The following is a 72089-nucleotide window of genomic DNA, read 5'->3' on the forward strand; positions in this document are numbered from 1 at the left end:
GGAATGCGGCTCCATTTCAACACAAACTGAAGTGGGAGAGGGCGGACAGAGGAGGTGAAATCCTCTCATTATGAGAACAGAATGAAATGGATCCCAGCTTCACGTGTGGTATTGCTAACATGACAAGACAACATCTGTTTTCGCAGAGTCTCCAGGCTCAGCCTCAGGACGGAATTATGTTTTATTTAGGAACTAATATTTCCTCCTCAGTGATGTTGGAGCTGGAGAGAAGGTTTCCTGTTGCAGAAATCGAAACCGTTACTTGTTGAAATGGAGAGTTACCTTGGCAATGGCCTTGTCTTCGTCATTATAGAATTTACTGAAAGATGAAACCGTATCCTATTGAGGGAAGTCAGTATTTGCTTGTTGGAGAAATACCTCTGTTACCCTTGCTCCTTTGCAATTATCCCATCCTGCAGTGAAAGGACAGGCAATATGTGGTGAAGCAGCGGTGGGAAAGAGAGACAGCGTAAACTCCAGTAAATGTCAGGTTTGTAAGTAACTCCATGAGCTTGATTTTGGGTCGATGGCGTCTCACTGCCACCTCACATTCTCATTTCCAGACACACAAAACCAGAAGTAGTCTCGAGGGCTGAGTGAACACCACATGAAGGCCGTCTTTGTCCTCTGTGGCCGTGCTACTGTAGCTCACTGACACTGGAGCAGTGGCCTGCAAACAGCAGCGTGTCACCCAGGAGGTGTCGGTACCAACGTGCCTGTGGCTGACATCAGTCTTTATTTGTTTTTTACCACCAGTTTGTATTTTCTTGTGTGTGTGTGTGTATACATGGCTCGGACTGTGTGTTGAGTTGTTTGGATGTAGATGATTGTTCTTGATGCGAACGTGGAGGCACGGGAACCGCTTGTTGTTTGGATCATTTCAGAGAGGAGAGGAAGGATTGTGTTTCTGACACTCACCCTACATGGTTTAAAAACAGACCGCAGAGAAGGCACTTCCTTTGTCAACACAAATATATAGACGTGGAGTTTTCTATGTATTAGTTTGCCACATCATGGCTCTTACTCACGTGTGCTTACGGTTACACACACACATACAAACTTGCCCTACTTGCCGGTGGAATCATTATTTCCTAAGTTGCATGTTGTCTTAGCGCTTTTACTATTTCGGTCCTGCCAGTGTCATGCCTCTATAAAGCTGTCAGTGTCACTGCTGGCCCCTGGAAGTCTGCGGGTTTAAATCCCTCTAAAGGTAACAAGCCAGTGTTTCTTTGGACCTGCTTTATCAGCTCAGGTGAACTGTCACCTTGCTGGGTCACCTGAACGCTCTAGGCATGTTACCGGGTGTAACATAGCAGTCTTATAATCTGCTAATCACCTCTTGTAATAGCTTATTAAAGATGATTGTCTATAGCTAACACAAAGCCACAAAGCAGTGGGGAAACCTGAATTTGAAGGCAGAAAAACTGTGTCAGACATTCAAGTATGAATTAACATAACCACCCTCTGCTAAAATTTCCTACCTTGTTTCGGAGCTTGTAATAGACTCAGTCTGTACCACGTTCTATCGCCCATGTCTCAGTCTGCCATGTGGACATAAGGTTGGTGGGAACCACTTTTTCCAGAAGTCACGTGACATGTTTCCAGACTGCTGGCAATGCCAAACCAAACGGTCAACCTACATACAGTCTACCCAGTACATGCAGCTGGTTCAGGTCCAAAGCATTCTGGGAATGGATCCACCACAAGTGTTGTGTGAAAGTCTGTGTGTGTTAATCTGTGTGTGTGGTGCAGCCCGTGTGCTTGTCATAATGAGCTTGTCTGAACCACGCCAACTTCCAGTGTCCACATCCACCTATCCAGCTAACTGTAGTGCAGTACACAGGTCCCAGCCGGGCCAAGCCAAACAGCTGCTCACCCTCCTATTCTCCCTCTGCCTCGGAGCCGAAGCAGCAGACAGGCACGCTCCATCCCTCAGAGAAACCAGAGGCCAAATACCACAGCGCACCTTGCTCACAGCCGTTTACCACAATGTACCACAGTGTGCTGGAAGCCTCATTTGGGTACTTTGGCCATTTGTTGGACGGTTTTATGAAGTAGAAGTAACACAAGTGCATTTTGTGTTTCAGCTTTGCCATTGGTGGTACAAGCGGGAATCAAACCCCTTGTTTTTGTTGCTTTTGCAACTTGTTAATTACGGACCACAGTTCCAACTTAAACCACAGTTCACTATCATGATTTGTTAAAAACACACTGCGGAGCAAACAAGCATCATTTGATGTACATGGTACACAGAGAATCCCCCCAAAAATAGCGTTTCTGCTCATTCAGTCATGATTTTGGTTGAATGATCCCAAACAACTTTAACTCCTAATTGGGATCGATTGCTAAATATTTTATGAAACCAGTAGTATGCATTTGAAGAGGTCAAAAGTTTGGGTTCTTTCCTCAGTTAAGGGGGGAGCACGGGACAACTCTGACCTCCCCAGAGAGCGCGCCAAACACCTGACCTTCCCACAACATCCAGTGGGAGTTCAGGTCGTAAGGATTTATGGGAGAAGGTGAGAGGCTCTGGCACCGGCTCTGCCCCATGACCGGCCCCTCAGGGGTCCCGCTCTCCCCTGTGTGTTGACAGTGTTACTGCGCATGTGGACCCCTGAATGATTGGCAGTGCTTTTCTCCCAATTGTTAGGATCGCTATAACCCGTGGCCTGGCTACCAATGGGCTTTTCCGCTCGCAATATCTCACCCTTAAATGGATCTCTCAGGTATTGGGGCCTCTCAGCGTGTGCCGCCACTGGGCTACAGGAGCCCCAGGACTTGGTTCATTAACTCTGCATTGATTGCTCGAGTTTGAAAACGTCCGGCAACAAGCAGGTATAATGTGACTCTATGAAAATGCACCGGGAGTCCCCGAAGAGTAATTATGGCACAGAGAAGTAGGTTTGTAAAGGTTTAATGTGCCTTGTATAAAATCTGCATTTCTCCAGTCTGCAGAATTGTGAGAAGTCCTGTTTGAGTAACGATTGCCATTACTGCTCCACATGATCATAAAGGAAGGTGTTTACTTAGCTTTTATTTGGCATTGCCACAAACTTTTCTTCATTCGTCAAAAAGGACAAAATTTCCCTCGTTCTGGGAAATGATGCAGAACTTTTTTGTTCACAGTGACGCTGCCTTTGCATTGCAGCTGCATGCTTTCTTATCTACCACAACAATGACAGAACTTGAGGTCATATTTCGGGATCATTCCCCTATTTAATGCTGGGTCAGGCCTGTCCAATATCCCAAGCCTGTGGAAAAGGGGCTTAGGTGTGATTGATTAAGGCCCTAATGTTGTGAGCCGTCCCAGGTGAGCAGGCCCTCAGAAGTGTAGTGCTTCAGGGTGCTGTGCGATAACATTGGAGCTGTCCTCCCTGCCACCATCCTGCTAGGAGCCTCATTCATCATGGGTATGGGATACTGTTCGCTTCACAGCAAGGCTCCAATATGATTCGACCCGTCTCTGAATGGGTTATGAAGGAAACGCAGGATTTGCCTTGCTGACGTGACTCAGCTTTCAAAAAAGCATTCATTTTCACACGATCTGAATTCAGTGACTTTAAAGCCTTCTGAATTCACGAGTGAAAAACTTTAAAAGAAGATGGCCTTAACCTTTCAGCTCTCCTAAAACTAATTTCTCTTGATCTTCAGTAACAGTCTCCTGAGACTGATGCAACTTCCCCAAACCCCTAATTCCTCTTACGTTAAGGCTGTGATCAGAACAGCAGCGGCTCCTGTCCGCAGGAGAGCGTCAAGATATCCCCGGCTAATTACATTTGGAGGAGTTGAGGTGTGCTTGCTCCTGCCACCTCCGTCTCTATTGCTCCTGATTCCTGAGAAAGCAGTCTGGTTTCCAGCTCCTGATGGGCTTTCTGGCAGATGAGACTGAAACTCTCACTGAGAAACCTCTGTTCCCAAATGCTTACGGAGAGGCAGGAATTTACTGTGACCTCCCGATTGTTTTTGATTGGTGTTGAGCAGTTTACCCAAGGTATTCCCATGTAGTAATTATTGTGTGAATAGACTTATTATGGGTTTAAAGCTGCTGCAAAGTCAAAGAAACACCACAGAGTCCCCTGTTGCTTCAGAAAGGCACCTTTTGGCTGCGATGTATCATGAAGAAAATGTTCTTTCGCAAATTGCTGACGTAGTATTGCTTTAACTGGTTTAATGTTTTCAACTGCTGGTTTATCTGCAGTTTATTTTAATATGTTGATTTCAATGAATTCATGTTTTCTGAAATGTTAATATATACAACACATATTGGGAAATGGTTTAAGTGATGATTCTTATATTGACTCTACAAGTCCTCATGTTTATTTCCCTGTTGAAGGATTATTTAATGCACTGTAACTATCTTTTACATATAATATTCATAATAATGTAATTAAAGGTTCAGTGTTCAAGCTTTAGTTGAAAGGGATTCTTTGGCAGAAATTGAATATAAAATAATCCTAGAGATGTTTTCACTAGTGTGTTTCATCCAAATTTTACATATTAATGTTTTCTTTATGCTAGAACTGCCCTTTTATATTTTATTATAGTTTTAAAAAATATTTGTATTGGGAGCAGGTCCTCTTGAGGCCGCCATGTTTTTTACATTCCTTCAAACTGGACAAACTAAACACCCTTTTGAATTTTTATGACAACTGAAGGCTACCACAGGTTCTCTTTCATATTTGGAAGGAAAGGGGAGGGGGGATATTAAGTTGCAAGTTGCAACTTTACCACTAGATGGCACTAAATTCTACACACTGAACCTTTAATCTTGTATTAGAATGACGGACAGATTTTTCACCTAACAAGCCAAGTCAGAGTCAAGCAAATTTACAGACGATGCAATGAAGGTTTTATAGTTTTTCTAAAACATGACTTGATTTGAATGTTGTCTCTAAAAGTCACATTTTGGCTTTGTGTATGTAAAAGACACAAAGGTCTCTGATTAAAGTCAGGCCCAATGTTTTTCATAATGCATTTATTTCATTGTCAGGACGTTTGATTTTATTCATAATAAGTCCAACATAATGATCACAGCTTTTAAAGTTTGTTATTTATTGGTGCAAAATGACGCTGACACCAAAAACAAAAGAAGGAAATAATAATATAAAATAATATTTTAAAATCTAAATATCAACAGGACCTTTAATACACAGTTTTAAATTCAATGTCCTGCACTAATAGTCAGCCCTCTCTCGATTAAACACATGGTCCTCGGTAAACAATGAGATGGCTGTTGGGTGTTGAAACATGTGTTGATCTGGTGATGTATTTGGTTGCTGCAGGCCTTTGTAAGAACAGGACACATGTTCCATATTCCTCCCCTTTAATTAGGCCAGACTGGAAAAACTGACCACACTCCTTGTTGTTTCGGTGCACGCCTGTGGAAAGGTGTGCGGTGGGCCTGAAAAATTAATACATGCACGGCATCTCCCTACCTGCAAGATTTATAACCGAGCATGCTGGACACACCGCAGTGGTCAGACGTTAAAAAACCATGAGAAACAAGGCTTAATTTGAACGTCTGACAGTCGGGGCTACCGAGCCAGTTACCACCAATAAACAAACACACTCCTTTTCTTTCACCGTTTGAAAGGTCTTGAAAACGAACCAAAAATATTCCTCAGTGGTGAATGCCCAGGTTGAATGAGGCAGCTTATGTTTAACCAGCATCTACAATTCACAAGAAAATATGACTAAATTTGTTCTGCATTTATTAACGGAGCAGATATTTAGAGAAAATGTCCAAATAAGTGGGTGGTTGTGTCATGTGGTCCTCACCAATTTAATGCCATGCTTGACAGGATAAGTGCTGGTGGTACAATTGGTTTACATCTTTTTAAAGGATAGATTTAATCAGGATAAAGATACGCGACTACCAATGGTGTTTGCTTCCACTTTATACAGATAATAGAACGACAAGTTACTGTTATGAGAGTATAACGGCTTGAAACATGCAGAGAAGGAGTCGTGTTATTGTCAAGTGAGTCAACATAACAACAAAACACCTGAACGGACTTCCAGTAAAAACAGAGATGGGCAGGGTTTCCCGTCTCGGAACCACTTCTTTTTTTTTTCTATTAAAAGAATGGTAAGAATGAGTCCATTTATGAGGCCCTTTCTCCCTGTTTGTTTTCCCTTGAAATTCAATGAAAGTCAAGTTGTTAGAGCAAACAAGAAAGGCTGTAAACGTGGAAAGTAACCGGCTGTGGTAAACGAAAACAAACGGGGCAGCAGGGAAGATGCCGTGTTGAGTCATTCATGTCTTCACAGAGATGACCCCTGTTCTTCTCTGTTTCTCACTTTCTCCAGTTTAGGTAGGAGTCATCAGCTGATGCGAATCCCTGAGCAAAGCCGTGACGTGTAATGCTTCTTACTTTCTTCAAACTCTAGTGTGGCTATGCTAACAGTTTATCAGCCACTGCAAATCCACTTACTCTGCCCCATACATGGCCAATAATAATAATAATAATAATAATAACACAAACAAAAAGAAAAATCATATAAGACTGTGACTTTTAAAGATAATTTATGTAGTCTGCTCTGATTTCAGCTGAAGATTGTGGCATAAATAAAAATCACATAATAAGCAAAAATGTACAATGATCTTAGATGGGGGGGGGGGGGGGGTGACGGAGGAATGTCTGGATGAACTGATATCTGCAGATGCTCTTGTTGGACACTTTTCTGGACACTTTTCTGTACATCATTTAAAAACAGACAACAAACTTTGTGATTGTTGATTAGCAATGTGTTAAAAACATATATATATAACACATCAGCTACTGTTAACTTTTAGCCATTACCTTATTGCTGTATTTTTTACAACTCTGTTATCCATCGTATTTTAACGTTTCTCATCTGTTCCCTGATAATAACTGTTTTGGAATGACCTTTCTTATACTCTACTGATAGTTTCACAAATGTTTCTGCAACCTGCTGTTTTGCCCCCTTGATTTAAAACAGTGGAGTTGATCATTTTTTGATTCTAAATAGAAAAACAGGGAGTTTATGGGTCTTTTGCTCCGATGATTTGATGTTTCATGGCCTCATTATAACAACATAGAACATAGAAAGGGACACATGTATTGGATTTCCTCAAATAGAGACGGCGCAGGGGAGCGTTTGCCAACTACATCCACCAAGTACAAATGTTTATTTTAAAAGTGATGTTTGAATATTGTTTTATTTCCGCACACTGGTAGACTTTGCCTCCGCGGGTCAATCTGTCTCTGAGACATGTTTGAATGCAGGACCTCTGGATTAAATTCGTATTGTAAGTAAGGGGGGGCATGATAAGAGAATCTGCTGTATCCAAGTAAAATAAGCAAAAGACTGGCATAATTTATTTTTGAACATGACCATGGGATATCGGGCCGGCCCATGTGGAAAAATACCACAGGTAAAATCAAATCCAGGGTGTCACCTTTTGGGAAAGTTTTGGGAAATTCAAGTTTACTTTTCATTATGTTTATACAGGATTGTGTTTCACGTGCAATAAAACACCATTTGGGGGTACTCTAATAAAATATGAATTTCTTGAATGCACATTGCAGTCTGCTGGCTCCACTAAAAGCCTGACTTGATGTACGGTTGTACAGCTGGAGTGAGGCTTTTAAATCAAGCTGCTACTGCTGATCAGCTATTTGACATCAGACCCAAAACAATTATTATTTTCATTAAATCTGAATTATGGATATTTTTAAACTAAAAGAATTTAGGAAAGAAATCCAGACTTCGTAGAAAGGAAACACGGTTATAAGACGTCAGCACAATTGCATGCCAAAAGAAAATCCATTTCTCAACAATCTGATATTGAAATAATTATTCAAACTATCAATACATCTATAATCTTTAGGGACAATCTAAGTCCAAGGTGTAACATAGCTACTGAAATCAATCAGTGCATCAGGCTGGTAAAAGGCTGAGTGTGAGTTATAGAAGTGGTCTTGTGTCTGAACGCCATGGGAGGGACAATTTTCTATTCCTCCTTAAGTAAATACTACATATGCAGTGGGTATTAGGCTCCATCACAATCCCTGGTTATTTGGCAGGCTGCTGCTAATGGAAGCATGGTCCTGAATGGACGTCACAAGCACAGGGCTGAACAAAGAGGCCCTTTCTGTGGGCCCGAAGGTGCTGAAAGGCAGGGTGAGGGTGGCAGGCCAGTATGGAGCACCACTATCATGCTGGGCGTCGTATACTAAAGCTCACAGACAAAAGGGGAGACATGTTATCCCCCCCACACCGATGCCTGGGACCTCTTAGACTCAGGTCAGTTAAAGAGTACTGTTGCATGAAAGGTTGGAGATGACGAGGTGAAGGACAACGGACACCCTCAATCATAGATTTCAGTGATTATATGCGTCTGACATCTCATTAAACATTTGCACCAAAAAAAAAATCCCTGCACACTGCAGAGTTTCCTGGATTGAATGATTGGATTCCGAAGCAGACGCGGCAAAGCTTCATACCTCATTGATTCTCTCTGCCACAGTGTTTTTGCATCATATAACGTAATTCAGACCACATGTGCCCACACGTCCCCTCTTGAAAAGGAAGCCGTGAATGTCACAGTCTTTCCAAACACTGGGTTTCTCAAGTTTAAGACTTAAGAAATAGATGGGGAGGTGATTCATGAATGGTCTGTAATACGTTTTTTAAAATGTTTGTTCCGTGATGAAATAAATAGTAAGAGAGCGTGGCAGCAGTTCATTATTTAAGAATGCATTAGCGCAACTGTACATAATTTAGGTATAATTTGATGTCTTCTCTTTTTCTATTAAACAGCCTTATCGTTCTTTTTTGGGGGGGCATCAATAGTTTCACTAACTGATATTGTTTTTTCGATAGATTACGCACATCATTAGCCTATATTACTACTTCAGCTCAACACAATATATTAACTTCTAAGTGATGCACAAATTGAATGTTTCTCCATGCTAAAGAATTTCTTAAATAAATCAATAACCTAAAACACATGGTCACCTGTAACATTCAATAATTCCTCAGTAATTCAGCAATTTCAATCTGCTGCATTTGAACTGACCTGCAAAGAAGAGTTTTACTGCAAAAGTAAGAACATAAAGAAAACAGTTTTGTTTCAAGGAGAGAAACGCAAAGATGGTTTCTCTGTTCCTGTGCCAGCGAGATGCAGGTATGAGACATAAATCGTCAGGGAGCACGACCTTTCCCTGACCTTTCCCATAACCTGATTAACCCCAGTAACTGGAGTACAGTGTAAAGGTGCCGACTTTCATAATCACTGTTATTACTTCACAGCAGGTGGTATGCCTCTTTCTAATTACTCTCCGTGTAGCAGTTGCGTGTGTGTGTGTCGGCGAGCGGCGGAGCAATGGGTGGCCGTACAGTATGGCACGGGTCCGAGGCCATGGACGGGGAAGGGCTGAGCGCGCTAACCAAAAGGAAACCCTCAGGGCCACGCGACAGGAGCCGTGGAGCCACTGAAGTGACCCTCCCCCCCCCCCCCCCCCGCTAGCCGCTGCATACAGTCCGCCTTTTACCTCCTTGTGTGTGCACAAAGAGGAACTTATCCGAGTCCCTGGCCCTCTCCCTTTCACCACCTCCACCTCCACTCCACCTCCCCCCCCCCCCTCCCTTTGGTAATGAGACGGAGTCGGGTCTTGCCACCGCGTAATAAAAAACCTGCGTCCATCGCCAAACAATCACAGCAGGCCAGGAAGGAGAGAGCATCTTGAACCAAGCCAGAGGAGGGTGGATGACCTGAGAGAGCAAAGTGGAGCACGGAATAAGTGTGTGTGTGTGTGTGTGTGGGGGGGGGGGTTCTTCTACTTCACATATAGCTAAGTTAACTTTTGCTCAAACTTTTATGAGTTTAATATAGTTGTGTATGCTATATATCTGAGGTTATATCACAATCTAAAATTACCAGCAGGGCCCAACAGTCCCATTAAATTCACCAAAGTTGCACCAAATTGCTCGTAGATATCAGTCTCCTGAAAACGCCTGAGATTTTCATCAAGATCTATTAATTAGTTAAATCCCCGATTTGACCCCAGATCCAGTCCAAAGTTTCATGGGTGGCTTTCCTCACATCCTTCCACAAAGTTTCATGGAAATCTGTTCAGTAGTTTTTTTGTAATCTCACTGACAAACAAACAAACAAACAAACGAAGTTACAATCATCAAATAGCAGGTGGGAAAGACAATTAATAGTACCTGTTTGATACCTTGATATCTTGTCATCATCAAACTCACATCCCAGAGAGAAGCCACCCTCACCTTCCTCATCTCAGCCACACCTAAACCCCCGACCCCCCCGATCCCTCTCTCATTGTGTCTGAGCCCCGGCAGCCACGTGTGCTGGATCTGTCACCAGCAGAGAGTACTGTAAAATGTTACGTTTCCTCTGGCAGGGTCTTTTACAACACAGGGGCATGCAGGCCACACACAGCTCCCACAGATCCAGCAATGAGAATAAATAAACCAGGGGAGCCATCCCTGACACCATGTGTGGCTCCATACAGGGCAGACTGGTGGGAAAACAAAGTTGCGTCAAGCCTGATTACCTCCTCGCCCTTTTTTTCTCAGGATGCGCTGTCACGGTCGTGTGTGGCGGACACAGAGGTTTCATCTTATCACCTCCCTGTTAGGTCATAATTGAGCTTCACCAAAACAGGAGAAATCATGTTGTTTTTCATATTCATGACCAATTAAAATACAATGATTGACCGTATTTTTATGTTTTGGAATCTATTACATATCACAACATGTATAACTTTTATTGTTATTGTATGATCAGTGTCAAACGGTGTCTATGCCAGAGGACGTTTTGCATTTCCATCGCCCGCCTGCTGCCTCTACAGGCCAGGTAACAGTTCACATTTCACTTGTGCTATACGCATGTTAACATTTAAAGTCTATTTTTGTTTTGTTTCATGCAAATAAAAACAGCGATGTGTGTGTGCCGGGCTCCGAGCGCTGCCCGAACACGTGTATGACCTACGCTCACACTCTGAACCTGAATGCATCCTATGTAGGCACAGTCTAATTGAGAAAAATCATAAATATGCACAATATTTTCTCAAGCGAGACCAGAATTCGGGGAGAAGACATCTGTCAGACCTCCCCTCCTTCCTCAGCACCCTGATAATTACTTCAATAAATTAGGGAGGAATTCCGAGCTGGGCCTCCAGGCTCCATTAAGGCTCCGAGCTGTTTGTCTGACGTGTTTATGACCAGACTAACCTTCGTAATACAAGGGTGTCCTCAGTCTTGAATGCGCAACAGGGAGTGTGATATTTATCTTGCAAATTGTGCAATGGAAAAAAATCAAGTATCTACTTGGGCAGCTCAGGACGCTCAGCCCGACAGCGACTTCTGACCATAACTTCATTATCTTCACGAGGTGCTGGCGTACGTGCCAATCAAGACGGATTGTTTATCCAAGAAAATCCCGTAAACACGCACCTGAGCTCAGCTCCTCTGCAGGTTCTCAGTGAACGTCGAGGTGCCGAGGAGCATTGGCCTTACAGTAATCCAGAGCAAAACAAGCCGTCGTCACCAGGATCGAGAGTGACACATTTCTGCGGGTATACACTGAAACACACACGCATAAATCCATATTCCCAAAGCAGGATTGGCCTCCAAATTGCCCCCATTGCCTGTGGTCTTTCTGTTTGTTGTCGTCCACTGCGGCTCATAGACTTTAAATAAACACAGCTTTGATAAGCCAGGGGCCAGACAGTAACCTCTGACCCAGAGCAGTTCCGATCGGGGTGCTGGGGCATGAGGTTCACCAGGCGACACAAGCGGAGCTCTAAATTAGCGGCCCTTACTCGACAGAGGGAGGTTTATAAACACTGCGCGTGGATGAGGGAGTGCTGGTAGGAAATTGACTTTGTCCAGAGTGTGTTGACTGGGAAGAGAGCAGAGGTTAAGAGGAGCAGGGCCCAGAGGAGGGCTGGGATGTTGGGATGATTTTCACACCCAGCGGAAGTTCTTATAATTAAAAATCCTTTAATAAACACACTGAAAAACGTGATAGAATCAATTTCCATTAACCACAGAACATATCGGTTGAAATTCTATATTTGAAATAGTGTCATAATTTTAGTTTTCCTGTGTATTCAAGTTTTCTCACATAATTTCAATAAACACAGTCATGTCACTGTGCTGCCGATGAATTCGGATTCTGCTTCTTTTATTTGTTCCTACTCACACTGAAGTTATTCTACCGCTCTTTCAAACTGTGTTTATATATACGCACTATATAAAATTAAATCTGTTTCCCAACATGTCCCAAGATAAATTCAGGAAAATAACTTCATATTGTATAAATATTTCCCTCCGCAGAATAAGGGCCCTGGGCTTATTTGTAGTGGACGTGGCCGCGGATGCTGCCAGCCAGAGGCGGTGGCCGTCTGAGGCCTCTTTGTAGGACGTCGAACATGCACCAAACCACAAATTATCATTGGAGCAGGACAGGCCTCCTGCACCATCGCCCGGCCCACCCGTGCCTCCCCCGAAAGCTCTGGATTTATGGCATGTGTCCAAATAAAAACGTCTGAACGTAGGGGCAGAGAGAATCCGTGGGTGAATCAGATCTCACACCTGTATGAGGGATGGATGCTGCTGTCAGGACCACATCCTCTGTCAAATAAATCTTAAAAGAATAATACATATCACATATCATTAAGCTGACGTTTACAATGAGTGTGTTCAACCATGACGGTACAAACCCAGAGCAGCAAGAATCATGTGAGTACATAAGCTCAAAAGACATCCTTTTTTTTACCAGAGTTGACAGTGATTATTAGACATCGTCTTCTTAACCGAGGTGTAGTCGGAAGAGACGTGTCTTTAGTCTGTGGCAGAAGATGTGTGGACCTTATGCTGTCTTGATAGCAATAGGGAGCTCGTCCCACCATTTAGGAGCCAGGACAGCAAACAGTTGTGATTTTGTTGCGTGGCTAGATGTCCTTCACAGTGAGTGAGCAGCAAACTGATTGGCCGATGCTGATCGAAGTGGACGGGCCAGGGTGGAAGGTTTAGACTGGTCCCTAATCTGTTCGCATCATGGAACACGAGTATGACTGTTTTGAAATGGATACGGCGCTGTAGTGTGAGAGAACTCTTGGTTGGTTGAAGTCGAGCTGCTGCATTCTGGGATGGCTGCAGCGGTCGGATGGCACCAGCAGCCAGACCAGCTAAGAGGGAGCTGCACTAGTCTATGCTGCAGATGACAAGAGTCTGGACTAGAACCTGTGCTGCCTTCAGTGTGAGAAGCACAGATCATTCATGGACGCATGCCTGATGTTCAGTATCTCTCTATGTCTCTTGTTCAGTATCCTCTCTGCACTTTCCTCAGCTTTCCACTGCTACTTCCAGTCCTCACCATGTCCTCGCTTAATTCCCTCATTTTTCTTCATGGTAAATGAGGTGTGCTGTTGAGTAAACATTGCTCAGGAATGTTTACTTTTGTCTCTTGTATAATTTCTGCTCCGTACAGTAGTCACACTTATGCAGTGCCGAGTGGAAATCTTTCCAGCTCCTCGTCATTTGTAACCATCCACCCGGGTGGGATTGCTCATTTTAATATTCCCCTGTCTGTTGAAGTAATGAGTTGCATTTGTCCATCTACTGTGGAGATGAAGTGTTTTTGCAAGATTTGCCAAATGTTAATGACAGGATGTCTGAGTGTACTCTGTGTATTAATCACTGTTTATGTATTTGTGTATTAATTTATGGCGTACTAATAGTAAAAAACTAACATAAAGAAGAAACAAAATTGATATAAATGAGTAAATATAGAAAATAAATTTGTTTGTATAAATAAAACCTTAAACTTACAATATGTAACTTCGGCAGCTAGGGGTCCCTCAATCAAAACAATAACACAAGACCTAGTTTAATGGGATCATGGGAGTTGTTGTCTTCACCACCAAGGCAGATGAAAATCTACCTGAGGTGACTAAGGTGCAAATCCTGTTCACGAATGAGGTAATGTATTAAAGTTGTATTCATGTTAGACAGCAAATGACAATGAATAATCATAAAAGCTTTTGCCGCACAAGTTTCAACAGAAAAGGGCAAAGCCACAGGTAGAAAGAAGAAGACATAAAAGACGACTTAAATGATTTCACTGGGTTTGGACATTGTTGGAAACATTTTGGATAAAGGACACAAGCCCAACAAATATTTATATAGGACTAGTTGTTTTTAAACAATTTAGAGAAGAATTGTTACATATTATATCTTTTTAATATTTGCATCCTAGTAGTAAAAACACGGGGCCAAGCACTGAGGATATACAGTCATGAATACCCCTGACCAAAGCTCCACAAGGGGAAAAACCTCCCATTAGAAGGAATAAGGATGCATGGATATTTACGAGCCTACAACAACAGACAGTATTGTGTTTATCTATCAGGGTCAATAAATTGAAATACAAAATGTTCTGCCCCTGGTCTAAGGTTTGCTCTTTTTACAACAAACGGTCTAGAGGTGGTTTTGTTCCATGCACCGGCCTATATGCTTAAGATTTGCATGTGGTGTTGATGACGTCAGTAATTTTGTCATTCTGCTGACAAGTTATGATTTATGGCTTTCTCCCATGCAGCAAAATGTTCCCTCACTGTTTCTTTATTACATTTAAAGCCTATTACTGTATAATAGGGAGATTACAGCATAATAAATGCTTGGAAAGAGCTGTGGGTTGAGCTAATACAGCGTGTTTGATACTAATAAAGTAGCATTGGCTTATGGGTAAATGTTTATGTTATTTTACAGCTCGCTTTGACGAGGAAAAAAAAGATTTCCATTAATGACCACAGTGATGGATGTGAGTTATTAACTTGTATTGTGAGCAATGAACTTCACCCCCCTCGAGCTTCACACTTTTAAAATGTGTATTTCCCACTCGTACATTCATGCTTAAAAGAAAGTTTGTATTTTAAGTGGAAGCCTCTTGTTTGTCAGTTTGAGTTTTTGAATAGTTCCCGGCTGAGAAGTATTAGTGATGCCTCAGAGTGTCGAGAAAGACGCATGAAACTGATTTAGGTAAAAAAGGATGTAAGTTCGATATCAAATGGACCTTTTAGGCTCAGTAATTACCCGAACTGGACGACCTGCAATGCAGCAGCTTTTGTATATTTGCCCAGCGAGTGATTTGCAGAAAGACATCCTTGTAAAGGCCACCGGCACTGCTCTCGGAGGGCGCTCCCGGTGCTGACACGTCGCGTCCATCAACTCCCGCGCAGCTGTCAGCACAGAGCACACCATCCGCTGCCAGCCAGGTTCTCCTCAGCCGCATGTGGTACAGTACGGAGTGGGGAGGACCGAGGAGACAGGTAACTATAGAGTGAGCGAAGATGCCCGCTAGCTGTTGACACACAGTGTTTGATTGCGTTTAAGTGAAGTGCTGAGGGATCATCTCCACCTGGGGAGGTAAATAAAATAAACTCTGTACGCAGATACATGTGGATCCTGCTCGAGGATGTTTGTGGGGATACTGAGTATTTACGTGAAAGCATGTTTCTGTGTTGAGGGAGGGATGTTCGGTGGCCGAGTCGTCTCAGGCAAGTGCTTTAACAGAAAACAAGAACGCAAAAGCAACAGAGCAGAAACAGGATCACAACAAAAGGGGGCATGGTAACTTATTGCAGTCAAGTCATGGATGTAAGTAAATATACTCTGCTCATTTCATGGTGAACGTCTGCTGCCATTCACTTTGATAGTTGTTGTGTTTCCATTGTTTAGCTTCAGCATTTGTGTTTTCTGTGAATCTGCTTGTGTGTGATGTCTAGTCAGGAAACAACACAGTAAAGCTGCAAATTGAAGCAATCAGATTATTTTAAAAGGATTTCAAAACAGAACCTTCTTTTTTAGTATAAAAAAAAAAAACAGTAACACAGCCTTAGAGCTGATGGGAACGCTGGAAGTGGAGCCTTATAAACCCTGATGGAGAGAATGAGTTGTACAGTTGTCAGCACCAGATTGATGAGGGTCGGGGGAGCGTCCGTGTTGACGCTGAAGGGGTTAATGTCGGCTCTGAGGCCAGAGGGAAGTCTTTACTGGGAATCCCATCACGGTTGCCAGTGGAGGAGTTGTTAGAAGTGTTCATTAATCATAGTCCTAATTTGTTTATACTCCACAGCGCTGACATCGAATGAATATTATTATAGTGACAATGGTGGAGGTGGGAATCTCAGTGACTACAGTTGTCATTATAGTGTGTTATTAAATGTCCAAGCGGGTTCCCCACTGTTACATGCGATGGCAAGTACAGACACGTGTCTGTGTGAACTCTTAATAAATGGACGATTTAAACAGGCCGATTGCCAATTTCAAAATTATAAAGTATAAATTCTACAAAGAATCAGTAACTCGTGCATATTATTGAGTAATTTTAAGATTAAGTAATTCAATGCATTTTAAAAACACGTTGTTTTCTACACAGACAAGCGTGTTATCAGTCATTAATATCACATTTTGGCTGGGAATGTGTTCCTTTTTGTCAGTTTAGACACAGAAGAGATTTGCATCAATAAGTAGAAATATTGGTTATAAGTATGAAAACTATATCTGCATCCTAAAACTATAGTTTTGGCCAAATTCAGACTAAAGTTTAAATGTTTTTTAGAGAGGCCGAGCAGATTAAAGATTAAAAGATTAAAGTTAAGTCCAAATGGCTCATTTTAAGGCAGATCTTCTCACAGTATTTATATTGCACCTACTGCTAAAATAAGAAAAGTGAATTGCACTGCTACAAAATGCAACCTTTAACTGGTTAATGTATAGTATCAGCAGTGGTGTTTTAGGAATTGCACTTTGGCTGTTTTGTTTCCGGTTAATGATGACGCTTTGCAAAGGAAAAGGAATCTAAGGACGTAGGAATTGAACCAAGAAAAACACTCAGCATCTCCTCCTCTATTTGTTTTATTGATTTACTTGGTTTAATGTTGTAAGGCCACAGCTCCATCCATCAAGGAAAATATACATTACATGCAGGGTCTGAGGAAACATCCTCTCCTTGGCCAAGTCTAATTAAGAGGGTCAACGGGCAATATGTTTCACCAAAGTCGGCTTTTATTTTTTATCTAAATCTATTAAACATATTCAAACTAAACAAATCCAATAAACAGGGGTAGATGCATATTCAAAGAAAATAAATAGGTATTAATGTAACTTTCACCAAAAACAATTTAAGGTCTTGAAAACTGGAAAGCCACATACAACTAATGTATGTATAATGTATGTTAACAGATGCAGATATTTATTTTCTTCTAAAGCTCAAAATAAGAAATATAGCGTTTTTATTCATACAATAATTTTAAATTTGTCTGATAAACACCATGTAAAACAAATGCATGTGTTTATGGACTGTATAAGATAATCAATCCACATTAATTGGAACGGTTGACTTATTATTTGTTAGGTCCTCTTGGTACAAATAGCTGAAATTTAAGTTTAAAGAATTTATGCCAAATGTAATATTGTTTGCTTATTTCCCAAATGTAGCTCACATTCACATAAATAGCCTTTTCACTTAAAGTTGTAATTTCTGTGGGGGGAGGGGGGGGGGGGGGGGGGGGGGGGGAGTGAGGAAAGTGAAAGGCCGTATTGTCCGGCTTCACCAGTAACAGATAAGGCTAAAGGTTGCTATGGAAACTCGGCCACCTGGAGCCAGAGTCCAATTTGGGGAAAACCACAAAGTCAACATGAACGCGTGCTGCGCTCGGGAGAGAGAGGGAGAGAGAGAGAATAAGAAAAGGGTAGTGATTGTGCAGGCCATAATCAGAAGTCAAAATATATAAACTAAAACCCCTTTGGATTCGGTGACACATCGTCATTAATTTCCATCATTTCAAGTGAACTCTCAGTGTGGGGCGCGGGCGGAGAGGCACGATGACACATTTACAGTATGTATAATGTGGGACTGTCACTAATGCAGAAACCGTATCCTTTTATTTATCCAAGGCAAGGCCCGAAAGCTGCCGGGGTTACACGCTTCCCTTAAATGTTTTAAATCAACCACATCATTTGGAGGGGAGACATTAAGCTAATATCTCCGTAGTCTGCCACGAGCACTGAGGGGCTCTGTGTGACTGGCAGGGTGGAACACTGTGGAAACTGCAGAATAAGAATACGTTGTTTTACCTCTATTACCTTATACAAGATTCAAAATGAGCTTTCAGTCATATTTGGGGGGATATATATATATATATATATATATATATATGACACATTTGATATATATATATATATATATATGTATATATATATATATCAGTTTTACAACATCCATATGTATATTTCTAAAATATCATTCTTTTAACATATGCTTTTTTATTCCCATTATTCATTTTAGCCACAGATCCCTATATGTTTCTGTGTTTGTTTTTTCAATCTGTGTTTAGTATGTTTTGCTGCTCTATAAGTGTGCATGCATTCTTGCTTGTACTTCATTGCCTCCCATCAAAGAAGATACTGTATTTCAATGGGAGTGTCCTGATTAAAAACAATTTATTCAAAAGACCAAAACTGTTGTACAGACAACCACAAACTTGTGTCACGATCCTGGTTGACTGCTGCAGGCGTGGCCTGTTGAGCTCTCATCACTTTACCAACGTAACGTCCTCATTTTCTCACTTCACAATTAACACTATAACACATGTAATTCCCAACATTAGTATTCTCTTTAAAGAGAGCCAGGAACCTGAAGAGCAACTAGACTCCCACTTAGTCGGGCCAAAGTGATTTCCTTGGTTGCAATTCATGTCGCATGCTATAATTATTATAATAAACATAAATATTCTGCACTTATCTTTAATGAACCTGGCTTTTTTTCTATAAGCTCTTTCTGCTCAATGATAATTGTAATCATAATCATAATCATAATAAACAGGATTCATAATAGAATCTTACAATAAGGAGGTCTGAATGCTTCTCGCTCATACACGATGTCATGCATTAAAATTGGTGGAAGAGAAATAACAACAACGTCAAGAGGCCGATGCAAAGGTTTGGCTTTAAAACTATGTAAAAGTACAAATCCTCCCTTATATACTGTCTAATCCTCTGGGATATCATATTCAACATAAATGTATGTACAGTGTGTATACACTTTTATAAACAGTGTATATTCATCAGATTAATAGTGTAAAATCCAATAAAGTTTTCTTTTACATTTATAGAAATGGGCCTCAAACAGATAATAAATAATATCATCGGCCTCCGTGAGGTCAAAGATAATAAAATGTAATACCATTATAGCTATAACGTCTGACAAGAGCATAAAATACATTTACCATCTTGCTCCTCTCCCCATCATACCTGACCTGAAGCACGAGTGCAGACAAACAGTCGCAGTCATGAGGCATTCCACGAATGCTGCGGTAATGTCATTATCAGCACACGGACTGGGAATCAAGGGAAGGAAACAGCTCAGTAATTAAAACCTCAATACGTTAGATAGAATAATAAATCAGGTAATGATTGTACACACAGTCATCAGCTATTATCCCACTTGAGAGGTTCTAATCTTTTTCTTTGGTTTGTTGAAAGTAAAGAGATCAGCTCTTCACAATAAAGCCAAACAGAGCATCCACCTGGGGGGTTTGAACACAGCACTCCCTCCAGTGATTTGTCACATCACTTCTAACCAGAAGAAAAACAACATTTCCTGCGTTGACTTGCCGTTTGCTCACTGGTGTCATTTGAAAAGAGGGAAACATGACGAACCAGCCACAGGTCAGGGGCGAATGCATTCATTTTCTTTTCTTATATCCTTCTGGAGAAACGTCCCTCACTCGGCCACTTTTAGCGCGGGTGACTCCCGCCACTGGTGTGGTACCTGTCCAAGAACAACTGGTCTGGGGTCGCTGCCGAGCCGGAGTCTGACACAGTGATTACAGCTGGTGCTCGCGGTGAGGAAAGCTGCGGTTTTCGTGCTGAATATCTGAGGAATCCATTGTGAGCTTCACCTTCTCCGAGGCTGCACTTGACTGAATTATTTGCGGTGAGGAGGATGCGAGTGTGTCCCCAAAGCTCCCTGTATATCTTAGCCGGATGTCAGTATGGATTGGCCTGCGTGCGCCGATCTGCCACATCGTTGAAACCACTGGTATTCAAGTTGGGACTGATCGGTGTCTGTGTTATTTTATCTGAACGGAGGGTATTGGAAAGCTGAGGGCCTGAGGATCCACACAAGTGAAAGAACGGGAAGATATGAGATGCTCGACACTTGTAAGATCCTAAAAACCACACTCCAATGGAGTCATTGTGCAGGACAGCTCTTGCCTCATGCGTGCCTGCAGAGACCCACCACACAAATCTCCGTGATGCTGAGATTGAGATGCAATGAGCACCTGTAACTTTGGAAAAAAAAAACTATATCTTTCTACCTGAAGAGCCACATTGTCACTCATGTTACCGTCCATCAGCTGGAGACCTGCCACCAATAACCTCCCAGAGGCCCCAGGGAGCCATATCCCAAACTCTGAGGCGCTTTTTTTTCCTCTTTTCAGACAGAACTGCCTCGTGACGTGCTGCAGCAGGCTCACGCCAAAAACAAATCATACACTTGACATGGAACATCCCTGTGTGTGTGTGTGTCTGTGTGTGTGTGTGTGTGTGGTGGGTGTGAGGGCCGCCTGACATACGTGTGGCATGTTTTCGGGGGAGCAAGCGCTGAGCTCGATGCGTGCGTGGATTGTCATGACGTGTTTCGTGCTGCTCAGGACACATTGTAAACTCCATCAGTCACCCAATAAATCCTGCTGGAGGGAAAACACAACACAAGATATATGACTGTGTAATGAACGCGGGCCGAGGCCGAGGTGTAGCGGACTGGACTCAGCCTGAATGGGGTGTATGGGTTCAGCGAGAACGGGGTGTAATCCGCTGGGAGTGGGTTCAGCGTGGAGAGTACAGGGCTGCGGGGGGGGGGGTAGACACAAGGCCCTAGTCACAAGGGGTTAATTGTAGGTGTTTAAAGAGCACATGTCGTTAAAGAGCCGGTGGGTGGAAAAGAGTTCTATTTATACACGGGCAGAGGTAATAAGGTGAAATTATTCTGTCCGACAGAGATGGGATGTGACCACAGCGGGCTGGTGGAGGCTCCGAGACTCCCGAGAATGTTTTCAGTCCAAATACGGGGGCTGAAACGTAAGATTGCTAATTAATTCCCATTTACATACAGCCGGCTGCGGTTTCCATCGCGCCCTGCAGCCCCGGCGCCCTGTCACTGCGGGCGATTGATTGACTAATTAATGATTCCCCAGATGCAACAATTAAACCGAAATTAACTTAATAGGCCTCCGACGGTATTATGCCACGGTAATGTTTTCATTACTCGTGTTTACATGATAATACATATAAACACAGGCGTGCACACAGAGAGCGAGGAATCACACGAGTGACCTGGAGGCTCTGAGCGGCCTGGATCCCTTCTCGGTTTCATCAAGGACGGTGTTATTGTATGACTCCATGATTAACACAAATCTGTATGTTTATGGCAGCCTGACTGAAATCTGAACCACAAATTTCAGATTGAGATGTTCGAATCAGAATCAAGAAGGGCCTCAGAAATTAGACGTTTAAAATCAGATTTTTACATGAAAGCCCTTTAATCCCTGATTTAATACTGGTTATGACAGATGTTGTACATTTTTCAATCTAATCATCTTTCTTATTTGGTTTTGTCTTCTTTTGCTCTACGTTGTTTTATTCCCATTTATTTTGTTAAGCACTTTGTAGCTTTGTTTGGATAAGCGTTATTGGAATAAAGTTTTATCACTATTTTATCATTGTAAGAATCTCTCCAGTGATTAAAAGCAGCTTTCCTCACTCCACTAGAGGGAGCAACTCCATAGGGATCAGATATAGAGGTCCCACATGATACAGTTTGATAGTGCACCAGTCTCTCTCGCACACACACAGACACACGCACACACACACACACACACACACACACACACATTCACACATTCACACATGTACACACTTGCCCTGAAGCAGCGAGACATGATGTAATTTCTAGATATTATCACAGGCTTTAGCACATGTAGTTTTCTTTTGAATTCCCAGGACTGGCTCCTCATCAAGGAAAGCATAATAGGGTTAATGTGCATGTCACACATTTAATGGATGTAAATAAGCATTGTGCGGTTTAAAATGACCAGAATATGAGAGTTGGTCTAAGTTCCACTATTCCAACGAAATAATCTTAGTAAAAATGTAAGACTTATGTTAAATGCTGAAACTTTATTTTAAGGTTTCTCTATTTAAACAGAACACAACATTGGACATATTTACGCATACCTTCATTTAAGATTGTTTATGTGTTAATAACTTAGGTATTTCCTTCATAGAAGAAACAACACACACGTTGTGCACTGGTCAGTGAGGTGTGGTCCCTGCCTGAGGATGTCCACAGGGAAGAGTTTGTGGTTTCCAGAAACTGATCATGGCGAAGGCGTAAGAAACCCAAGAAAAAAGGAAAACGCAAACTTAGCAACCTGCCAAAATCATCATGCAATTTTCTGGAGCACTCTAAAATGCCAAGGGAGGCCAGCTCTCCTTCCCTCGCTTGATAGTTTTCTTAAATGCTCAACTTCCTCTAAATCCCTGTTAAGCAGCAGTTTTTTTTTTCCCCTTGTCAGCCAACTGATTTTGAAACATTTGGAGGGAGGAAAAAACGGTGAAGTAGCAGAACACGAGAGAGGAGTGAGGCTGTGATTAATAGATGCTTCCATAAATGAAACGTCTGTCATTCAGAGAGCGTTTTCCCCTGGTGCTCGGGTTACACGCACTGAAACGGCATTTGTCCGTATTATGGAGGGCCCGGTTTTTTACCCTTCCTGTCTGCCTGCTGCTAGAGGAGAGAGGCCAGAGTGCTATGGCATGACGGTCAGTGGCACCCACCCTGCGTTTCCATCGGCGCCTGCTGTCCGCGCCAAGGCTGAAAAAGGTGAGATGGCTGATATACACACTCGCAACACATGAGGCTGTCAGAAATCAGCGAGAGGCCACCTCGGTCTTCAGGAGGCAGAAATGTGGATTCAGTCTTATGGAAAAGCCGTAAAGATCCATTCTGCCTTTCAGAGGGAACGGGAGTTCTCAGTCAAGGGGTCAAGAGCTCGTACAACTCTGCTTCCTTTGGCCAATACGCTCGTAGCTCCAAGCAGCAAATGACACATTACTCAGCAGCAGACAGGGAATAAATAAAACTCATCAACATTGGGTGACATGCTGGCAGTTGGCTCGCTCGGCGTTGACAGTTAAAACGTCGCGAGCCGGACGCATATTTCATTATGTGTGCTTTTGATTTAGGCCCAAGCGGAGCGGCCCGCCGCAGGCAAACCCACACACAAACGGTGATTCACTGCCTTTGTGTAAATATTCTTTTTGGCTCTTGTCCTCTGGTTGTGTCTCGGTATTACTTTTCCAGGGAGAGGGTGACCTGCCTCGGCCGTGCGAGGGCCTGTCTGGGCCTTCCTCGCTTCATTGATTCATTTTGGCTTTGTGGGGAAAAACTACAAAAAACACGACTCCTCTTTCTCGACAGATAAATAGTTATGTTGTAATTACACAGATGGACACTTATTTGTCACCATGCTGAAATCTGATGATAAATAGTGTCTTAAATCAAAATGAGCCCCAACTACAAATCCCAGCAATTACATGAAGGTGTTAGAGATTTGAGCCTTTCTATTCTGTCACTCTCTGGGGTTATAACAAAGTGAAGCATCCAGTTTTGACAGCAGACAAAGTCTCATTTCAAAGTGTTCATTTGCTTTGAAGTGAGGCCGAGCAGACAAACAGAGCGATTAGAAGATTAAGAACACGATGACGCCAGCCGACCTTGTGCATCTGAGAAGCTGCTCGGTGGGAGGAAATCTGATATAGTACTGGCAAACATTTAATAACTGTGTACAGGTTCTTAGTCTGGGTCACATCCTGACAACTGTGAAGTCATTACGATCTTTGCAACAACTTAAGACAGCAGTTAATTTCGGTCTTGGAAAGCAGAGCAGTTTTTTTTTTTCTCCGTCTCCCTGTGTAATTCTAAGATGATGGTGAGACTAATAAATGTTTTAAGCTCATGGAATTTGTGGTTGACCGAAAATGAAAAAACTGAGAAAACTAAAACATAAAAAGAAGGAAACGTGACTGGTAAGCTTGTGTGGGTCAGTCTTTACTGTTTTACAGCAAATGGAAACACTTGAATGCATCAGCAAATATTAAAGCACAATTTGAACCCTAAGAAAACACAACTTTTCAACATCCAAATCAAGCAGGTTGAGAGATCAGAGCTCTCGTTGCTAATGCAATCAGCAAATTTGGCTAAAAACGTATAAAACCCTCCATTAGAGAATAATCATGTTATTATGGGGATGCACTTAATTTAGAATCAGAATCAGAATTTAGGTGTGTCGCCAAGTCGGTATACATAAGTACAAGGAATTTGCTGTGGTGTCTTATTGAAAGGATACATAGAAATTATTATAAACACTAGAAACTAGGAAAAGGATCACATGAACAGTAGATATTTAAAGTTTGATTCATGCACAGTGTTGTTTGGCGTGAGCTTTTAATCCTGATGATTGCCAGGATTCTGGAATCATTTCTATCTTTATTTAGATAGAAATATGTTAAGTTGAGAAAATGTCCTAGAGATATTGCCAAGATAATTTTGTTTCTAGTGAGTCTAATACAGCCCTTGCCCCCGGCCCAACCTCTTATTCCTCAATTAAACCACATTTCATCAGCACCGACCCCAACAGGAGTGATAGGACTGTTTTTATTTTGTTGTGAAAACCCTCCGGTGGCCTTTTGATGGGATTCCCAGCTCTGTCCGGGTGAGGCAGCTGCCGGAGAGATCATGGGCTGCGTTCGCACGGCACCCGCTGAGAGCCCCTGTGCATCATGGGAGAAGCTCTCCCAGATCATTTCCATAAATATGAGTAATGTGCCCCTTTTCCACTTTGGTGAGAGTCCCTCAGGGAGGACACGGGGATGAATGCTTGCGCCATGACATCTCCAGACCGATAAGTTATCCGCAAATGCGTTTCTGGATTCACAGAGATTTGTTTATTGACGTTTAGTGGCAATTACCAGCATTTCAATGAGGACGGGATTCGACCCCCTGACTGGTAACAGCTTCCTTAAAAAAAAAAAAGAAGCCATAGTTGAATGTGGTAAAGAGATAATAACTCAAATGCATGAAAACTGTCATGGTTAGGCCGTCACTTGTTGCATGTTAACACACACGAGAGCACCTAGAGGCTGGTGAGACAAATTGTCCTCTTCCATCCGAGGACATCAGTTACTTACAACATTTCAGATCACTTGTTTTGTCACATATGAAAATGTTCAAAACTCAGGTTGCATAAGGACTGATACAAAGGAATTAAATGAAAACATAAAAATACAACAGAACACCCTGATTTCATATTAATATTGTTAACACACAGTACATCAAAATTGTCGGTTGGACCTAAACTCAATTGTAAAAGCATTGACTCAACATCCCCAAACTGTGGAGCTGCACAAACTTCAGTTATTTTCATTTCATTTCATTTGCTAGTCCTTTCTCTCAGTTTTTTTATTTTCTCTAAACAGTAATAAAGTACAGATACTTTACATCCCTGTCTCATGGTCCATTTAGTTTAAGACTGTCATCCATGTCGTCTTCTCTGTTTCCCTGAAGGTCGCACTGTAAGCCAATGTGTACCTGGCTTTAGGCACAATTAAATTCATGCAGGAAGGTCTGCACGGGTCAGCGGGCCGGCTCGTCCAGAATCAAAAGGGGCTCTATAAAACCCAATGCTTCTGCCAGTGTTGTCGTGAGGCAGTGAATAAGAGGAATGGTCATAACTTTTTATCATTGGATCGACAGTCAGACAGGAAGAGAACATAAAACACTTCTTTTTTATGTTCTCTTGATAACACAGGGCTCTGTGATAAAGGGTTCTTTTCTCTCACATATAACATGTGTTCGTTATGACAACACAACAAATCAAGTTTCTAAACTGCTTTTAAAAATAACATTTCACTAAAGCCATACTCTAGGGATAGAATTTGAGATCTCTCAGTTTTTGTGTGGTTGGAAAATATTTAATGCAAAAAAAATGGTGAAAAACCATTGATACTCTTAAACTTACAGATATAGGATCACAAATGAACTGGACTCTAAAATCTTTGAAGAAATCATCTATTTCTGCCACATGTTTCCACAAGAACTTAGAAGTTCACGTCCCCCTATTCCCCTTACAGCTGTTACAGATGTTTATTCCTGTGGGGATGGAAGGGCCAAAGGGCAGGACCTCCAGTGCTTGTGATGGTTTATGCCGACTTAACTGTATAAATCTAACCCTGGGACGCCAAAGTATTACAGTTGGTTTTAAGTTATTGTTCTGTGAAATGCAATTTGTACTTCTGTGCTCACCCGCCTCTTCACGCGTCCCCTATCCCTCCACCCACACACACACGCTGGAAGTTCAACTGCGCTCGGGACAGTAAATCAGACTCCTCTGAGGAAGCCATTTGTAAAAGCCTGACATCCGGCTTCCTTTTTTTTCTGATTGCTGATTACACCTCCGAGTTTGTGAACGCAGCTTTGCTAGTCACCTCGGGACCGGCGCGGGACAAGGTTAAGAAACCTCCGAGCTGTAAATTAGGCCCATACATTACCTGTGGCCCCCAGATTTGATCCGCTGATCACCGTCTCCTCTCTGCAGCGGCCGACGTGAGCCTTCCTATCCTGGACATGATGAAAGAGAAGAGAGCTCCTAATGGCTTTACCAGCGTGCTGAGTCTCTGCCTCGGCTTCTATTGAATCACTGCTTATATTTCTTGCAGCTGGCGAATGGCAAACTAAGACACTGACCACAAACCAAACAAAAAATCAGGATTAGACTTTGAAATACTTCAAAATACTTTAAAATTGGGTATTTGTATGCATCACTGCCTTAATGGACACATAAATATTGTTGCATTCCCTCGGTTTGAATATTCAAACTGGGGTCAGAGTGGTTCCACGTCTTTTCTTTTTTTTTGTTTTTCACTTCAAGGCAGTGGCCCTGCAGAGGTCACCTGTTAAGCGTGACATGCGAAGAACAAAACACAATGGTCCCGTGGCTGGTTTAAGACTCAGGATCGACAAATGAACTGTATCGATGGCAACATAAATCAGATTGATTGAATTTTAATAGCGGCACCTCCTCCTCTTACACAGTTAAAGAAGAATCCACATGCTCACAATGTGCTTTGTGTGGGCCGGTCAGCGAACGTACCTGAGACAAGAAGAAGCCCCGTAGAGAATAGATGACATATATTCAGGGGAAATCTCAAAGAGCTGGTTCGGACTATATATTAAATAGATCACAGCAGTGGCCGTTGAAAATATTACTCATACAGGAAAAATCTGTGCATCATAAAGAAAATTGTACGAAGATACAGGAAACTGTCAGCTTTTGCTTTTTAAATATTTCAACCTCTTGAAATACACTTTTGAGATTATTTAATTTGGTATAAAGCATTAGAGTACATCAGAGAAAAAAACAGTCTAATGGTAATCTGGGAAATTAACACAAAATTATGTTTGAATATATTGGAGAAACGAGTCGTATGTCAGAAATTATACTTTAAGACTTGATAAGGGGAAGAAGTAACGTTTTAACGTTGTTTTCATATATTAGACATGTAAAATATTGGCTAATAGTTTGCTTTATAATTCCAAAACATTTAAATTGAAATGTTCGAGTCAAGCAGGCTCCTGTCGTTATGCAGTCTAACCTCTTTGTGGCAAAAACATGTTTTTTTTTCATTTTCTAAACATTGGGGACATAATTGAAGTAACAGTTTGGGACTATTTTCTCCTCCACTTCACCAAAAACTCAAAGCTTCACGCTGGAGCTTGTCCTCCCTCATGCGTCCCGTCCACGTCCAACTGTGAGCGTGTCGTAAAGAAAATAGGTAAAAGGCGGCTTTCACCAGTAATTGATAGGTGCTGGTTTTGGTTCAGTGGCCTGTGTCACTCTTGCCACTGTGCGTTAGGAATATATCAGAGCTGGAGCGCTGAGTGTGAGGGCGGGGAGACGGTGGAAACAAGTGTGTCATGACCAGAGAGAGTGGCGCACATGCCCTGCTTGTCAGGATGACTAATAGCCCGGGGCAACAGGTCTCACTGTGGGGTGTTAACAATCAGCCAGGCCTCAGGTCGCAGCCTGACAGCCGGGCCACATGACCGGGATACAAGTTGGTCACCTGCACTTTGTACGGCCTAACAGGACCTTTGTCTCCCCGAAGCTTTAATCAACTGCCTTCCACCTTTTTTATCACTGTGGGAGTTAACATTGATTCGAGGTGTGACACTTCACACAACGCTCAAGTTTATTTAACGTTGTAACAACTCAAATTCAGGGATCACGATAAGGAAAAATGTTTTTGGCTAATGACAAGAAATGAAGTGAGCGACAAGTTCGTTAACACGCGGGATCAGATCCCAGTGCACGGATCAGTGAGTCTCTGAAACTGAGATTCTTTATTTGACAGCTCGGCTCAGAAAGCAAGTGCATCAATTCAGAGTGACATTTACACTCCCACTCACCCATAGGCACTGAAAAGGGAGAAAGGTCCACTGCTCAACACACAAGATTCAGAATGTCTTGGTTGTTCTGCACACACAGTGGTGCATTCAAAATTAAATTATAAATCTTAGGGCCTTTAACATGTTGTGTTATCTATTGTATGGTATGGTTAGATTATTGTGTAATATTTCCAATGGAGAAAACTGTCCTGCCCAGTAAATAGCTTGTAATAGGAGAAGTGAAATCAACTAGACACCCCACCGGTTGGATCACTTCGTCAGACGCCTTGTTAGACAAAGCTTTTCTGTCGACCTGCTTCCTGGACACGCTGAATTCCCTCTCGGTGAGTGTGACCGACTCTTTCTTCCCCCGAACCTGTTCTGTCGCTGTGCACGAGAGGAGAGACATCTTGACAGGAAAACGCAGCCCGTGTGTCACAATCCCCCTAAAAATAACCCCTCGGTAAAATAAACATTATTTGGGTTTGGGTTTCACCTGTTTCTTTTTTTTTTAACCTCTCTGTATCAAACTTTGGTTTGGTCAGTGTCACAGATGTGCGGGTGCACACGTGGTGTTTAGAGTGGAGGGGACACGTCAGCGCTGCACCGAGCTGCACCGGAGAGACCTCCTCCAGGCTGAGCCGTGCACGCTGCCATTACACAGAACGTTGGATGTTATATACAGCTGGTCACACGTCCGATACCACACATGCTGACATGAGAGATCCCTGCATCTGTCAACTGGTTCTTTTTCTTTAAAATCACTCGCTGAGACTTAATTTATCACCAAAAACTCCACAAATGATTTCGGATAAAGCTCTGAATAACAGTTTTTATCAATTTTCTCTATATGTAGCTTTTAGCTTTTATTTTCATTTAGATCCCACGTTTTTTTTTTAGCAGTGCTATAAATCACTTGAAAACTGCTGCAATAGGACACTCCTATACCTGAACATGCTGTCCTGTCACCGGTGGGTGTGTTGTACATGTTGTACCGGTAAATAGGCCCATCTAGTAAAAGACAATTAGATGAGATCTGGTTTCGAGTGTCGACCTCAGCGAAGTCATCTTAAACAAACACTGACATTCAGCCAACTTCTTTTTCTCTCGCCAACAACTGCACTTCATTTGCACATCAGTGTAACACTGGAGCTCAAGTTCGTTAAAGCGGTGTTAACAGCCAATTAGTCATGAGTAGAGGTGGCTGTTTTTTTATGTTTTCCAATGGCATTTTATTGTCCGGGTGAGTAAAGCTGTTTTTATACGGTGTGGGCAGACGGCCTTGCCCACCCTGTAAACAGCAGCGTAGAACGTGTCGGGATAATAAAATAAAAAGGACCACCAGAAATTTGTTGGGAATTGTAATTGTTTTTTAGAATCACCTTTGTGAATGGCGATTCTTCGGTCAAAGCAGGATGTTCTGGAAATTAAGTGCCGAGCAACCTTACACAAAATGGACCTGTTTCAGTTTTCATTGCTTTTTAACCTTAACTTTAAATAAAGATTTCTTCATGAATTATTTGGTTTGATCAATATTATTTGCAACAAATATGATACATAGATTTTATGTAACTTACTCCAACATGGTGCAATGGAAACAGATTTGGTTTATTAATAAAGCTACTCAGTCTTTTGAGATCTACATGTAAACAATATTTTTGTTAATGTTTAAAAGTGTGGATTAAGAAAGATACAGTCATAATTTGTCAGTTGTGTAGATGAATATATTGGTGTAAAATTCCTGATTTATCTTTCAAATGTTCGGTCAGGTGACTTGTGCTTGGCTTAAAATCTGGCATGATCGCAGTGTTGTGTTAAAATCGAAATGATATGCAGATCATATTTCTCTCAAGGCAGTTGTTTTTGTGAGTCATGCGCAGTAATTGAGGGGAATATTTCTCCTCCAATCCAGAGACGTGACTGCCTTAGGTCTTGGCAAAGTCCTGCACATGCAGGCCCGGGAAAAGCTCCGCTGAGCGCTCGTGATTAAGTGTCTTTATTTAAGCCCATGAACTCAAATGAGCAATCAGAGCCAAACCGAGGCTCCAAACTTCCTCAAACCCGACGTCGCTGCAAGCGCCAAAGAGTGTTACCGACCAACTATCTTCATTTGTCTTCTGGTGGCTGGAACCGCAAATCATACTTTAGATATTACATTACTTAAGTTGCAATTAAACAAAAATACATGTGCTTTCTTTTAGGTGATATTAGCTAAACTAACGTGCAAAGAACTCAAATGGACCCTTTCACTCAGGACTAATGCTGTTATACTTATTGTAGGACATATTGACAAAGGAATTACGCATAATTATGGATGGTGTCTTGTCGTGGGATAAAGTGTTTCCCCCTAAATTGACAGATCTGGGACATCCTGTCTCTTGGCCTCAATCCAGACGTCTGTCTCATTTCATTGTCAATCTGTGCTGTCGCGGCTGCAGCTCTGCGTATAATCTACATAATGTTTTACGGCTGTTTACAAAATAACACAACATGTGAACTCATCGCTCCACGCCACACGTTAATATGGATCTGAACTGTTACGACCTTTGGAGCCGCGGAGGAAAAGGAGCGTCATCGGAACAGGTCGGGAGACGAACATGACTGGATGATAAAGCATTGTTTTGTCTCCTGTGGTTTTCATGAATGAAATTAAGTTTCCTGTGCGCTGGCGGCCCGCTCTTGTCTCGACCTGTTCGACGGTGGAATGTCTCTCTTTCTCTCCGCCTTGCTCACATCAGTTGACCCGGTGAGCAGATTAAAGTGTTGCTATTTAGTCTTCTCAACAGGATCCTGTGATGTGCTGTGTGTGGTAGATTTCAAGCAGCGCTGGAACCTTGTGATTTAACATCCAGCCGCGTGTTTTCATCCATCGTATTGTTTCTAAGTAAACAACTGGATGCTCCATTAAGCTGAGTAAATTACGATAAGCTTCCAAGGCACATGTGATTTTATCTGCCTCTGTGTGTGACACTCAGGTATGACACCAGCTGGGCGTGGAGGCCCGAGCGAGGGTGGCTGTGCAGACGGGCCAAAACACTATTTTTAGAAGCATTTACACGTATGAGGTCAGCTTTAAACACCACCCGCACCTCAGGGTGATTCAGTGGCACCGGGTTGTGAGAACCGGCCCCCGGCTGGTCAGTGATCAGACAACCGACTGACAGCTTGATGATTTTTCTCTGCAAATGTACAATGTGTCCTTTTTGACCCCCAGCTGTGTTTTGGAGCAGTATTAAGGAGGAATTTGCAGTTTTTTGTGACATGTATTCCAACAGAACTCACATATAAATGGGCAGATACAAACCGTGAATTCCCTGATGAGGCTCTGCGGAAGATATTAACAGTAAGGAAATATAGGAAACAAAATTTAAAGCACATTGGAAATTGATGGAAAAAGAGGATAAGACAATTGAGTCCCTGAGATAATGTGTACAAAAAGATGGATAACCCCCAACACATATTGTCTCCTTCTGGCCACTGTTTGTCACCGGTGCAGGGGCATAGAAAGGTGCTCAAATAATAACAATATAACATAACAATATTATATAGCAATAATAATAACAAATGTACAAATAATAACTCATAAATCTAAGCAATCCAAACTCATAGGTTCCAGAATTTCCACATTAGCACCATTGCACGTAGAGTTAATGAGTTAGAGATGCAGCATTTGCATACATGAGCAATATGTTGCCTTAAGTATAAAAAAAAGATTTTAAAAAGTAAAAAAATATGGAATTAAATAAAAACAAAATGTTCCTACATTGTGAGTTCCTTAACCACAATCATCCACTATTTAATCATACACCTATTGTACTGTTTTGCAGGGTATGAAATTAATTAATTGTGATTAATCAACTATTTTGATAAATTAATGCACGTTTGTTAACATTTGGTTTTATTCCAATGTATGTTTCCATGTCAGTCAGGTGTGCAGGAATGGTGTGAATGGGGCAGAAGAATGTTTTTTGCACGTCAGATTTTACTTTCTTGAAGGTCATCACAGATATGACATTCACAGAGTTTATGAGAACAAACGTGCGTCTTCCATCCTCTGGACGACAGACAGATTGATGCTGTGTGCAGCTGAGATGCTCGGGGGGGGGGGGGGGGCCCGTGCGCGCTGTCCTTGTGTCCCCGCCTGTCTCCTACCCCCCCACCCCCCCCAAAGCGCGTGTGTGTCACAGCAGGTTCAAACAGCCAACACACTAACCTGTTTAACTCACTCGGCGCCTGAGCCACTGATGGGGGCCCTTCACCGCTAGCTGGCTGGTCCAGCCCCTAAAACAAGCTGTAGGGCTGCAGCAGCGGTTAGGACCCAAACCAAGCTTCCATTCACCTCATAAACCCAGCTGTTTATTTTCAGAGGCATTAGAGGAAACACTCGACAGGGCTTATCAGATCCAAACAGTCGCACGTCTTTGTTATTTTACACACAGGCCTCCTCTCAGCTCGGCCCTCATTTTCAGTAATTGTTTTCTTTCTTGCTTGGTAGAATAACACGGAGGGCTACATTTAACACAAGTGGTAAGGGAATCCGCTCGTGTAAACAAGGCAGATACAATGCACACTGGGATTTTATCTGAGCCTTTTCTGTTATTCCGTGTTTTTTAAGGGGCCGTGGCCGCAGCAAATATTGGAGCGCACACGTATGTTGTGAGTGAAATTGGTGAAATGAAATACAGGCAATTGGATGCAAAGGCTCCAGCCCCCCCCTCCCCAAACCACCCATCCCCCCATAGAGACCCCTTGTTTATCTCGATCACTACTTCACTAACATACTTTTGGTGAGTTTAAACTTTAAAGATAACAGAAGGACATGCGCTGAGGAGAAATATTAATGGTTGAACCCTGAATTGTAATTATTATAGGAGCCATTTTTAAGCAAACTGTTTAGGTGTTGTCACAACAGAGCAGAACATGTTCCCTTAAGCCGTGGAAGTGTTGTGAACATAACGTGGTGTGATGATCAGGACACTGTAGTACACACGGTCAACATGGTGGCAGTGTTGCACTGTCTTTGCTGCACCTGGAGTCCTCGGTGCCGCTCAGTACCAAGCAGCCGGAGACAATGCTGAGGACTGTGGAGCAGCCGCGTGGATCCGCCTGATGCACAAATCCAGACAATTCACAGCTGTTTGAGTTTATAAAAAAATAACCACTGTGAGCTCTAATCATTTCTCCTTATAGAAAGAGACAGCTTTGGTCGGGAAATCAGTGAGTTTTGCAGCGAGCAGGAAATGTTTGCAGTCACTCATGACTGACAACGCGACCTCTGTTCAGCCGCGAGGTCCTCAGACGAGCCAGCACTACGGCCAAGTATCAAGGCAAGCATCGTCCAAATCCCCCCCCCCCCCTCCCGGCCCACCTCATCACGCTGCCAGCAGGAGCCCTCGCCGATGGGCCGAGCTCCACTCTTGCCAACTGCGCCATAAAATAAACACACAGTAAATCCAGCATGATTAACATTAATCATGATCACGTCACTGCTAATGCACCGGGCCGAGGGCCGTGCAGTGAAAACACACTGACTGAGACGCATGTCTGCACATGACGGGGGAGTGGAGGGGGGGGGGGGGGGCTTACAGGAGTATATATACTGCGATAATGAATAAAAATCCACCCAATGCAAAATGAAAAAACAAAAAACAGTTGCGTCCCGGATGAGTTTCAGACGATGGATGACGGGACCCCGAGTGCACAGATCAACATAGGTGTTGGACATGGTAAACTTCACTTTATTTGCGTGACCCCTGTATCTGGAGTGAGCAGCACTTTGAAAACATGCAACTTTTGGGGGGGGGGGAGTCTCTTTTCTACTGTGGCAGTGCCAGACCCAGTTTGACTAAAGGGTCCCGCAAGGCCTGTAACTTATTGTGGAGGGTTGGATTTCAGCTAAAATTAGCCATCAGACCCAATTTATTACCCTGATTGAGGACTCTGAAAAATGCCAGTAACGGGGCTCCCCCATTATAAAAGCCCAGCCCTGAGTCGAAGATATAATGTTGCAGTTTAATTCAACCCACATCACTTGTGAGGCAAACGTGTAAAAGTGGTAGTAATGGCTGCTTTGGTTTCCCTGAAGTATTGAACGAGCCGGAGACTCTTGGAAAAACAGCAAAATCCCCGACCGGGTTTTATGGAGGTGGCAGAACAAGCGTCTTTCCTTAGAGGTGACTTGACTTATTAAATCCACTGGAGGCTGTGACTTATGACACGACAGACCCAACTCCAGCTGGCACAGTATCGCTCAGATGGTTTTAAAACAAAATGCACCTCAAACAATGATCTGCTCACGGTAAGAGACATGCAATGTTTTTTGCCATTTTATGTTAATAGTTAAAAACAATGGAAAAACATGTGAAACAGACATTTAATATTGCATAATACACATTCACAACTAAATATTAATATTAATGTTTAAGGGGACGTCGTATCAGTTTATATATGTAAATTATTTAATTACTAAACTGTGAATATTTTGCTTTTAAGTTTTAACACAACTTCGTTATCTCTGTACCGATCTTTCTTTTGAACCAAACAGTGGCCACAGTGTTTCTCCGCAGGTTTGTACACAAACTCATCTGAAGACAAATGTCCCTTTGATTACAAAAAGCCGTTTCCTCCTCATTGTTTAAACACAGGTGTAGAGTCTGGTGCAAATGGCTGCGCCTCCTCCTCCTCCTCCTCCTCCTCCCTGCTCCCTCCCTGCGTCCTTTTCAAATAGGCCAAATGGTGCCTCTGCTGAGCACACTGAGGCAGGACCCTCCGGCAATTATCAGAGATTATTTGAGTACTGCATCCCCACCCCGGCACACACATACACTCCCTGTTCAGTTTTTCCACCCTCTGCACTCAAACAAGTCGAGCAGTAGGCGATCTTACTAGTTAGCATTTTGGTAACAGGTCTGCAGCTTGACAGTGTGAGCACGCCAGGAAACTGTCCTGCCACATTGCATGAGGAGAGACATCGCTCTGGCTCTGCACACGCAGGAGAATACGGGCCAGTCTCTCCTCGGCTAATGTCATGCACCAACATTGCAGCGTCCACAAGCGAGCACAGAAATGTTGCTGTTGCAGCCGACGCCGAAATACATTAACGGCTTTCTGTGCTTTCCTTCGTTCTGCTCCGATTATGTGAAGAGCTTTTGCTTTTCCAGGGGGCAGCATGGATTCCTGTGCACGTCCGTGGTTGGCACAATTGCCCGTCTCGTGGCGCAGACCCTGGCTCGTGCCACTGGCATCCTTCGGGGCCCACACCCAGTGCCGTGGTGCAAACGCCTCGCTACTGACATCCTCCACTCTGACCAGCGACTGTAAACACCAACGGAATGGACCACACACACACGTCTCTTATATTAATGAGCTGCGTGGTGCAGAGGTTTGCATGCAGGAACACGCTTCTCCATGAATTCAGAGTCTAAACTTAACCCTAACTTCTACTCGCCTAACCCTAACCCCCCCAAATTCTAATCCCTAAGGCTGATATTTAAAATATTTTAAAATATATTGAATAACATCATGGGGACACATGAACAGTTGGTCCCTTTAAGACAAATCAGCATTTTTTTTTTTGCCATTTATTGATCCTCTGAGATGCACCTGTTGCAACCTTCAGTGCCAAATCCCAGCCTGGAGATGAACCCACCAGATTGACCTGGTTGCCTTCTCTCTCTCTCTCTCTCTCTCTCTCTCTCCCCCCCCCCCCTTACCTTTGTTTTTAACCCAGGCCTGTGACCCTGCCTTGGGAAAAACCCACAGACAGCCCTGAAGGGAACAAACAAAAAGCCTTAAAGGGCTAATCTGTAAAAAGTCAGAAAGACACAGTGGCCTCCAGCAGTACTTCTGCAGCATCCCACTACAGAACTGGAGTAAATCAGTGTGGACGACACAGTGATGCAGAAGGTGCAGTGCTGCAGGAAGTGGGCTGTTTGTACTGCACGACAATGTGTACTTTGCCGGCGTCTGCGGGCTGGAGTCGTGTGTGTATGGTGGCCAAGTCGCACAGTAGCTGACCACTCGGTGAAAGATGCCAGTTGACAGCTGGGGCCACACCAGTTGTTCTAAGTCTTTGCACCCAGGGCCAGAGCCTCATTCCTCACGGCCGCTAGTTACTCATCTGTTCCCGCAAGAAAGCACTCAAATATCTCTGCCGTGTGGAAGTGTGAAAGGCTCCTTTGCGGTTTCTGTGAACTCGTGGACGCTTGGAATTTCCAAACAGGCGGCGCAGCGTCCTATCTTGATCATCGTCGCGACCTTTGACAGGAGCAACCGTCTCCGTCTGTCAGTGTTTCAAGCACCTAATTAGTCCAAAGCCCAAGGCACCGATCCCTCACCGAAACAGAGTCGTCCAAGTTCATCGTGCTGCAAGACCTGCAGCTCTACAAACACCCGCAGCACCAAGTCATCCTGTCTGCTGCTCTCTCCGGGCGAGAGGTCTCACTTGACGAGATTTACAACCTCAGGCAGTTGTCGGAGAGAGGCCGACGCAGAAGGAAGCACACGCAGGACGTTGTGCTATGTCAAAAGTATTTATCCAAGCAGAAATCCCTGTTTTATTAATCATCATCAGCAGGTGCAACACATGGAAAACAGGGTCAAGTACTTTTCCCGGCGCTCGCTACGAGGAGTGAGGGTGAGGCTGCTGCAGGGGGCAGAGATCAAAGCGGCCATCACTATCAGCTGATATGCACCGGGCCCCCGAGCGGCCATCATGCCCTCCAGATGACTCCGCTGATTCATACTAGACCTCGGCAGCAGCTCCTCCTGCACTGGAGCTCGCGGCGCACAGTAAACAGCTTTGCCAATCCATCTAAATATTAGCAAAAGGAATGAAAGGGGGGACGGGATCAAAAACAGCGTGACTCAAAAGACCCTTTTCACGTGAGGCCGAGGCGGAGTGCGTCTCAGCTCGGAGGGAGTTGCCAGGCTGCGCGTGTTTTCTCACCAGCTTTAAATAAACAAGCCCGAGTCCAGATTTAATGAAGAGGGAAAGCAGGCCGATGAGAGAAATCAATTTATTTAAGGACTGATACCGCATGATAAATAGTGGGATCTTAGCTGCTGTTTACTTATACTTATTATACATATTTGGAAGTGGCCTTAACTGCGCAGTCGCCAAGATTTACACACCAACACATTTGCAGTAGCTGGTGAAGTGTAATGGTGAGTTGTAAGTCAAAGAACTGGTTTTAATGATAAACCAGGTCAAGGGAAGCTGCAGATATTTTACTTGTGTTTGTTCTGTTTGACTTTCTAAGGCTATGGTGATTTCCCTTCTTCTGTCAAAGCAGCATTTGCATGATTGTCGTGTCAAACACATAAAAACACAACTCCCCAGCCCGAACGAACACTGAAATTTCCATAACCCGTTGAATTTGCGAGTAAATTAGATGAGTAATTGTCAAAATGTCCGAAGAATAAGGACGGAGCAGTTAGAGTGTAAACACGGTGGTGACAGGACAGCTATGAACACAGTATCGTTTTTTTCGATGAGCTGGAACAAAAAAATCTTTGTGCGAGAGTTGAAATACAACTTACACTGGGTGAGCAGCGTTGAATCCCTGAATCATTAAAGCCTTTGTCCTGGAGTCCAGGGGGGGGGGGGGGGGGGTCCATGTGACATAGTATGGGAATGTGTTTGTATTAGACCAATAAATCACCAGGGCTCATGATATCCACTGATATTAGCTCATTCCAGATATATTGGTTTCAGAGTGAATCAGTTGAGTTTGTTTGTTTATCTTTGTATGAGTATATTCACAAGTAGAAACTGCTGGGGCCGACAGGGGCGTACAGGGGCCTACAGGGGCCTACAGGGGCCTACAGGGGCCAACAGGGGCCAACAGGGGCCTGCAGGGCCCTACAGGGGCGCGTACAGGGGCCGACAGGGGCCGACAGGGGCATACTTGGGCCTGCAGGGGCGTACAGGGGCGTACAGGGGCCTACAGGGGCCGACAGGGGCCGACAGGGGCATACTTGGGCCTGAAGGGGCGTACAGGGGCCAACAGGGGCCGACAGGGGCCGACAGGGGCATACTTGGGCCTGCAGGGGCGTACAGGGGCCAACAGGGGCCGACAGGGGCCGACAGAGGCCTACAGGGGCCGACAGGGGCCGACAGAGGCCTACAGGGGCCGACAGGGGCCGACAGTGTGCGACAGGGGCCAAATTTTCTTTGGAATCAGATGTTGGAAACGTCCCTTTGAGATTCCGGTCCAGGTTGACATTGTTGCATCATCTGCACATTCATGTTGCCAATTTCCCGTTGTACCGCATCTCAAAGATGTTTTTTAGATTCCGAGCGGATCACTGGGGAGTTCACAGAAACACGTTGAATCCATTGTGAGGTTCTTGGAACCAGTTTTGCTTTGTGACATGGTGCATTAACAATCTTTGGCATTCAAACGATGATGGACTGGTGTGAACGGGCACAAATTCAAATCACTGCATCAGGCCGGACCTTTGGCCAAAGTCAGGCCTGGTCCACAGACTCATGCTGCAGATAGAACATTCTCACCCATACTAGGTAGAGGCACCAGCGGAGATTCATCAGAGCAGGCACACTTTTTCCATAGTTGTAAGATTCATTAGCTGAGGTACCGTTGTCTCTCTCTGTCTGATCTCTCTCATTGAAAAGGAGTTTCTGTCTGAGAAACCACTGCTCACTGTTTATATATTGTTTTGTGTATTGTCGCCTTACCCCTAAAACTAGGCCTGAACAACAATTCTAGAGACCTGAATTAAAAAAGCCCCAGGCTATAAGCAGAGATCAGGTCCACATGAAGTGAAATTCCTGACTCAGCTGATTGCATCATTTGGTGAATAACAAGTTAACAGGTGTTTAAGCCGATTTGTGTGTGCATCGGAGAAATGGAAAAGACAGATACAAACTAATACAAGAGTCAAAATTAGAAAAATCAAAGCATGCAGTGTACAGTAAGAGTCCCAAAGCCCAAAATAATGTCTTCAAAAACCTTTTTAGTATTTATTTAACCTTTATTTAACCCAACACGGCCTTGAGATTAAAAGTCCTGCTGGATAATGTGACGTCAATTTGAATGAGAGACTTGGTGCGGTCTCTCTACTCTGGAAGACGCATTAGACAGACATGACAAAAGATAAAAAGACATAATGTAAATATATTTATTGTGAGCTAAACCCAGCAAAGGGGATCAGATCTTTCACCAGAACACAAAGTGCTCAGACAGAAGAGCCGTTTTATGCCACGTCAGGGAAAAGAGAAATGTGGAAGAGATACACAGCCTTGTCAGTGATGATTTTTCCGGGGTCAGAAAGGAGAAGATATTATAAAGTGGAAAAGAAAACAACATCGTTCCATCGCGGTATCCATGACTGGCTGGCTTTCAGATCAGAGGTTACAACGCGTTCACAACCTCCGTGCTTTTATCATCCCGGGCGAGAGCAGCCAGGACAGGGAGGATAAATGAGGAGGTGCACTCCGCTTCGGTGTCAGGTGGGTTTCAGGTTCCCACTCGCTGAAAATGTTTTTAGTGTTGACTTTCACCTTGTAGTATGCCTCCCGCTCTCCGGGGCCTACTTATCATGTACAACAAGAGTGATTGATGACCTGGGGGAGTGAACATCAGTTTCAGGAGCCGATGCAGCAGCCGCCTCATAATTCTTTGACCACGTAGAGATTAAATTAAACTGGTACTTTATTTATTTCCTGTATCCTTTATATCTGTTCCTGATCTTTAAGATGAGTCCGTGAGACAGTGTAGACACAGGTGCAGGATTTGTTTGTCGCCCATGTTTGTCTATGTAAATATATGTCTGTTTTGCGTGCCACGTGCTTTTTTCACGTTTTTTTTTTCTGTCTTTCTTTCCATTTTCGGGAAAGGAGAAGAGGTTCTGTTAATGTATAAACCCTCAGGTGTAATCATTTGTTAATAATCTCTAAAGTGTTATCGGTTAATGCTTTTCTTTCTAACACTGAAAACAGATAATCTGTGTTTTGTTTTTTTAATGGAATATTTACTAGAAGTTACTTTGGCTTGTTTCTATGAATTCAAAGACGAAGATGAATGTTTTGCATGAAAGCTTTGGACACACATAGCATTGCAAGAACAGAGTCAACATAGATAAGGTCCTTATTTCTTTTATTGCTAAGTAAATATGTTACGGTAATATGCTGATTTATGGTTTTGGGTTGATCCACACCAACAGTCAATAGGTATTTCCGTGCACCTGTCTACTATACCTTAAGCTTTATTTGTTTTCATTTCATTTATTACCATCTGAATTAATTAAATAAATGTTAAGGTAGAACAAAACATATTGTGAATTTCCTTACAGCTCCCAAAGGTATAGTTCTATAATATATACTGACATATATAATATGATCTATATTTCTGACAAGTGTCTCCTACTCAAAATTGACACTAAGCAGCCAAAATTATATACAGAAAAGTATTTTTTGTTTGACGATTACTTTGTAGGGAGATAAAAATACGCATAACTTAAGGGAGACACAGAAAAGGATCCAGGTCACATTCAAATCTAAAATACTTGGTATGTGATCCAGTCAATGCAGGCTCAAGGCTTTTAATGTTTCTTTGCAAAGGGCCATATCCATCGCATGAGTCATCAAATGTAGCCGATAACCACAGACACCGCTGTCCACCAGCTTTTGCATGACTGTTCAAACAGAGTTAAACACACACAGTGGTGACATATACCGGGCAGGCAGGTCTGTAGCCAGGTCTGACTCTCCTGGGCTGTGCTGCTTTGATCCGTGGATTATGGTTTCATCATTTAAGATGAGCTCAGCTGCTCCTCTCTGATCCGCGGGGGCCCCTCAGATCTCACTGATATATTACCTGCCTGTCAGGATGTGCAGATCGTATCACCTGCATGGCTCCCCAGCCTGGATTAGATTAAACCAACTCAGAAATGAAAGATTATACATTCTCTAAATAAGCAAAGTCATTTATATCAAGATTATCTCCCTGTCCACAGAAAACTTTTGCGGGAGACGGATTTCTAAATTGAAAAACATATGACTGCAGTGCTGTTACTCAATCGGTCAAATATATTTCAGACAAGTTGTTTATTTAAAGTAAATTATTAACCTTTTGCTGCTAAACAACTTACACATGAGAATTTGAGATCAAATATATATTTAAAAATTAAACCTAAACCAGACATTAATAGCACTGATTATAAATAATTCTAACAATTGCAGTAATGTTCTGTGTTAAAAAGTTAATGTAAATCATGATAGATTGTGGGTATTTTCATGGCCTTTACATGAATCATACACAATTATAACAGTAACACATTCATTATTCTCTGGGAAATTGCTGCAAAATGCTATAGAAAGTGGATCTGTCTCTATCTGCAACCAAATTGAAAAGGCTCTTTCTAGACCTATGTCCATGACTCATTTAGTTTTGAGGGAATCTATTCAGTGTATAAAATGGTCGGGCTCGAAGACATGACCTTCTTGGTGGAGGTAAAAAATTGTGTAGTACAATAATGCACCTTCGAACTGGTACAGACTCGCCCGATCAAAATCTCAAGCCAATTACCAGCATCACAGAACTACAAGTATTTTATGGGTCCTATTTTACAAGATTATCGCTACAGTAAAGTGACAGTCCTGTGACAACGTTTTTTTACAAGGCACATTCCTTTTTGAAAAGGAATGCCAACCGAGTGACCTGAAAATGAGGCGCTGTGCTCAGGTCTGACTTCACAGCGAAGTCACCCATCAGGTCTTTAATACCTTCCATCCATTGGTCCTTCTTCACAGGCTCCTCCTCCAAGAGCATGGCCGTGCGCTTAAACTCTTTTTGGCTGCTGCAGCGATGGCCTGTTGATCAACAGTGTGGCTGCGGTGCTGCTCCGCCGATAACGCAATGAGGCGCACTACTTTGGCCAGACCGATAAAAGCTCCATTACGATAAAGATTAGACGGAAAAAGTTGTGTGATTCAGATAGCGACGTCTGAACAGGATGCGGTTAATCATACACCCCATGTCTTTCCATGACTTTGCTCTGCAGCACTACAAAAGAAACAGGAATAACATTGCCAAGATATAAATAAATGTGCAATTATATTGTAAAGAAAGCGAAAACCTCTTTGGTGCATTTCTGATTTTGTTGCATGGTTGGAAATGTGCAAAGTAACTTTTAAAGTTCCTTTTCCTTTTTGTTTGTCCTGCACATAGGAAGCGATTTCCCCGTTGTTTGTGCGTTTGCATTGAACATGCGGCAAATCGCACAAGCAATTTCCCCGTCGGACACCTGAGCACCGGGCTCCATCAGACAACCTTTGGTGCACAGATAAACCGATGCTCCTCCACGTGAACCTCGGAGCTTTTGGTCTCCACCGCCTCTGATGAAATGACTGTTGCATTCCTGGCGAGGGTGAGTCAGATAAAGAAACAGTGTGGACGCACATGCAGATTTCTCTTGGGCTGCTCAGTCAAAGGGCTCTGCTCGGCTCCTGCTGCCGCTGCAGGGTTTTCTGAGGCGTGCTGGACTTTTGCACACAGTTTACAATCACTCTTCAGGGGATTTTTTTTGGTGGGGATTTCAACTGCTGGATGGTTTCATTCACAAATATTTTATTTTGAATTAAAAAATGAACGTCACTCAAAAAACAGCCCACAGTTCCACAGGAATTATTGCATTTTTTATTAGTTTTTTTGCTATCGTATATTCTGAGCAGCCGAGATGTCGATGATGGTGAAGTTGATGTTGAAGGAAAACTTGCTTGTATAGTTAAAGTTTATTAACACAGAAGTCTTACGGGTCAGGACGGACTCTAGTAATCCGGAGACATTCACAAGTGAAGCCCGAACTTGCAGGAGTCAAGCACACATTATATAGAGAGGTTTCGACCCAAGGCAAAACACGGCCCCCCATCCCGTGGTTTAGCAGGACATGACTGCATGTTTCTGAGCATATAATATGTAAATGAAATGATGAATTCATAAAGACATGCCTCGTGCTTAAAGAGGAAAACCCATGTTCTATACTCATCCATTAACAGGTCAGAGATCATTCCCTAGGGGAGAGAAATGACGAGAAACACATTTCTGAGAATCTGAATCTGAGGGCCGCAAGCTTAAACATGTGATTCTGGTTTCTACCTATGTTAAAGGGATCGATTAGCAGAATATACTACAACACTTTAGGGGGATAAATGTATAAGAAGACTTCCCTGCCGGGCGTCACTCACAGCTTTCTCCTGGCCCCGTGCTAACACAAGGTGTGTTTTCCTTTTTGTGTAATTAACATGTCAGCACAAGGACGGAGCCATTAATCTGCTCTGTTAGGCCCGAGAAAAAATTATTTACAATGTGATGTTTAGAAGTGTTACATTCAGTAAGTACAGACTTAATTTGATGTTTGATAATGTCGATTTAGAACGAGAAAACGTCAAGCACATAAAAAAACATCTGTTTGTATGAACATACTGTAAAACACTGAGTCTCCACTGTATGGCTCTGTATGCAGATCCCACAGCCAGTGAAATATCCTGCACCACCAACACAAAGTGTACCTTCCTCACCACAGCTCTCAGACAATAATTACAGCCTTTTTCCTGTTGCACGTGTTTTACGTTTCCTCTTTCGGACGACGGCGCAACCAAGCATTCCTCCACAAGACCCACAAAGTTTACCCAATTGTGGTTTGGAGGCGAAATCTATTATCCGAGCGTCTGCTGATCTGACGATAGAGGAACAAGGGGGGGGGGTTGCCTCAGAGAAAAGGGGGAGAACGGCTGTAGGCGTAGCCAAAAACACAAGTGTCTCATTAGTGACAAACACGGTGCTGAAGGAAAAACAAACACAGGCATCGGCGGGTCAAATATTTGCCCAGCCTCAGTGGATCGGTTGGTGATGCAGCGGGCGTCTCGTGACTCAGGCGCTCTCACGTACGCAGCTGGATGCCTCCGCACTGTAACGTCAACAGAATCCGCTTTTGATGGAGCCGCCGCCTCAGCCGAGACACACGGTCTGACCCAGCGTTTGCTTACAAGGCCGGCGTGCTGCGGATACACTGTGGCTTCCTCTGTGGCAACAGTCTCATTCGGGCCCGTGTTACAGGGGGGAAGAAAATTGTCAAATTCCGCCCGTGTTTGTTTTCTGCGCACTTTTAATCCACCGACAGTTTCCTGCCGCAAATCCTCCCCGTCGAACACATCACACGTTGAGAAAACAGCGAATTTCCCTACCGCTGCACTTACACTGCATGTGACTCAATAGAGATACTATTACCCAGACACTATAATTAAACTCGTGTTATGAATGTACACACCCGTCCATATACCTTCCTCTGTAAGTGTAAGTGGTGCAATTAGATCCCTCACCTGTCAACTCTGATTATCAGGGAAAGAACCTTTCGGGGGTGAGGATTTATCATTTGGTTGGATTTAATAATTTGTTTTAATACAGTTGATACTAGAAATTAAAACATAACAGCTCTCAAACAGGGAAAGTGGAGATTTCTCAATCATATTCTCCCTTCTCCAGCAATGACTGGACTCTACAGTGGAAGTATTTTTTTTTAGGAATCAGTGTGTTTTCTTTGAGCAAACATATGTCCTGTAAGTTTATATGAAGTGAGTCATTAAATGGAAAGGAAATAATATATTGCAGTTTGATTCAGGATTTGAAGGTTGCACAAATCTATGCAAACACAAACGTGCAGGGAGAAGACACAGTTCAGTTTCTCCTCTCTGATAGTCGTCCTCCAGACAGGAGCGCGGTGGGCAGGACGCCAACGATCTCAGACACAGACGGTATTAGGCTGCTGTCTCAGTTAATACTCAGACAATACATCCTCCAGACAGCCACCGGTGATTCACTATGAGGCTGTTTGACAGACACTTTAGTGTATGGTAGCAGATTGATGCATAATCAAGGGATGTGAGACCGGAACATGCAAACTTAACTAGGAGGTTCTAAAAGCTGCAAAATGTAAAAGCGTTTGTCTTTGGGAAGATGTTTTCTAACTTGGGGGCAAAAACCAATACTTTTTAAAAAGAAACTGACACAAAGTGACGCACATCAACACACAGCATGAGAAGAGACACAAAGAGTGCTATGCTGCTGTTTGTGCAAAACACAGAAACTGCCTGACACAGTGTTGAGTTAAAAACATAAGGACGATGCCACTTTGTCATTTTGCGACAACACAGGTGGAAAAAAATCATTGCATTGATCCACTTTACTGTTTTTTTCCGGTAGAATTGTGTGTGATCGTGTGAATTATTTGGCTTTTGGTGCCTTTATCCGCTATCAGAATTAGATATGGTCACAGGCAAAGTGCATTCTGGGGGTCGAAGGTCAGATAAAACGCACAGTGATCTGCTGCTTTGTCGTGTTCCTCACAGGGATCCTCTCTGTTAAAACACATCTAGTTCCCATTCCGCCCCCCCGCGCACACAACGCACCCTCCCACTCGTTTGACCTCTGACAACCGGGGCCCCTGCGCCACAGACTATTGATTCCTTGGCATTGAACTTGAATCTCGGGGCCACGGAGGATACAATCAAAGAGGCATTGTCTCTCTCGAAGACAAATTGCAGACCAAACAATACTTGTTCACTTTCCCTCATTTCTCCATTCAAAGAACGAGCCACTTATCCTCAGCTGCCCTGGAACTTTTGGACCATTCAGTTCATGTGGAATGCATGCATTTCCTGTGTATAGAAGATGTCCTATTTACTCTGACGGATCACCGGATGATAACAATCTTCATACGCCCCCTGGCGTAACCCGACCAGTGTTGGTGGCAGGAAGTCACTGAAGTCCCTTGAATCTATTTGCATGGAACGGAGCAAATAGATTAATGACCTCCTACATCTGTATTATCACATAAAATCAAATACGTTTTCACATTCACGTCTCTCATACGGATATCTTTAAGGAGAATGTACAAATATAACGTTTCCTTATTCTCGCGCAGAAGACCGAACTTCTTTAATCGTCAAAACTCACTGGCTGCTTCTAATTATGAAGAGATTTCACTGTCATCACTCCTGGTAGCAACGTTGGCAGCAGCATGGCAGTGACTCAGAAGGACGTGACATAATTGCAAACATATTTTTTCAGCATGATTACAAGAGAGAGAGAAAAAAAACCCCGAAAGAGTCTTAATGATTCCGGTGGAACAACAGTGTGAAAACATATCGTTTACTTTACCTGAAGCTCTTTTGAATCAAATTAGGAAAACGTTCTGTGACCTCTTCTCCTGGTGTAAACATGAGGCATCTGAGTTCCATTACAATGAAGACATTAAATAAACAGGAGCCCCGAAGAAACCAGGTGGATGGATGCTTCATTAAAACGCAATGTTGTGAGTGGCTAATTAACAAGGGGGGGGGGCTCCCTTCTGCTTTGCCGACTGTAAATACACAAATTTAACGAATATGCTCCCTGATTGGTGCGAAAGTGGACCCACTAATCACGCTACTGTATTCAGGTGCTGATATGAAAAGTAACGGGGGGAACTTTACGATTTTTTTTAAATTTGAACCGATCGAGCCGTCAGTCAATCACAGCTTGTGTAAAGCTCGCAGCCTTGAACAGATACAAAAATTGAAATGCTAGGAGAACTTTGCAGATTACAGCTTCCCTCTATAAGTATTGTTTCTCTCCTGCATATGCTCATAAAAAGGCTGCTACTGTTTAATGTCTGCCTTTCAAAGGAATTTTTAGTTTTTTCGTGTGTACTCACTTATGTGTATGGATCAACCCGGGGATTGCCACTTGGTCACAGCCCAGTTGACCATGGTTGGGAGGCTGATGCTACACGAATTCGGTTAAACTGGAGGAAAGCCCCAAGAATTTGTTTTGTCTGGCATTGTCTGACTTTCCACTTACGAACGCTGCCAAATGTTTCCTCCTCCTTAAAGAGACCACAGGTATCGCGGTTGAGAGTTTAGCTCTGTCCCCACCGTGCACCCTCCGCCCCACACTTCTGTCTCACCGTGCTCAGCTGACACGAAGTGGTAGACATTTTTCCTCCGTCTCAGCTTGGCATCACTGGCCGCCCCCTTGCCGGGCCAAGGCTCTTAAAACAGGCCGTCTCTCTTTACCTGATGTCGGGTTATTCCAGTTTAACCCGAGTGATTTCAGTCTTTGAGTATTTCCCCCCCCTCTCCGTCTTCTCCTCTGGTCAACTTAGTGGAAACATCACCGAAGATTGAGAATCTTCAACGGCCACGTCCCAAATTTGGTGCAAATAACGGCAGAAGCGAACGACTGAGCGGTCTAGTACGTCAGGGCCTTAAAGTTCACAGGGACCCGGTGGGGAATCAGTGAGGTTGTAACTCTTCAGCCGAGCAGACAGCCAACAACAAGTCTACCTTGATACACACCCCGGTCATATATCTCTCCCTGTCGTTACAAATTGCAATTATACAACTGCGGTTATCTTTTTTTTCTGACTGCTACTTGAGAAATTGTTCCTAAACCTGTGGTGTTTGATTGCTGTTGTATGTCGGCAGGTCGGACGCCAGGTAGACACAACTCGGGGGTAGATTGAGGTGAAGTTATTATGACAAAACTCATTCATCATGCAGCAGACCCAACAGTACAAACACTCAGACAAAACAGCCCCATCGACCAGGCCCCGGTAGCATTGATCATATCAAAACGTCATAATAATCCTTGATAGATATAAAGATTAATCGACTCACGTTTGAGCCGTGATTCAACATGATGAAAGAGGTCACCTCAGAGATATTGGATTTCATGTAGATTACATGGATTGCATTCCCCCCCCTAATGTTTTCTCTCTACAGTGTGAAACAGCGGAGCGACAGTGATTCAACCTCTCATGTGTCAACCTTTCGCACACTTCCCTGTCCAAATAGCCAATCAGGATCCATTTAGGCAGCAGTGGCCTGGAACAGGAACTGACAGGCCTGGCTGAGGTGTTCTGCGCCACATGTGAGCCATGGAAGTCCTCAGCAGCCCTGGGTTGAAATCCATACTGGTGGTTCGCACAGACACTGCTGATTACCACACTGCTGGTGCAGACGTGCAGGACAAGGTTGTCAGGTCTAATCGTCTAATGGACAGGGAGTGAAGTCACCCCGGTGATGAAGGTGATGAGGAAAAGTTTGATTTCCTTCAGCCTTTGATTAATTTGTCAACACTGGTATTCTATGACATTCATCTTTCTTTTTTTTCAAAACTTATGAATATTTGAACTGTCAAAACATCAAATAAAAGGTCAAAGTCCGAGAAATGTCAATCTGATACTGCAAATAAATACATTTTCTGTGCATTTGAATTGATTATGGTAAAGCACTCTAGCAGCAGCACAGATAAGTGCACGATAACAAAAACCAGCCGCCTCTGTACAAGATAAATGCATCGTCCCCTAGCAACCCGGCTCTGTTATTTTGTTCTCCATTATTTTTATTTATCCTATGTAAACGTCAGGCCTCGTACCGCTGCTCTGCCGCCGGATCACCTTTCAGGAGGCCTGCAATTTCACTGTCCCGCCTCCACGCTCGGATTAGTTTGGTTTATACAAAACTGGCTCTGGGCTTTGTGAAACCGTTCAGACCACAATCATTGTTGAGGGCCCAATCAGACACTCAGAGCTCCCAGTGCCCTATTGCCTCCCTGGTTGTTGTTACACTTCACTGAGACTATTTACACATAAAGCAATATGATGTGTTATGTTGTATGGGATATAATCAGAACTACTTTATGACAATATTGACCGAAATTGTAATTGTTTTGTTCTCAAAAAATGTATTTGTCTACATCCGATTTTATAGGTTTGATTGTATATCCTAGGTTTGAAATAATATTTCCTATAAACAGCAATGACAACTCATGATTTTTACATTACCTCAGTTACTGCACCTGTTTCTGCCTACTACGCTGCATATGATGATTTTTAATAAGAATTCAAATAAAATGTCAACACGCAATCTGTCTTTGAATGTGTTTTTCAAAAATGAGTGCACCACGGCCCGATGCCGGTTACCTCACCAGGACTCCAAACATGAGCTCTGACATGTAAACATATGTAGTGAAAGTTCAAGTCAACCTTTCGGGTAATGCATGGATTCGAAAAACAAAAACAAAACAAAAATGTCCCGAGACTCTCGTGTGTTTACTTTGTGAGCTCCCCCGCAATTTGTCTCAATTGCTCAGTCACATCACTGAAACTGTATATGTCCTGTCAAAACCGGGCAAAATATGACAGATCACCGCCGATTTGATTCATCTCGCATTTGGCATGTTTTGAACTTGTGTACTCTTTCCGTGGCGCCACACTAACCTGCCTAACATTTAATTAATTTCCTTTTTATTTACACTCAGCCTTTGCTTCCCTCTAAAAAACGTAAGCCTATGCATAAGTCTGTTTTTTTTAATTATCTTTGAATACCAATAAAACGCTCCTGCCAGGAAAACTTGGCCAGTGTTTGGTTTGCTCCGAGTCCAACACAACAGTCCCATAAAAACATAATCAATTTACATTCCATTCATTAGCACCTCGGGGCACTTTTCAGACATCTCTGAGAGTTGCTTCAAATATTTGCAAAAGCACTTTTTAAATCTGAACGCCTTTTTACGTCTTGTAAGAGTTTCTTCTTTGATGTGGAATGCTAGGACTCAGCAAACCTTTAATTGTACGCTGATGGTTTTTAAAATGTATTTAAAAAAAAAAATAACTTTAATTCCAAGAAGGTTTGGGAAAACGGGGAAAGGTGCATTCGGGCCTCATCCAAGGCTTCCCAAGAATTTTCTCTGCAGTATCCTCCGGGGTCTAAGTTGTTTATTGAAACCAAAAGCATGACTGTTTTTGCAAACTATCCACAATCCATCCATCATCCCAGAGCAAGTCCCCAAATTAGTCTTCTTCCAGCCAGGGATTTGAAGAGCGGGTGAACTTGACTTCCTCTACGCTCAGAGGGGATAGAGGTGTTCGGAGAGTCTGTGTTTGATGTTGCACAGACACCGGTTGAACACCATCATCATCACATGCAGGGTAAATACAACCCTACTTGCTTCAGTGTAACATAAACACTAAAAAAATCGAATATCCAGCGAGGATAAAGAGTTGTGGCTGTTCCTAAATAGAAATGTGTCTTATTTAATCTAATGGAGTTCCTGGATCAGTTTTATTGCAAATTTTCTTTAACAAATGAGGTGGATGATAACTCGGGTTTAACTCTGCGGTGACACTGCTTCCCATTCAACCAGTATATGTGCCCTGGGATCGAAGTGCAACACTGGACCGCCCTGCTGAGAATCACCAGGCCTGAGGCAAGACAGGACAAAAACAAAAGAAAGGTCCTTATTTTCACGCTGTGCATTTCGTGTCGGATTGTGAGCATGCTTCTTTTCCCTCGCCCGGGCTTCGTGCATTCTTTATAAATCAAGCCATCAGTGTGAGGACAGGTTGATGACGTCATTCACGGTCGATTTCCAGCAGCCGGCAGGGCTTTGATTAGGGCAGTAAATCTCCTCCTGTTTGTGCGTCCTCCTGAGTAAAAGGGCAGTTTAATGGTCAGCTCTCCATATGTTGCTGAATGTTCGTCGCCTCTAACCGGGCTTCCTGGAGAGCCGTGTATATGCCAACACTGGAATTATAATTCAGCTCCTGGGAACATTTAGTACTGAGGTTGCCATTCACAAAATGTGGATTCAAACAATATAAATTTAGAAGCCGGCAATTGATCTGCAAGATTATTGATTCTTCATATAACTGTGGTGTTTAGTTGAAAAGTTTGATTGATTTCAACTCCACTATGTAAGAAGTGCCATAGGGTCTAGATTAATTTACTTTCATATAATCTTAATTTGGTGTATGGTCCAAACTATAAAACTATACATTTTCATGTCCTGCAGTTTTAATGGACAGATTAGCCACTCCTACCCTTTGTGGAGGACACAGTGAGGTGATTCAAATGTTACAATGTCTCTTAAAAAAGTGCAAAACAAATAAATCAATGTCATAAAGGGAATCAAAAATCACTTCCTGGCTGAGTGTTAACCTTTGTATTTATTTGTTAAAGGTAAAAAGGTCATTGTAGGTTTCCTGCAGTATAAGCATTAAACACTTCCCACTGGTGGGTCAGAGAGGTCGTCAGCAGACGTCTTAAACTGAAGCAACCAATGGGCTGAGAGATCTGATGAGATCACTGCTATGGCCTGAGAGTCTAAGGAGCAGAGTGAGAACAAAGTCCAAAGTCAGGACTGTATCACTGTGCAACAAAGGAGAGGCACTGTCAATATGAAACTAACAGCGCGATCCCAGCACCACAGCAAACAGGCTGCCGCTCCATGTATACATGAGTCATTACTGAGGTGCCTCGAGAGTCACATTCTCCCAAACGGCCCCAAAAACCTGCACAGAATATAATGAATGTTCGGGACTGTCTCATTACTCCAGTGTACACACGGAGACTAACATTGCATCCCAACATTCATTTGACTGTTGTCCGAGCTGTCGTTGCTCAGGAAGCCTATGGTCTTAAGTGCTCAGCTGGTAAACAAATCTGGGTTTATTAAATACACACTTGTCACTCTCCACTAGCCATGCATGGGGAAATTTATTTTGACAAACGTTGCCCCACTAGACTTAAGTGTCCCTGGCTGACGCCAATAGATAAATACCTCTGAATTAGGAAATGGATTGAATTTAGGCGAGGTATGCTTTTAAACCACGGATTGCTCCCTATCCCTGTGGCCTATCTAGGGTCAACAAACAGTCAATGAGTGACACTTCTAATTGCTTAATTCAATTGTCTTGCTTAAGTCTAAAGGCTTGACTACTGTAATTTGGGGCTAAACGGCTCAGAAAAAGAAAAGATTTTCAGAACATATGTATTCTAAAAAGTGTTAATTCATCTGTTTTAAATGATAAATACAGGGAGAAAGAAAGGAAGACAGAGAGAAAGAAAGAAAGAAAGGAGAAATAGGGGAATGGAAAAAATAAATAAATCATGACATATGTTGTTCATTTTGTACATTCATCCATGCATGAGTGTGTTTATGCAGCAGACAGTGCCACATACAATACGCTGATGTGAGACTGTGAACATGCATTCAAATGCACTCGCTCTGGTGAAAAGGTCAGACGCAGTAAAAGGGAAATCTTTACTCATGTCTGGGCAAAGGTGCACATACATCACATTCATGTGACACTTTGCATACATTTACCATTATTGAGGTCAGGACACTGAAAATAGTCCCTTCACCATTGTGGCATCCAGAAGTTGTCAGTTGCCAGGATTTTTTAGGCCACACAGAGGGAGTCCCCCTTTTCATAGGGCCATCTGTCTGAGCGCTGTAATACAGCAAGGCGGCGGTGGCACAAGTGAGTTGTCCAACCTGCCAACCAGCGACGGGTGATTGGGCAGTGGGAACAACAGTAACTCTGTGTGTTTGGGGTGTGTGTGGTGAAGCAGGAGTCAAGCCTAAACCAGTGCACGATTCGGCTGGTTGCACTATATTGCTATAGGATTGCCAAAAGGCGTGAAGTGGCAATACATGAGTTTTGAGGAGAACTAAGGTTATTCTTTACTCAGCAAGATCCTCGCCTCTTACCGGCTCTCCAGCAAAGCAGGGCATTATGTGTTAGACCACAGAGTGTGGGGAGCAGCAGTGAGAGCTGCCAGACCTGAGGGAGACCTTGCCGGTTACCCTCAAACATGCACACACACATACACACACACACACACACACACACACACACACATGCGGACGCCAAGTCTGTGGCAGGTCTTGCCATGTAAGGTACCTGTGGAATCGTGGCCTTTGAGGCTAGACAAAAACACACTGGAAAGAGGGGAAAGATAATAATAGCAGGAGTGTATTTCATTTATTTTGCACTGCTTTGGCAGTTTTGCTAAATTGATCCTAAACTTCTCAGCTCCTGTTACAGATTCGGTGTTTTAATGGCACTGGACTTTGTCACAGCTGACACGGCTCTGTAAAAAGAAGAAAAATGTAATAAATTTTTGTTTGGGTTCCCTTTACTTTTGCTCTGGTAACCGATGCCATATGGCCAGTGTCACATGTAATCTTTGCTTTAGGTCCACGGAGCGCAGCCAGGTAGGTGGAGGGCCTGACAGGAGGTTTGCAGTGAAATAAAGGAATTTAATATTGTTTACATTTAAAACAGGCCCAGCAGGTCCTCATGTAAGTCAAACAACAAGCAAGGGTTGTTTGCATTTCATACGGAGCTGTATACGTGTGTGTGTGTGTGTGTGTGGGTGTGTGGGTGTGTTGGTGTGCTTTTGTTTGGCAACACTGACTTGACTTTCTGAGCGGAACTCAATAATTAATTAAGAATTCTTTTATATTTTGTGCCCTCTTTGTTTCCTATTGGTTTTCCCTCTTTCATTTTGTCTGCAATCAACTCTTAACATCTCTCCCTGTTTTGTTCTCTCTTGTGGGCTGAGTCATTTCCATAACAACAGAGTCAGGCACAAAAAAGCCCATGGGCATGTGACAGTTGTGGGATGGGGGGGGGGGCACATGGACCGGGAGCGAGGGCGAGAGGGAGAGAGGGAGAGAGAGAGAGGGAGAGAGGGAGACAGAGAGAGAGAGAGAGAGAGAGAGAGAGAGAGAGAGAGAGAGAGAGAGAGAGAGAGAGAGAGAGAGAGAGAGAGAGAGAGAGAGAGAGAGAGTGCTTGCCCATGCTAATATCTGCAGCTGGGCCTTTGGTTTTGTTCTCTATGCAGCTGGGCTGGATGAGAGAGCCTGGATTCCAACACACCCCCATCGGCATAAATCTTGCCATGCTTGAGGCTGCAAACACTGCAACAATGCGACTGGGTCATTCTCTGCCAAGTCGGCTGGCTCTGCGCACACACACACACACACACACACAAGCACGTACATGCTAACAAATAAATTGTTGTTGTGTGGGTTGTTTGTAGCTTCTTTTTTTTTGGGGGGGGGGGGCGTGATGCATATATTAATCATTTATCATCTGCCCTGTTATCTGACTGAGGCTAAATGAAAGCCCAGACGAGGCTAATTATTCCTTTCAGTTTCATTGGCATTGTCTAACAAGACCAGACAAGATTGTGTCATGTGCAGGGGTCAAGTCTAAGATTCATTTTGATGATCTCCTGTCACCTTGTCTTGCCGTGTCGAGGTCGTCCCTTTCCAGGATAATCACAAGTTATTCCATGTCCTTGCAAGTCTGCAGTTGTCGAGCAAAGTTTTCTTGTGTGTGTTTTTTTTAAATAGGGACAAACAGACACTAAACACACTCCGAGACTGGGACAATCAGATGTGCCTCCTAACCTCTGACACATTCAGTGCCCACAAGACGGCTCCATTATAGCAGCAGAATGCAGCCCAGCTGAACGGGCATGGATGTAGACAAAGCGATGCTCAGCCACAGTAACAAACTTGTTCTCAAAACATTTGCTTTCAGCGTATCATTAATAACGCCATAAAGAGCTCTTTATATCCGAGTGGACAGTGTCACTTTTTGGAGTCAACTTTGACGAGATGAATGTGTGTGGCGAGCTTGAATGCTTCGCAGCTGGGCGTGAGCCGGGGCGCTGGTGACAGCGGGTACCAGGGCACAAATCCCCATGGCAGAAAGGGCATCTTTGTTTGGCCCAGGTGCTCTCTGGATGCACTGCCCTCACATCCTGTGCAGTCTCATTCATTATGCATGAGCCGTACATTTAAAATCATGAGCTTCCTGTCAAAAGCCAGAAAGGGCCGGCCTGGCCAAGTGGGCTTTCTGTGGCTTCAGAGGGAGAATAGAAGCGTAACATTTTCAAGGCATTGAAAAGGCTAAAGTGAAGCCCATTGTGCTGTGGGCAAGCGTTTTAGAGCACATCATAGCTCCAACTTTCCAAGATACAACAAGGTCTGGTAAGGCGGTCAATTCTGTCAGCTCCCTGGACATGGACTTTCACAGTTGCCTGCCTCCTCAGCAGGCGCCGCTCGGACCACATGAGTCTGTATTGTCTGAGTGACATGTCATGTGTTGTGTGCAGATTTTGGGAACAGTTTGTCATCAGTTGGTGCCACACTGAATAAGAATGCCGAGTCCACTCCTCTCATGTGCCCCTGTGCTCCCATGAGAAGATGTGGCTCAGTAATTACTGGAGGATTACAATAATCTACGTTTGGAAGCGTAACCTCCCCCTTGCCTTTGTGGCTCAGCACGAGATGAATCCAGTACAATTAAGCCATTTTGTTTCACTGCATGACTGTTCATTAGCATTATCTACACCAGTGGCTTCAGCTCTCAGACGGGGTCCCCCTCAGGTTCTCATCATTGCATCAGTTCCCTTGGTTACAGCTCAGTCTCCCAGAGTCTGGGGTCAGGGGGGATCAACGCCTAATGATGTGATCAGACTACAAGAGTTGCCCCTTGCACGTATCAGAACTATCTCAACAGAGGTCTCTCTCACACTGTCATAGTTATCCCCACTCTGTGCTACCAACATGTGAGAATGGTATAAATCACTTTTTAGGGCTGACTTTCATGTGATGCATATTGAATCCATTAGTGTCTGCCCTTTATAATCTAAAGCCAGTTAGCCATAGACCAATGGGGTGCCGCTCCTCTGGTTAAAGGGATCACAACCCTGAGCAGCAGCCATAGCCTGAAGCAGATCTTTCAAATGGCCAACCAGTCAATATGACCAGGGCCTGGGCAAATGGCCTGGGCAGCAGCACTGCAGGTGGGGGCATTAACCATTCAAGAGACACTTCTGCTGACTGTCTGGGGTTGGAGTCTGGGGACAGAGCAGACCGCGTGGCTTCCTCAGGGCTTGAAATGATCATCTGCTGCAACTCAGCACAGCTTGACCCAAACAGGATTTGGAGAGTGAAACCTCTTTATCAGGGCTTACAAGGATGAGACCATATACCCGCTTTAGAAGATCCCGAGTTCTGATCCTGCTGAGAGAAATTCTCATAAAAATAATGACATTACAAAATAATAGGGTTGTCAGTTCAGTGTTGCATGTCAAAGCAAATTAAATTCTACGTCATAGTCTTTCCAGTCCTCAAAGTACTTCAAATAATTGGACATGTAGTTATGGTTTGATTTCCCTGAATTTCCAACCAGTTGGTACAAGTATTTGTATTTATATATGTTTATCTTGTTTGTTTGTTTGTTGGACTTTACAGGACGTTGGCCTTAGCCTGGTGGTAAGCAAGCCTTATCCTGATTCCTGTCACCCCTCATCTTAGGCCAAATCTGGGGCCAACCACAGAATATTGGCTGGTGATGAAAGGTAGGATATACCACCCACTGTTAGTTCGAGATTTAATCATGAGCTGCTCATACCACAGGCAGCAGCCTGAACAAATCCTGTTTGTTTACAGTAATAAAATAAATTGCAAGTTTAATGCTCTACATGATACTTAGGAACATTTAATTCCAGATAACTTCATCAGGAATGCTACATGCACAAACACACACACACAAATATACACACACACACACACACACACACACACACACACACACACACACAAAACCTTGTCTCCAAGACCTCAGGGGACTTTACATCGACTTATATTAATTTGCTGGAAACTAATTTACCAACTTGCTGAACCCGAACCTACGTCTTAAATGCTAATATGGGTATATTTTGACTGTCAAACAGATTGAGGTCCCTACAAAATGACTAATACCTGCATCACACACACACATGCCCAGTTGGCCTTAACAAAATAACACACTCACACAAAATAAACCTCTAATAAATACCTTTCAGCTCACAGAAGGGTGTGTCGATATTTGATTGAGCTTCCAAGTTTGATTTCCATTTACTATCCTGACAAGCTGTCATATTAAATATGTTATTGGTATATACTGAGATCACCCGTTAGTGAAATGGAAAAACTAATTTGGCGGCAAAGCAGATTCCACTGTGAGGTCAGTGTCTGAGGGCCAGGGTCTGGATCGTTAGCAGCCTGCTGTGGGTCCGTCTGTGCCCGTCCCACAGTATAAGCCAGCAGTCCTCAGACTGCCACAGGCAAGACATCCAGTCATAAGACTCAACAAGAATGGCATCAGTCACACTTTAATGGATCCTGGATTATTGTCCCTCCACCCCCACAGAGCCCACTGGTGGGTGGTTGGCTCCGCTACGGTCTCCAGGTCCTGCCTACGTTCTCCCTTGTGACCCTTGCCTGTGGGTATTCTCAGCAGGATCGCCACTAACCAGAGGGTCAGTGCCTGCTGGGCCCTGCAGCCCAGCAGGCTCAATTTTGTCAAATTAGTAACCAATCTCACATCTTGTTCTTTGAGAGAACCTATAATCACCCTGACAGCAGCGAGGGACCAGTATTGCTGAATGCAGGTGGACAGACAAGAACAAAAGCACTCCCACTTCATCCTGCTGATAACATTCTTTGGCTCGGAGATTGGGAGGAAGTGGCTCAGGATGTTTTTTTGCATCCACATGAAGATAATCATGTAGTCTCAAATTCTCTATATACAGTAACAACAAGCTGATGCTGTTGAAACACAATTAGTTATATTAGCGATATTATTCTTATAATTTCAGGAATTTGAGTGCAGAGTTAGAAATGAACACGTTATATGTTATTAATGCCGCCATGACACTCGAATCCACACGCGTGTTTTTTTGTTATTGAAATTGCCCAGTCTATTTAACTTATCACAACTCTCACAAGAATTGGAAACTTTTGATAACATACGACAGACGAACCCTCACAGGCAATGACCCACGGCGAAACAAAGTGCTTTTAAAAGGAATAAATGTGACAGAAAATGACGTTGTTGTGACTCATTCTGCAGAAAATATGTTTCTAAAAGCGAAGAGACCTCGGTGCAGGGGTCAGAAAAATAACCCTGCAGTGTGATCGGAGCTGCTCAATAAACTAAGAACAATTAACTTCTGTAAAGGCAGCCTCTCAGACCAAGAGTTTGCTATCTGATCATTGGTACCACTTAGTGGGAACCTGCTGAGACCTCTGTTTATGCATTAACTGGGCAGCAATAATGAGCACTGGCCTCTCACCGTGCATGAGTCAAATCAAATTCCCTTGCCAATTAGAAGGAGATTTACACGAGGCCCTGTAGCACAGAGGCTAATCTTCTTGGGCGATCTACGGTGTTCCTGCACTAAAACGGCCTCTTATATTCTCATGGACCACTGGTGCTAGCTCTCGTGGTGGGATTTGTTTCTGTTTTCATATGTTTCTGCAGGATTGGGAGGCTGGAGCCAGTCTGTGTGTGAGCATCCTGCTTGTGGAACAGACCTGGCAAATGGCCCACTCAGGACATTTGACCCTGTGGATTTTTCTCTTTTCTGTGAGTTTTTTTTGGAGCTAGCACTTTTCCTTTAGCAAGGGCTAAAAGGCTCAAAAGGGTGGAAAGTAAAATATTTTCATAAGTCTCCTGGACGCCAGGTTGCATAAAAGGTTCCACAGGCGTTTGCATCAGGGCCTGGACTGTCGAGACCACAGATTCTGTTTTTGTTGCCATAAAACTGCCCTTTCCGAAAAAGTACATATATGTATATTCCATTTGCTTCACACTTGTAAATTTAAATGACCTGAGAAATCAAGTTTGCTTCCCAAAGAAAAACATGAAGCTAAATATATGAGGCATATGAATGTAAAGATTTACCCATGGACTAATATGTTGGTGTGTTTTGGACGACGTGGAGTTCAGTGAACACACAAATGTATCTTATCCAAGATATCTCTCACCAGATTAGATCTTGAATGGTAGAAATAGTTGCACTGGCACAGTATTCATGAGGACTATATATATAAATAAGTGTATTTTTTTATATTTATCAAAATCAATTTCAGGATTTTAATAATTTAAAGTATTTTACGGAGGCTGATCTTTCGTCATGGTTTTGGTCTGGTATAGTGGATGTGACCTCAGGAGAGAAGGTTAAGTCTGGGCTAAGTATCACAGGAGGTTTCAGAGCGTACCTGCCTTGCTGTCATAATAGCCATGGGCAGAACATAATTTGACACTATGGAAAACAGAGGGAAGCCCCTCAAAGACCAGAAAGACCTCCCGTTTGTAATGATGCAGAGTACATTTCACAAAGTTATCCTTTGGTGGTGGTGGACGGGGGGGGGGGGGGGGGGCGGGTGGGGGACGGGGGGGTAGGCCAGGTTCCTGTCAGGACTCCCCCCCCCCTTCCCGCTTTGGTTGATAGTGGTGGATTACAGGCCAGTTTGTTGGGGTTGTCTGGTCGCAGTAATTGCAGGTTAGTTGTCCATCACTCCATGGTCTGCTGGCAATGAAGAGAAAGGAGAACACAGAGCGGTGAAAAGAAAGGATCCATTTAATCAGCTGGGTGAAAAAGATGGACGTGTGAGCGGGCTCCTCTCCTAGCCATACTTGCGGAAAAATATGCATTGCTATTAAACAATGAAATAAGCTATCATAGCGCCTTGGCAGTTGCACTTTTACCATAACTTAGAAAATACTTCTTACCCAGAATCTCTTATTTTATTCCCTGTCTAAAATAAGTGTCCTTGAGAGAACAATTTAGCCATCAATCAATGCATTAATGAGGCTCACTGGCTACCTAAAAGTAAAAACAAAAAATTGTTCCAATGATATTTTAGGGTGTGGAGTTATATAAGGCTGTTTATAACTCAGAGCTTTATTCGCTGCTGGGGCTTTCAGAGGTGGCTACGCTGCCACTGGGGAGCTACATGGATTGGAAAAGCTATGAATATCCTTTCACCACATTCCCAGCCTTTTACAGAAAACCACAATATGGACTCAAACTTGTCAGCGCGCGGTATGCTCTGGAGGTACGGCCTGCGTCAGGTATGGAACCAAACAGTAACACGGTAATAAAATGTTCATTCATTTTCTCCCGCAGATGTTTTCTTTTCGTGGTATGTCCTGCCTTCACGACTTTATCAGTGTCCAGGATTAAGTCTGTTTGCTTATGGACAAGAATGCTATTAGCAGAGTCACCCTCACAGATCAATGCTAGCATATCATTTGCAGTCGCCCATAAGCAAACATGTTTTCCTTTCGAGCAGATAGGCAAGGAATGTCAAATACTGTCTGCACATGTTGGATTAGCATTACGTAAGAGGAGAAAACTCATTATTTCCCATGTAGTCGGACACCGAAATTCATTATTAGGTTCCCTAATTTGTAGTAACAAAGCCAAAGAGTTGTTTTTTTCAACCCACCCCAGTTCTCATCCCACTGTTCCAGGTAAACAATAGGTAAGGGACCCCCTGCCTGTTTGCCAGGTGACCTTATCACGGTGCCGCCAGCCGGCCCTCACTCACACAAACAAAGGACGGCCCAAAGAAAATGCCAGTGCCGGTTCTCACAGTCACCCCGATAACATCTCCGTCCCCCTAGCCTCACACGCATAGACATGGAGCAGCCTAACAGATAGAGTTGCAAATGGCCACTTCTATGAGTCAAAGCAGGCGAGGGTAGGACACTGGACATCCCCCCAGCGGACGCCTTGTTCTCCCATTAATTGATCGCTACTTGATCTTCGATGGTGATTCAGGGGTACTCTCTAGGGCAGGCCACCAGTCTCTGTGATATGTGTGGGAACTGTGTGAAGGCCACGAAGGTGCACCTGCTAAATGGCCGTTTCGGCCTATTCCCCCAGCACCCTGCCTATTGTTAGGGATTTATATTCAGTTTCCTTCTCAGATGGCCGCACAGTGGAGGGCTACTGAAGTGGGCTACTCTCTTTTCAGAAAAGAGGGGATGCTTAAAGACAGACTCGCTAAGGTGGGGAGCATTGAAAGAGAGACACAGGAAGAACTGGGATAGATGCAGATACCAAGGGGGTCTCATGACACGCAGCGGTGATGTCAGAGGTTTTGCTGGACTTAACGCTTTGCGTAGCAGGCCAGATGTTTTCAAGCATGCAAGTTACTGAAGTTTAATAGGTAACAAAACACAATAAGGAATGTTGGGTAGAGACACCGAGCAGTATCTTTCAGTGGAAGGAGGATCACAAGCCAACAATTAGGCTTAATGACAGCCTGATGTCCTGTGGCCTGCTGATTGACCCATGACCCTCATTTTAATGGGGGCTGTAATAAGGGACATTACTCTGTCAGTGTGGGGTCTCATTCGACTGAGGATGGCAAGATGAAAGGTGCCCACTGAAGTGTGGGCTGCAGGTGAGATGGCAGTTCCAATAGACAATGATGGGCAGGTGGAGTAATGACTGATGTGTAACAACAAAACAGAAGCTGAAGCAGGTTGTAATGTGGAGACACACACACATACACACACACGCACACACACACACACAATACAACTTTTGCCTCTGATTCAAGAGTTTGGCTCAGTTTCAAGGAGGGATCTGACAAAAAAAAATCTAACAAAATAACAAACAAATATATTGACATGGAATAAAAGACGTTATTAATCGTCTTGCCAACAATGGTCCTCCTATAGAGATACTATACAAAATATGTTAGATTAACTCTTTTATTGTGTTCTCAGTGAATCTGTTATAGGTTTTAATATTTCACTCTTCTTATCCGTTCTGCAGGTGCATATCATCACTGTGTCATTCTCACGGCTGCTCTCAGCTGAGGCTGTTTCCCGCTGACACGCGGCTGCCGTGATCTTCAGAGAGAAGATAGAGAGGCGGAGGAGTGGTGGCGGGGCGGGAGCAAAGCGTTCTGGGGGGAGGTCGAAAAAAAAAAGAAGAAGCCGGAATTACCAAATTTAAATAAAGTCAACTTTCCGGCCATCTGGCCAGTGTTTAGGATAGAGGGGGAAGCCTTGAAGGCTGGTCGAGCTGGAGAGAGAGAGCTTCATGTTTGATGCTAAGTATCCAAATGTCTTAGCGCTACAAAATCCACGATGTTCCCTTCAAGAGCACAGAACCTTCAGTCTTAAGCGTGTATCAGTAAAAACAACAAATACCAACTTCTGCTAAATCCAACACTGATAACTTTTCCCGATTGATAAAATATGTGCAGCCACACAGTGGAAATCATTATTGAAGGGTTATTTGTAAAGGTTGTAATGATTAAAAACAATTTCAACTCGATTCACTAGCGATGAGGTTCGGTCCCCACTAGTGCAATGCAGATTGATGAGTCAATCATTGGACAGCCTGGAGTCGGTGTAAGTGGATCTACAGACACGCATCATGGCCCAAGAAAAGTAGCACATGGGCCAGTGAGAGGAAATCACCTCACTTGGATCAAGAAGAAGGTGACCATCAGGACATATCCCTAAAGCAAGCGGTCTAAAATTAAGGACAAAACAAAGTGTCAGGCAATGATTGATCAGTCTGCTGTGTTTTGTCAAAATTCAGTCATCTTTGCAGCCCCACCCCCAGGCACTTCCTATAATCAAAGGCCATGCCCACCCATGGCTAATTAGACATTAAGCAAACGTCAAGAGGGGCTGATTTAAAGCAGCCACCCTGGACCTGAGAAAAACAAAGGGAGCGGAGCAGGGAAATGGGAGAGATCCAGATCAATATTGAGCGGCACTTTTGTTTGCTAAAATGCCATAGAGGCTGAAATAAATCAGATAGAGGAGGGAGAGAAGGGCCGGCGATTGCGTTCTCACGGTTCCCCGGGCACTGCACTGAGAATAGGCACACCTGGCCTAACAAAGCCCAGGAAGAGGGGAGGGATGAGCATGCGTGGAGGCATGCTCCCACAGAAGCACACAAACACACACACAGAGACACATAGATACAATGTATCTGACTACTACCAGTATAAGATTAAATAAACAAGAGAGTATTTATAAGCTTTTTCTATGAAGGCCATCTGCAGACTCATCCGAAGCAACAGTAGAGGCAGCGCTTAAAAAACATTGAGGGAAAGATTACTGAGGATTTATGTGTTTTGAGACGCTCTTGTGAAGCCTGGGTCAGGAACAGTAAAATATCTATTGCCAGCCAGTGAAACTTTATTTTCCAGCTGAGAGAATGTGCCGTCTCTCACAAGGGCATCTGCAACTTAAGTACCAAAGACACAAACTCACTCTGTTCCTTATAAAAGGAAAAACAAAACTGTCCCCTGAGGATTTGTAATCGTGAAAAATACAGAGGACAGTTAAAGATACCATGTAGTTTTCAACCACGAGTAAAGCCACAGAGCAATGATTAGTTTTTTTGTTGTGGTTTAATGGTATCCTGCTGATCCACAGGTGGCTGCAGTGCAAACACACAGCAACTGCTGGCATCCTAACATAGATGTAAACAATGCAGATTTAAGAATAAAACTAAAATCCTGGTAGGAAACGTTGAATTTAAAAGGAAACTTTGTTTCCAAGAGTCTTCATCGGAGTTTTAAAGTAGTAATACTCACTTAGCTCATCCACTGTCTAAAGGTCAACTTGACAAAATAAAAAACAGAAAAAGGATTTTTGCTCCAAAGCAGAAGGCAAAGTAAATCTATTCATACAGTTAATTCTAAAGCTGTTTCTAATGATTTACTGTTAAACTTTGGCAGAAAGATTTTTTTGTGTGTGTGTCGTCGTCAAGGACACATCAACATACAACAAAATCAATTTCTGAATCTAAAAAGCTCCACCAGTCCAACCAACTTGACTTTTCACGTGTGCTGGGTTTGGAGCCCACACACTACGACCTGTTGACGCACGGCGCTGACACTGATGTTCTCGTCATGACTGGACTTTTGCCATCCTGTAGTTTTTTTCTGTCACTTTCAGACCAACAAAGCAATCACTTTCCTGGACTTACAGGGTTTCCTGTCTAATGACACTTTCTTCCCTCCCGACCGACCGGCTCTCGCTCCGCAGCATCTGCGGCACGGTTCCCCCTGTAAATCACACTGTCACTTCTCACACTCAGCACCTCTGGAGCAGCGAGCGCCCGAGCTGGTTTCAATTTGAGCCCGTGCGCAAAGTTAATAAGTTTGAGATAAATTCAGCTGGCCTGGCTGGAGCTGATTTGGAGTGGTGTACGCTTTCGTCCCCCTGATTAGCCCTGGTCCCAAACTTCATTGGCAAAGCACAAAGAGAGAGTCTGTTTCACGCTGACCCCTAATGCAGTGTGACCCCACGTGAAGAGAAGCCTGTTATCATTGCTATTTAGAGTTCAGGTTACAGGTGAGCCAGGTACTAAAAAAGATAATAGAGACATAGCGTAGGCTGACTGCGAGCAGTGGGGGTTCACCGAGGAAGAATTATCGAGAGCATCCAGTTCAGTGAATCTTCACCTCGCAGAGCAGAAAACAAGCAGTGTCCTGGTTTGATCTCGAAATGTTCACAATCACAAAAATAAGGTGGCACGGGAGAAATTGACAAGTCACACAACTCAGCTTTGTACTGGGAGTGAAATCATTCATAGTGGATAATAGGGGCCTGCCACACATAAGTGCCAGTGCCGTTTTGTAAAATAAACCTCACATGCAGCTAATATTCATCCGTGGTAACCTTTGGCAACTGGCGTGATGTTGGTAAGCACCCGTTTGGCCGTCATTAACCAGCTGGAAGTGACTAGAGCCCTTTCTGCTTCCCACCACATGATTGGAGGCAACCCCCAGTAACCTAACGCAGGGGCCAATTATAGATAATTTAAGACTTAAGCAATTTGGACAGATTTCTGGAAATTACTGTAGAGGTCTTGTTGCTGTCGCCGAACAGAAATGAGAGTGGGATATTTTGACAGGTTTTTACCACAAGCCAGTTCTCGGATACACAAAGGCAGAGGTTACATGGTGCCTAATATCCATGTGTTGATTGGGGCCAAAGTCAGGGGGTTAAGCAAGGTCTAGTTAGCCGTGTTCTGAATTACCACAGAGAAGGTTAAGCAAAACAACAGGCCTCCATCCCACCTGTCCACCAATTACTGCTACATAAACACGATGCTCGGTCTGCTGCATGCACACGCATAAGATAAATTTGCCTAGGTGGTCGGACTTCCCCAATTAAGGAATCTGACAACTTGAGACTGAAAAATGCTCAGTTTGAGCCAAATATCATAAAACCCTGGAGCGGTGACCAGTCTGGGCACGCTTTCCAGAGTCAACCGCTAGTGACATTAATCATTACAACTATATTTCATGGTCAAGTTGTTAAGTAAAAGACATATTTTGCAGAGCAGAGAACTGGAAGCAAGGGAAGAAAAAGCTGAATTGTCTTTATTCTAGTACGAATCCCTCCCTCTGAAGCCGGACCCTTTCCCCTGCTGTCTTTGGCCTCTGTGACCCGGCTGTGTTAACAGGTGGATGCACCCGTGTTTGCCGCCCGTCTCTTAGTGTTTGCCCACGATGGTCGGACAGGAAGCTGGCCAGACTGCGGTCATTCTGAGCCAGCGCTCAAACCTCTCGGCTAAGTGTGAGGAAGACTCGGTGACATCACTGTTGTGGGGATAGTCTTCAGACGAATAAGGCCGGAGGGAGGAGACTTGCTGAGAATCTATTTCTGGCTCTGCTTATATACAAGAGACACTTTGTGTATCTAAATATATGATTAATAGCATATAATACCTGGGAGAGAGAGAACTAAAGCATTAGTATTCCAAATGACATGCTTATGGGTTCTGTGAACATAGGAAATCTTTGTTTCCTGCTGCATATGGGTCAAACTAATGGTACAAACAGAGCCCATTGCGGTATCTACCCCTGATGTTTTGTTAAACCACGCAGACTGGACCCGGTCTGATATTCTCGCTGCCTGGTCCAGGTCTGTATTAGTGACTTGCTGTTCTGTGGACCACAAACATCCAAGAACGGTCACTTCTCATTACAACTTGCGATGGTCATTTATTCGAGCCACGGTATTACAGCATTCGTGTAAATGTGCATATGTGTGAATGCATGTAATTGTGTGTGGTCTTATTCACATCACACATATGTGCCCCCTCCTCAAACCCCCACTGCTGGGGCCGCTACCACTTCACCCAGAGACACAATTAAGAGCGGTGGCCGGAAAGCAGGACCGAGCGGGTGGACGCTGAGACGAGACAGACTCGCCGGGGCAGGTCCTTTCCTTCCTCGTCTCCAAAGGCCACTTGGCCCGATGCAGACGGCCCGAGATGTCAGGGCCAAGCAAAAGCGCAATCTGTCTCATCACAGTCGGCTGACTGCAGGACCCGGAGCAATCCCAACTCGTAGCATCTCTCTGCTTGCTTTGCACTGAGCCGTGCAGGCTCCAACACAGGGAAATAGGAGGGCCTGATCATTCACAGCGGTTGAGGTGGTCTGTGCGTAGAACTCATGGGACATTGCCACTGATAAATTTCACCACTGTGGGCCAGTTTTCCTTGAGAGGCAGTGAGAAAAGTGTTCCTCTCAAAGTCCCTGCAGGCCTGGGAGCTGCATGCTGAGTAATTACCAACAGATGCTTCTTCTGTCTTTAGTTCCACGTCCAAATTGGAAACATTAGTCCATTGCTAGACTTAATAACGGAAATATATGTTTCACTGATTAATAATCCAACTCCATATTATTCTGAGCTACGGAGTAATCATATAAAATGTATTTGAGCTGTCAATAAGTTTGACATCTTCCCCCCATTGTGAGATCTAAAGAAAATAACAGTTCCTGCTGACATTAAAAAATGACAACCGGTGTCCTCTGTCAACAAACTGAGACAAATCGCCTCTTTAATGTCTATTCCCGAGTCCCTGGGGTCGAATGACAGTCCTGACTACATATAAAGAGCTATATTTAGGAGAGTGTCTTGTATTGCCTCTAGCACCATATTAACCCCTGACCTCTAACTACGCACTAAGCTCCTGGTGGTTTACAGCTGGGACAGCTACTCTATGCTCTGAGTCTGGTGATCATTTATCTGTTGGACAGTCCTAATACATACACATTAGCATGAGCCAAGGAAGAGATGCTCTATTAACAGATGAGCGGGGTTGAAGCTGATTTATTTTGTTTTTAGCAACCAAGTGCAAAGACAGGATTTTCAAGTGACGTCTCTCAAACGCCCCGGTTCAGATGGTTAACGGGTGGATTTCAGCATCCTCCTCCGCCCCTCAAATTGACGTGACAGTTTCGGAGGCCCTCTGTTTTCCAAGCTCGGAGTGTGTACTCAGAACAAACAGATTTGCTACTTAGAAATGCAAGTGCGTGAGAGGGCCGCGTCTCATTGGGTTTTTCGAGGGTGCCACGATCAGGGCTTTGAGCCTCTCTGATACGAGGGGGTCAAGTGTTTGTTTAGCCTTCACCTTTGATGTAGTGAGCAAGTCACACTAGCCTTTTACCCAACATGCAATAATGTGCGAGTCTAGGTGAATACAATTATAAAGCAATGTGCGGTACATTTAAATTCTCCATCATGAAAAACAATCGTTAATTCCCAAAATACCAACATTTCCATGCGTCTTTATTGCTACGAGTGTCTAATTGGTTGCTGGTGTTTGACACCCAGGTGACAGGTGTTTGTATTTCCCTTCCTGAAACCCACGGTAGGTTTATTTAGGTTTTCACACGCAGGCTCCATGCACAACGCCTGCTCCATCCTATGGAACAGGAGGAAGGCATCAGTCGTGTGACTCACATTTCGAAGGCGGGCAGCCCGGGCTGCAGCTGAGGTCCTGGATGTAACTTAGCTCCTCGCCCTCCCTAACCCCCAGCTGTAAAATGACACAACTCCACAAGTAGCTCCTCAGCAGCCATCAAACCCCCAAGTGCCTGTTAAAGCTCACTGGCTCCCCCCTCACCTCCCACCGCCGCCCCCCCCCCCTTGTCTTATAAAACCACGGAGTCATAAAACCGCTACAGGGCTCGTACTAACTTTCTGTGAGTCCTCTGTGTCAGGACAACTGGACAGCTCATACATTAAGATGTTTTATGATAATATATTGAACTTGATTGCTTCAATTGGAAAGTTATGAATAATCTGCTGGATCAGAGGTCACAACTCGGACGGTGGAATTCTCCCAAAAGTAGATGCTGAGTCCCTCTATATGTTATTTACATAAGTAGAAGAATATTAACAATCCAGCAATAATATATGTCGAAAACCTATCAGAGACGCTGTGTTTAATATGTGTCAATCGGCTGAACTGAATGTGACTGAGCACTTTTACGTTCACTGGCTTCCAGGGCCTGACATGAAGAGCACATCACCCGCCTGAGAAGCAGTGCTGAGGAGTTGGCTGTCGGTCCAAAACCCCGCCCCCTCCCTCTCAGCATTCTAACTCCACCCTTCTCCTTTTTACGAAAAAGTAGAATCCAAGTCTTGGCAGCTGCTTTTCGTCCTATTTATGGGGTGAAATAGAAAAAAACTATTGGCGAGATCAAACCGCAAGTGACAAGGATGACAAGAACACGATGTTGTTTTCAGGCAAATCATTTCGCTGGCAGCCAGGTGCAGGATCTACTCAGGGAGGCTGCCAGAACATAAACAATATAATAACATACAATGTTCAATTGCAAGCTGTAACTTCTACAACGGCATCCTACAGGTTTTATGCCGTGTAAAATGATGCATATTTAAAACGCTAAATATGCAAACGGTTTAACACAGGGAAAGCTGCTGAGTTTTGCATCTCACACAGCTTTATGGAAACAATTACTTCCTGGCAAACGCGGATTCGTTGGCAGATCTCTTCCTGAGTGTGTGTGTGTGCGCCTGTGCACGTTCGCATGTGTGTAGTTCCACTTGAGCACAAAGAGAATAATTGCCACTGAAACGTCACTAGGTTTTCATTTGACAAGTGTGCTGTGCATCAGCCAAGCAACAACTGGACGCAGGCGGAGAAACCACTGCCAAGCGCATGCATTACAACTCAAAGCTCTTCGCTTCGGGGACGCTTGCAAGGCTGGAAATTAGCTGAGAGAGTGGTGTAAAAGTTGCAAAGGCGGGAGCGTCTCATTGTCTGCCACTCCATGCTGATTCCACAAAACACAGCTCAGTAATTCAGATTAAGGAAGCGGCTACCCGCAGTAAAGGCGCGTGATGCTCGAGGGAACAGAGGGGACGGTCGGTTTAAAAAACCTGCGCAAATACAAATAAAAACGAGCGTAGAAATAAAGCTAAAGGTTATAGTCACCCCAAGGAAGCGTAAAATCCTCATAAAATAAAGTTCTTTAATGCATGAAGATGTAATAAATATCCCTTTCAGTGTTTTTACTGGACATATTAACTTCACAAGTGGCTGCTATGACCACATCCATACACACCTCCTTATGCAGTGGCCGTTCTTTGTGCTTTTAATGATTCAAGCATGCGGGATGAGAACAACACTTGGAATTTATGGTAATGACAAAAAGCAACCGGCAATTGTGGAAAGATGGAAAAAAAAGAAAAGGACGAGAGAGATCTCATCACCGCACGAGCAGATAAAATAAATAACATTCGGCAGAAAATGTCAAACAAATCAGCTCCCAGTGAAATTATTTCAAGGATACTTGTGTTTAAATGTCAAACTTAACAACAGTACCTAAGGAAACACGGGCGTGCACCTAAGTCCAAGGCTGATGATGTTATACATTATTAAAGTCTGCGATTCTGTGAGTGGAAAAAAATTAAGATTATTACATTCTTCTCCTTATTTAGCAATCACATCTCAGGTCGTGGAAAACGTGCGTTGTACATATATATCATTCGGTTTAAAATTCACACCGGTGGCCTCCAGCTTTGACACACACCTGGCAGCGCAGAATATTCCTCATGTTTTCTCGTCTGCACCACGCCGTCTGCAACCGGGCGAGGAATACTAAAAGGGCGTCCTCAGATGAACTCTGACCCGGTTCCTGAAACGTAGAGTGGAGGGCCTCTCTGTTCTGCATGTTTAATGAGAGCGGCTGACAGAGTGAATCTAAGTGTCCGCTGAGGGAAGGAACGCGAGGCTGGCGGAGTGGGTGCGGGCGGGTTAGGGAAAAAAGAAATTAGCTACCGGGGGCCTGTTCTCTGTTGGCCTTAAGTGAATCTGATTGGCTGGAGAGGGATGTAATTGAGTTCAATCAAGTCAACAACAGCGGTGAGCATTTACTCTTTCTCGTGCTCGATAAAAGAAATTAACCCTGTCAACAAGTGGTGGAAATACACCTTGCGTTTAAAAGCGGGACCTTGTGTGAGTGAGAGAAACTACATAAGCCGAGTATCCTGAGGAATGAGGTTGATATTGGTTAATTCAGCCGATCCGGATTCACATGCAATGACAAAACTCAGTGCTGATGTACACAGTGTGTCTTGGGCCGTATATTCTGTCAGGACTCAAGTGAGCCTGAGAGAAAATAAGCTGAGCTTGACCCAAACCCGATTGGCATACTACCAAGGAGCCAAGCCAACGTGAACGAACACGACCCGAGCCAAAATACAATTCTGTTAGCGTGCCCTTTAGGTAACATAGTGGATGGTAAGCTCACTGTAGGGGATGGACTGGTGGACACATGTGTAGCATTTTACATTCAAGCACAAGACAGGAGTTAGCTCTGCCTCACAGACCTGTATTAAATCTTTTTATTTTTAACTTTTAAAACTAGAATTTATACGCTTGGCAAATCGTCATCCAAACTCCTTTGTTCAACTTTGACCCACTGTGTCACTGATGTAATAATAGATTAATATAGACATTACAGTAGCACTAACTTTTGGTTGGTTTGGTATCTTCACATCCAAGCATTAGCTAATCTGGCAATGGTGTTGGCCTGTTGACGCAACATGTACGATTGTCTATCCGCTGTTTCTTTCTTCACACGACATGTTTTTACGTTAAAGTAATAGAACTGATAAAAAAATAAAAGAGTTCTAAAACACATTATTTTACCTTAAATGTGTTTGTTCTTTTGGCTTCAACAACATTTTATCCTCAACTTATCTCCTCGCATATTTTCCCCGACGCTGCAGTTGTGCAGATATTTTGCAAACACCGATTTTTGTTAAACATTGGCATCGCAAAGTGCTGTCATTGAATCTCATCCAGAGTTCTGTAGAATCGTGAAGTTTCAGGTTTCTGGTATGGTGACAGATGTTGCCACTCCTTAGTCCAACTAGGTTTAGTTTAATCACCCGGACTGGTCTTTGCCATTCACAGATTGCTTAATCAGTGTATGGGATGCATTGCTTTCAAACTTAACATGCATGTTTTCTTGGCAGCAGGGTCCCAACGGTCTGTCTTCAGGCATCACAGTACAAGTGCAGCGGTAACTTCACTGACCCGTCTCAGCCAGGCAGCCCGTGCGCACACATCTGTTGCTGGTTTGAGGAATATTGTACTCTTTCATAAGCAATCCCACACATTTTGCAGAGGATAAGCAATAATTGGTGAGACAACTGTAAAATGGTGATCAGTTGCCGAGCGTTATAGGAACCTTATGACAGCGTGATAGACCGCGAGGGTTCGTCCGGCTGTGAGGTTTCGTGGGCCGGATTTACTCTCGAGGGAACGGAGTCCGGGGCCGACAGCTCTCAGGAGGCCCAGGGCGGAGGGAGAACAGGAAAGAGGTGGTGCATGAGCGTTTGAAGCAAGGCTCGTTTTTATGAGTCTGATCTGGAGAGGACACTCCATGACTTGTATGGTGACGCTGGCTGAAGGAAAAAACAGGAACGGAATGGGGCCGATGCACAATCCAACGAAATAGGGAGGAGAAATTAAGACTCTGGCGATGATGCTGATGATTATGAT

Source organism: Pleuronectes platessa, chromosome 16 (assembly GCF_947347685.1).
Source record: "Pleuronectes platessa chromosome 16, fPlePla1.1, whole genome shotgun sequence".
Classification (NCBI taxonomy): Eukaryota; Metazoa; Chordata; class Actinopteri; order Pleuronectiformes; family Pleuronectidae; genus Pleuronectes; species Pleuronectes platessa.